General features: G+C 42.6%; 1 protein-coding gene across 1 annotated transcript; it reads left to right on the top strand.

The window, feature by feature from the left end:
* Nucleotides 1-14,086: 14,086 nt before the first annotated feature.
* LOC139421447 (forkhead box protein K2-like) lies at nucleotides 14,087-42,116 on the top strand. Its single transcript, XM_071172362.1, has 9 exons — nucleotides 14,087-14,580; nucleotides 23,232-23,420; nucleotides 26,933-27,083; nucleotides 33,348-33,494; nucleotides 34,832-35,025; nucleotides 38,581-38,777; nucleotides 38,894-39,175; nucleotides 39,407-39,607; nucleotides 40,261-42,116. Exons 1-9 carry the CDS (start codon nucleotides 14,288-14,290, stop codon nucleotides 40,476-40,478), a joined length of 1,872 nt encoding a protein of 623 aa, XP_071028463.1. The 5' UTR covers nucleotides 14,087-14,287; the 3' UTR covers nucleotides 40,479-42,116.
* Nucleotides 42,117-72,089: the final 29,973 nt, after the last annotated feature.

Below are 72,089 nucleotides of genomic sequence, written 5' to 3'. Positions count from 1 at the left end.
ACACTACATAAAAACAGTAGTCAGGCAGGTTTGCCTGTGCCACAACAATTGCATTGCCAAAGCAGGCCGTAAACCCTCAACAAAACGTTGTGTGGCCTGGGGCACTGAGCTTGTTTTCACCTGCATGTTGGCATTACATGGGCATTTGGGCTATACTATTTTAACTGTTCATTGAGTAGGCTGATTTTTTTTTTATTCATGTGCGCAAACTTCTAAAATGTATATTCCACCAGACTGCATTTTTTTTTATGTTGTGATTTATTTGATATTTTATTTCTTAATATTCTTTAGATTTCAGTTGCCTTACCAACATATAGCTTTTTTGTCTAACATGACTGATAATGAGCGTGTGCATATCAAGTCATTGTACTCAGGGCGTTGCCTGTCTGTATGCTAACTATTACCTAATCCTGGCCTGTTGACTCTGCTTTGCGGTCCTTGGTTGAATAGGTGTTGCACAGAGGTAAACCAAACTCCCGCGACTGTCTGACTGGTCGAACAAGGTACATAAAGCGAGAGGTTTTTCACTGCAGTTCCCCTTTCTGTCATGATGTAGGAAGCATGAAATAGTAAATAATTGTGGAATGCGTCCAGTAGGCCTACTGAAGGCTAAATATAAACTGCTGATAGAATCACTGAAATATATCTTCCCAACATACAGTATCTTTTCCCACACTGTTCATAATGTTAGATGTTATACATATTTGCTGATGCCATATTTTTCATATCAAATGCATTATTATTTTATACACAGAGGCATGGTGCATTAGATTTGATTTATTTTAAATATACATCCAATGATCTTGATAAGCATCCAAAATAAAAATAGTTATCTAATGAGATGATCCATTTCAAGCACTGTAATTACATTGCTGCAAGTCAGGGATTGCTTAGGAATGAGGTTGGACCATTTGGCCTTTAAGTTTTAATGGATCATTCAGAGTAGTACAACCTGTTGATGTGGTTGGATACCAGTTTTGCTGCTGTTTCCTACAATGGAAGAATTTGAAGGCGTGCTGAAAATCAGAAGAATGCGACTTGCATTTTAAAAAGGTTGTGGCTGGAAAGGCCTCTCCTCATTCTTGTAAAGTCCTCAGCTGGCAGGAACCCAGACTGCGTCCATGTCCCTGCTATGGATACCTCTTCTATGGGTCGCTGTGTTTTCTTTCTCATCCTGGCTTTGGTCTTTGACGTTGTCGGTCTGATCCTATTTTTCCTAGGGATCTTTGCTCCTTTGAGTTTCTGGGACTTCTTTGTGCTGTCGGGGCCCCTGCTCATCTTCCTCAGCCTGGTCTTCTGGATATTCTGGTACCTGGGGAGTCTCACAGTGCCTTACGAAGAGCTCATCTTGCCAAAGTGACACCCAAACATGGTCAAAGGTCCCCCTGGACTGACAGCTTGACCCTCACAACTTTAAGGAGTTGACAGAATTCTGGATTCTGGGTGTTTGACCATGTTTCTCATTGGACTGTGAACCGGAGGACCTAGTTTTCTTTAAAGAAGGTTTGAGTTTTAGTTCAAGCGTTGTGTGTCTGTTTCTGATGATGATGAAGACATGGCTGTTGTTTCAAAAAATATATATACTTTTCTCTGTCCAGGAACCTGTTGGACCCTGGAACAACTCCAGTTGGAAGTGAAGAATGGCATATTCCTATTTTACCCCTATGATGTAGAATGACAAGATGTCATGTACAGACAACCAGAATTTCATCTGTGCTGGGTTGAAGTGGGACATGAACTCTAAAGCACTTGGGTTCATCCTTAAAGATTGCATCAGCACATATATTTAACTCCTTTTATAGTATGTGTAAAAAAATATATATTTGTTCAAATAAATGTTTATTTTTTTATGTTTTATCCTCAAACATATTATCATAAAGAGAAGCTTCAAAATCTGACGACTCAACATTTTGAATGACTCATTGACTCATGAAGTGCTTCGAGAGACTAGTCAAGGATCATATCACTTCCACCTTACCGGCCACCCTAGACTCACTTCAGTTTGCATACCGCCCCAACATGTCCACAGACGACACAATCGTCATCACACTGCACACTGCCCTATCCCATCTGGACAAGAGGAATACCTATGTAAGAATGCTGTTCAACTACTGCTTAGCATTCAACACCATAGTACCCTCCAAGCTCATCATCAAGCTGGAGGCCCTGGGTCTCAACCCAGCCCTGTGCAATTGGGTCCTGGACTTTCTGAAGGCCGCCCCCAGGTGGTGAAGGTAGGAAACAACATTTCCACTTCGCTGACCCTCAACACTGGGGTCCCACAAGGGTGCGTGCTCAGACCCCTCCTGTACTTCCTGTTCACCCACGACTGCGTGGCCATGCACGCCTCCAACTCAATCATCAAGTTTGCAGACGACACAACAGTAGTGGGCTTGATTACCAACAATGACGAGACAGCCTACAGGGAGGAGGTGAGGGCACTCGGAGTGTGGTGTCAGGAAAACAACCTCTCACTCAACGTTAACAAAACAAAGGAGATGATCGTAGACTTCAGGAAACAGCAGAGGGAGCAGCCCCCTACTCACATCGAAGGGACAGCAGCGGAGAAGGTGGAATGTTTTAAGTTCCTCAGCATACACATCACAGACAAACTGAAATGGTCCACTCACAGACAGTGTGGTGAAGAAGGCGCAACAGTGCTTCTTCAACCTCAGGAGGCTGAAGAAATGTGGCTTGACACCAAAAACCTGACAAACCTTTACAGATAAACAATCAAGAGCATCTTGTCGGGCTATCACAGCCTGGTATGGCAACTGCATTGCCATCAACCGCAAGGCTCTCCAGAGTGTGGTCTGGTCTGCACAATGCATCACTGGGGGTAAACTACCTGCCCTCCATGACACCTACAGCACCCAATGTCACAGGAAGGCCAAAAAGATCATCAAGGACATCCACCACCCGAGCCACTGCCTGTTCACACCACTACCATCCAGAAGGCGAGGTCAATTCAAGGACATCAAAGCTGGGACCGAGAGACTGAAAAACAGCTTCTATCTCAAGGCCGTCAGACTGCTAAACAGCAATCATTAACTCAGAGAGGCTGCTGCCTACATTGAGACTCACTCACTGGCCACTTTAATAAATGGATCACTAGTCACTTTATACAATGCACTCTACATAATGCCACTTTAATAATGTTGACATATCTTACATTACTCATATCATGTATATACTGTATTTTATTCCATCTACTGCTACTGCTACTTTATTTGATTTATTTGAAGAAAATTAGTGCTAAATGTACACTCTCCTACACATTTATTCATTGAAGTTAATACTTTTAGTTTGGCTTTATACTACAGTTTTTTGGATCAAATGTTTTATATGAGGAGACAGTATAGGATGTCATCTTTTATTTGAGGATATTTTCATGCATATCTGTTTGACCATTTAATAAATGAAGGAACTTTATGTATCTAGTTACCCCATTTGAAGGTTTCATAACTATTTGGACAAATCCACATTAATGTAAAAGTGTTTAAAAAACATTTTAGATTCTTATTTACAATAAAAGTGACTCCAAAATGACACAATACATTACATTACTTACCATTAATTTATATTGGGCACAACATTATCTGAAACACATCCAAAACAACCTGCATTTGCATCCAACAAGTTCGCAGAGTCACAAGCTTAATGTAGTCATTGTGTGCTAGGAATATGGGACCAAATACTAAAGTTTTGTCGAAATGTAAAACACTATAAGTCAGGGGTAGACAACTAGATTCAGCCGTGGGACAATTTTTGTCGGTCGGGGGGGCGAAACATAAATATAATAATTTGTCAAATTCAAATTGATAACAAGGAAGACCAAAAAGAGATTGTATTTTCAAATACAGTCATTTCATACCTTAGTTATATTGAGACACGATCACATATGTCTCTCTTTTTATTTGAGGGAATAATTGGAAACAGATTTCCTACTTTAAACACGTTTTTTTTTTTAACAAAAACTTTGGGGGGCAAAATAAATCACTTGTGGGCCAGTTTTGGCCGCCTGTTGCCGACCCCTGCTATACATTAATTTGTCCAAGTACTAATGACAACTCCTAATGGGGGGACTAGACACAGAAAGTGTTTTCATTTCTAATCGGTAAAACAGATATGTATGAAGATACACTAAGATAAAAGGTGACATTTTCTGTCGCCTCATATAAAACATTTGATCTCTAATCCAAAATGTTGGAGTATAGAATCAAATGAATAGTTTTAGCTTCACTGTCTAAATAAATACATACAGGAGTGTATTAGTAGTGAGGCTGCCTGAAACTAGTCTAACTAGCAATGTAGGATCTGCTTTAGGATGTGACAGTAGACGCACCCAACCAAGAGACAAACAAAAAGAGTAAACATCATTCTCCAGCAATGACTAAGGATTTCTAAAAGGACGGCGACAGAGACAAGTCTAGCTGAATAAAGCAGGGAGACTACAGAATCGTTTGACTGACATATCAACCCTAGTGTGCACTGTTTTTAGTGACATAAAATTATATTTATGTGACATGACAGAGAACACAAAATAGTGTTATAGTCAAACTTATTACCTCAAAATTATACTGAACAAAAATATTAACACAACATGGAACATTTCAACGATTGTACTGAGTCACAGTTCATATAAGGAAATCAGTCAATTGAAATAAATTCATTAGGCCCTAATCTATGAATTTCATATGACTGGGCAGGGGTGCAGTCATGGGTGGGCCTGGGAGGGCATAGGCCCACCCACTGGGGAGCCAAGCCAAGCCAATCAGAAAGAGTTTTATTACAGACAGAAATACTCCTCAGTTTCATCAACTGTCTGGGTGACTGGTCTCAGACAATCCCACTGGTGGAGAAGCCGGATATGGAGGTCCTGGGCTGGAGTGGTTACATGTGGTTGTGAGGACATCTGCCAAATTCTCAAAAACTACTTTGTAGGCGGCTTATGGTAGAGAATTGAACATTAAATTATCTGGGAATAGCTCTGGTGGACATTCTGGCAGTCAGCATGCCAATTGCACGCTCCCTCAAAACTTGATACATTTTTGGCCTACTGAGCATGCTGTTTAATCAGCTTCACACCTGTCAGGTGGATGGATTATCTTGGCAAAGGAGGAATGCTCACTAATAGGGATATAAACAAATGTGTGCACAAACTTTGAGCGAAAAAAGCTTTTTGTGCGCATGGAACATTTCTGGGATCTTTTATTTCAGCTCATGAAACATGGAAGGTACACGTTGCGTTTATATTTTTGTTCAGTATAGTAGCATCTATTGTAAGTACAGAATATTGCGCAACAGACGGTATACAAACATTCAGAATATTGATTCAGTCAAACTCAAACAAGTAAAAATTAAATGTGTGTTTGTGTTAGTTGCTGTATGTGTGTATACAATGTGTGTTCCCTTTATTCACTCTGAGTTGAAGTTTGACTAAGGAGAGGAAGTTTTCATTATGCCTATCCTCTGCTTCTCGACCCCTGGGATTCCCCTTGCCCTAATCAGCACTCTGGGCAGCATTATCTCCCTCTGACGCCCTCATGGAGAGTGTTATTAATGAGTCCATTTGGCTGTGGCCCCGGCCAGAGGAAATGGAGGAGAGGCATTAGAGCAGCTTCTCCCCAGGAGCAGTGGTATGGAAACCACGCTGCTCAGAGCCTCGCGGGACCCTGGATTTCCTGCTAATGCTCGGTTTCAGGTTGTCATGGTGGCGTGAGTCATAAACAGCAGTAGCACATTATCACTTCACACTCCAGTGGCAGAATATTATAAGGCCTTGACATGTTTGAGAGGAGAGGCAAGAGTTATGTTGCCTGTTTTACACATTGTTTACAATTATGGGCTTGTACATCAACCTACCATAAATATATACTGTAGCATATTCTCACACAGGTGAGGCAGTCTTTTAATACACCTGCGTTTCACTCTTTGGTATACAAGCAGTTTGTATACAAATAAGTACAAGCTGTTACATACGAACCATAACAAAACAGAATAATCCTTTTAACAAATATTTGCTCTTGTACCATGAAATATAAAATAATTTTGATTGTATGATTGCCAAATCTATTGAAAGGGTTACTGTATGTTGCCAGCATGTAAGAGATCCATATAGGAAAAATAAACGTGTTGTAATGATCAACATTGTTCATACTGTATGGTCATATGGCTTCTGACTCGAACACAAACAGTTCAAATGGAGAGTGCACGTCACATTCTATGGCCTGCTAAAACAAACTGGTTTTAGCAAAACACTAGCTGATGCAATACTGTCGTGTTTTTCATGTTACAAAAACAGTAACTTAAGTCTCCAAAGCATTTCATGTTCATAAATAATGTTATGAAATGACTGAACATGATTTATCAAATCAGTTATTATACCAGTATATGCATTATTCCTGTAAACCTCTGGTACAGTTTACCAGCATTCTGCTGCGGTTCTCCCATCTTGTGAATATTGTTAAGGAAGGTGCATGCCTCCCTCCAGTGGTAGCTGGATATTCATATAGTTTATTGGTGCATGCATCTCGAAAGAATAGTTTCTGTGGTGGTCTGTCCAGAAACAACCACTCACCCCTACCCCTAGGCACTTGTGTAGCTCTTAAAGAATTTAGGCATTTGTAAAATAACAGACTTTCTCTGCATCTTGGAATAACAGAATCCATCGGAGTAAAGATTTCAAGGTTCTCTGGTGTAAGTGTCAAAGGGGGCTACTCGTGGTCTGCTACCATGGGTGTGAATTGGATAGGTACCTGACTGGTGATACTATGGCACTGAAAGCTTTAACAAAGATAAACCAAAAAAGTACATTCCTAGCTCAGACCTAAAAAGGACTTTATAGTGACTCTGGCATGTACAGTGTCACCTTAATTATGCATGCACATAATGGTTCACCGGCATCCAGAAACATCTAAAGAATAAGCTACAGACCAGCCAAAACAAGCATTTAAGAATTGTTCTTAACCCAGAGCCTCTGATATTGATTGTTTAAAACGTAAGAGTCTATACGTAAGAATGCCTTTTTATATATGGAGCTGTGGAGCGGAACAAACTACCACAACAACTTAAAGCCATACCGACCGTAACTTCATTTAAAAAGAATCTCAAAGCTAGCTGATGATTGAACAATAGAACTATCTTAATGTCTGTACCTATGTAATAATGTATTTATGTCTGTATCTATTGTATGTAATAATGCATTTATGTCTGTATCTATTGTATGTAATAATGTATTTATGTCTGTACCTATTGTATGTAAGAATGTTTCTATGTCTGTAAGAATGTTTATATGTCTGTATCTATTGTATGTAAGAATGTTTCTGTCTGTATCTATTGTATGTAATAATGTATTTATGTCTGTATCTATTGTATGTAAGAATGTTTCTATGTCTGTACCTATTGTATGTAAGAATGTTTCTATGTCTGTATCTATTGTATGTAATAATGTATTTATGTCTGTATCTATTGTATGTAATAATGTATTTATGTCTGTACCTATTGTATGTAAGAATGTTTCTATGTCTGTATCTATTGTATGTAATAATGTATTTATGTCTGTATCTATTGTATGTAAGAATGTTTCTATGTCTGTATCTATTGTATGTAAGAATGTTTCTATGTCTGTATCTATTGTATGTAATAATGTATTTATGTCTGTATCTATTGTATGTAAGAATGTTTCTATGTCTGTATCTATTGTATGTAAAAATGTTTCTATGTCTGTATCTATTGTATGTAAAAATGTTTCTATGTCTGTATCTATTGTATGTAATAATGTATTTATGTCTGTACCTATTGTATGTAATAATGTATTTATGTCTGTATCTATTGTATGTAAAAATGTTTCTATGTCTGTATCTATTGTATGTAAGAATGTTTCTATGTCTGTATCTATTGTATGTAATAATGTTTCTATGTCTGTATCTCTTGTATGTAATAATGTATTTATGTCTGTATCTATTGTATGTAAAAATGTTTCTATGTCTGTATCTATTGTATGTAAAAATGTTTCTATGTCTGTATCTATTGTATGTAATGTTTTTGCACCATGCACTTTAGAGACCTCAATGGAAATAAGTCATTGACTTTTTTTATTTGAATTAACCTTTATTTAACCAGGCAAGTCAGTTAAGAACAAATTATGTGCCTAAGGTATGGGGCTAGGGGTTGTTTTTGGACCAGACCTAAGCATTATTCCTCACCTTTAGCAGAGAGGAAGAGGCAAATTATCTTTACCTTTAGAGCATTGATCTTGAAGAACCACAGGGGAAAGCAAATCCCCTGGGTGGGTCTCTGCCATATTGCTTCCACTTATCCTATATTCTGAACCAGTGACGACCGGTCACTCAGGGCAAGTCACCTGTTTTGAGCCACACCTGTTTAGCTGAAAATATATATTTAAAAAATTTAAACAATTAAAAAAATGTAGTTAATAAAGCCGCATTCAAACATCGTCTCTTTTTTGCTTTCTTGAGTAAGGCAGCTCCAAAATGCAGGTGTTTCAGCCTAGCTCAGTGCTTCTGTGGTGACAGTCAGCGGAAAATACATGGCGCAGGGGTTGGTAATGTTCTCTAGTTGCGCCGTGATTGGCTCAGTCTTCTGTCACACATGGGGACACTACGTAACCACAAAATCTATGGGGAGAGCTTGAAAATTCAAGCCCATTGTGTGCTGCCATAGAGTTACATAATAAGTGCCCATCCAAGTAGGCTCAAGGTCATTGGCCACAGATAAAATTACGTCAAATCACGTTATATAGCTTTGATTGGACTGATCATTTGTCACGCCCTGATCTGTTTCACCTGTCCTTGTGATTGTCTCCAACCCCCTCCAGGTGTCACCCGTCTTCTCCATTATCCCCTGTGTATTTATACCTGTGTTTTCTGTCTGTCTGTTGCCAGTTTGTCAAGCTTACCAGCATTTGTCCTGTCAGCTCCTGTCTTTTTCACTGCCTCTTGTCCTCCTGGTTTTTGACCTGTGCTTGTCCTGACCTTGTACTCGCCAGCCTGACCACTCTGTCCGTCCCTGAGCCTGCCTGCCGTCCTGTACCTTTGTCCCACCTCTGGATTATTGACCTCTGCCTGCCTACCTTTTCTCCACCTCTGGATTACTAAACTCTGTCTGACCCTGAGTCAACCTGCCTTGACCTGTCATTGCCTGCCCCTGGTGTTACAATAAACATTGTTACTTCACACGGTCTGCACTTGGGTCTTACCATGATTCCTGATATCATGTCAACATCATACTTTCAAAATCTTAGCTAGCAAGCTATACAAGCAGTCATCATCATGAATCACGTTGACAATCTACCGGCAAATCCTTTCAATCCTTGTTATATGAAGATAAAGTATATATAAAATGTATTGGTGCTCATCGGCCATTGGACATTAACATTACACAACAAAAATATGTGGTTTGGAAGGAATCAGTGGCTAACTGCAAGCACTGCAAAGCAATTAATAGCCTGCTATTCAGTGGAGTGGGTGAGTGGTCCAAGTCTGGGGTTTAAGGGTCTCGTTTCCAAGCTTAAAAGGATAAACATTGAACACCAGATAAGGGCCAGATAAGTTTGAATACACTGGCCATGTTGTCAATCCTGTCGCGTTCAAAATTGGAAACTCGGAACTGTGTAATCTCAGACTTCAGTGAGTTCAAGACAACTGGTAACTCTGGGGGGAAAAAAACAAGCTCGGACTGGGAAAATACGTTTTGAATGGCCATCCAACACAAAATTCCCAAGTCGGGAACTCTGGCCTCTTTCTCGAGCTCTGACCTGAAGGTCACTGACGTCATGATTCGACTTTGTTTTTTTTCAGTGTTCTCAGTTGTCTTGAAAGCACCATAAATCCAGATAATTCCTGTACGAAAGACTAAATATTAGTAGGACATAGGAGAACTGTAGCTCCGCCCACCAGTAATGTGGAACAGAGTATGCTGGGCAATCTCTAACAGAGGAGAAGGAAGTAACTAGAGAAAGTACACAAGCCAAGTGATAAGTTCCAGCCATTTCCTCTGATTGCCTTTAGTTAGCATTCTTTGTTTTAGCCAAGGCCATTGTGTGTCTTTCAGAAATAACCACACACAAGCTTGGTTAACACAATACACTGTGCTGTGCCGTTCCTGCTCTATGTGAATCAGTGTCATTAAACTACCTCAACTGGAAGTTGATGTCATCTGTGCCCTTACAAGCACCTGCCATAGTGCTAAGAAAACACTAAGAATAAACAGCCCAACAGGTCCTCCACTACAATGCCAGACTTTGATGACTAAATTTTCCCACAAGGACCGCAGCGCCACATTCCTGTTCAAGTGAGCACAGCACAACAAGGTGAGTCCAAAAATGTATTGTATGCTACTGCATAAATATGTTGTGTTGTAAGATGTTAGTAGCCCATGTGCCTCACTGTAATAATTTGGTCCCTTTCCCCCTCATAACTTAGCCTACGCTTCTGACTTGATGTACAGGGAGAATACTGTAAGAACAGCCCATGTTCTGAATTCTGTCGCTGTACATTTCAAAAGTACTGAACAAATAGTACTTTTATATTATATTGACTACATCCACCCTAGCTCGCTCATTCATGTCTTAATCGAAATTACGGATTGCCTCTTATCAACTCGTCGTCCCTTTGTTTGTATATCTTAATTGTCAGTAGAAAGCACATTTGCTTAAGGAAGTCAGCCATATCAGCTATCTACAGTGCCTTGCGAAAGTATTCGGCCCCCTTGAACTTTGCGACCTTTTGCCACATTTCAGGCTTCAAACATAAAGATATAAAACTGTATTTTTTTGTGAAGAATCAACAACAAGTGGGACACAATCATGAAGTGGAACGACATTTATTGGATATTTCAAACTTTTTTAACAAACAAAAAACTGAAAAATTGGGCGTGCAAAATGATTCAGCCCCTTTACTTTCAGTGCAGCAAACTCTCTCCAGAAGTTCAGTGAGGATCTCTGAATGATCCAATGTTGACCTAAATGACTAATGATGATAAATACAATCCACCTGTGTGTAATCAAGTCTCCGTATAAATGCACCTACACTGTGATAGTCTCAGAGGTCCGTTAAAAGTGCAGAGAGCATCATGAAGAACAAGGAACACACCAGGCAGGTCCGAGATACTGTTGTGAAGAAGTTTAAAGCCGGATTTGGATACAAAAAGATTTCCCAAGCTTTAAACATCCCAAGGAGCACTGTGCAAGCGATAATATTGAAATGGAAGGAGTATCAGACCACTGCAAATCTACCAAGACCTGGCCGTCCCTCTAAACTTTCAGCTCATACAAGGAGAAGACTGATCAGAGATGCAGCCAAGAGGCCCATGATCACTCTGGATGAACTGCAGAGATCTACAGCTGAGGTGGGAGACTCTGTCCATAGGACAACAATCAGTCGTATATTGCACAAATCTGGCCTTTATGGAAGAGTGGCAAGAAGAAAGCCATTTCTTAAAGATATCCATAAAAAGTGCTGTTTAAAGTTTGCCACAAGCCACCTGGGAGACACACCAAACATGTGGAAGAAGGTGCTCTGGTCAGATGAAAGCAAAATTGAACTTTTTGGCAACAATGCAAAATGTTATGTTTGGCGTAAAAGCAACACAGCTCATCACCCTGAACACACCATCCCCACTGTCAAACATGGTGGTGGCCTGATGGAGTCTGCAAAAGACCTGAGACTGGGACGGAGATTTGTCTTCCAACAAGACAATGATCCAAAACATAAAGCAAAATCTACAATGGAATGGTTCAAAAATAAACATATCCAGGTGTTAGAATGGCCAAGTCAAAGTCCAGACCTGAATCCAATCGAGAATATGTGGAAAGAACTGAAAACTGCTGTTCACAAATGCTCTCCATCCAACCTCACTGAGCTCGAGCTGTTTTGCAAGGAGGAATGGGAAAACATTTCAGTCTCTCGATGTGCAAAACTGATAGAGACATACCCCAAGCGACTTACAGCTGTAATCGCAGCAAAAGGTGGCGCTACAAAGTATTAACTTAAGGGGGCTGAATAATTTTGCACGCCCAATTTTCAGTTTTTGATTTGTTAAAAAAGTTTGAAATATCCAATAAATGTCGTTCCACTTCATGATTGTGTCCCACTTGTTGTTGATTCTTCACAAAAAAATACAGTTTTATATCTTTATGTTTGAAGCCTGAAATGTGGCAAAAGGTCGCAAAGTTCAAGGGGGCCGAATACTTTCGCAAGGCACTGTATGTCTTTAAAAATGGCAGTAAATGAGGCTGAATGAACTGTTTTGCTGCCAGACAAGTCTCTGCTGATAGCCAGGTGTAGCAGTGGTAAGGATTCATGTATTGTTTAGTGTAGTGTTGTGTAGTGGCTTGCTGGCCTGTATCTAAAAACACATTTGGGAGTTTGCCCCACCAAGATTTACATGCTAAAATCGACACTGTTTTAAACAATTAAGGAGAGGAGGGATAAGGAAAGCCACTATAGGATACTCCGATAGACCCCAGGAATGGTGTTCCAAGGTGATCATGTAAAATGCCCGTTAAGAAAGATATATGTTACACAAGGTATAATTCAGTATAAAGCAGGGGTGGGCAATAATTTTGGCTCCAGGGCCACAATGGGAGTTCAAAATTCAACAGAGGGATGCACATATTTATTTTTTTACCCAATTTGTTTGTCAAAAGCAATTCGGGGGCCAGAAAAAAAGGCAGTTAGGCCTATTTGAAAAGATATAAGTTCTAGTTTTACATGTTCTAGAGTGTGCAGGAGTGTTTAAAAAAAATATATAAACAAATTATTATCCCCTTCCATTAATTTGTACAAAGAGCCAATAAATTGTGTGTAGGTAGGGTTGTCTGACAAATCAAACATTATTTCTGATGTAAGCTGATGCTTCATGAAAAATATATTTGTCTCTCGTTTGAACTGGTGAAGCAATCCAAAGCCACACTGGCATACCCTGTTCAAATTAATGCCACTAGAGGTGTGATCATGGTCTTCTTGCAAAGAGGTGTTGATGTCTTCACCCTCCCCTCCACCACCATCCTGTTTACAAACAACCCTGGACTGGGAGGGGCATTGATTCCAATTGGTGACGTCATCGTGAAACGCACATGTTTCCATGCTGCAAGGCCACAGCGAGTCCCAAAAGACGTTGGTTATTGCAGTAAAATAAACGAGTATTCGGTCCAGTCTCCGTACCTGGTGGTTGGGTCGAAATTATATATTGTCTTTTCGTAATTAATGTTTCTAAAATTATGTTAAAGCGCTTAGACTACTATGACCTCTATAATTTACGAGAGGGGTCTCAGAGCATTCTGGGTACCATAACACAAACCGGCAAGCTGCTGCAAACGGTGTCCTATCCAATACCAGGCATGGAATCCGTAGTAGTCCTGGTGGTGGATCATCATGTACAGGCGTTGGATGGTGACTATTGTGGAAATTGTCTCAGTCTTTATTCTCGGCCTATACCAGCCATTCTTCCGATTGGCAATGCGTTCATCGAAAATGCCAAGCTTGTTCATCATGTCGGTTATATGGGACATGTTGCTTTGAATATGTAAACATGCAGTGCAAAATCACAACGTCATCATCAACATAAATGTTTTACGAATAATCTAATTCTATGGTAACAAAAATAACAAATCGTTGTCATCTTGGCAATGGCATCGTTTTATTTATTTTATTTTTTAAACGATAGTGCGGGGACTTACATCTCGCCATAATACGGGTCGTCATTACATACCACAGCCACAAAGTCATAAGCCCCGCCTATTTCTACAATTATATTTTTTTGTGATTTTAAACCTAACCACACGGTTAACCGTATGCCTAACCGTAACCTTAAATTAAGACCAAAAATCAAATTTTCGTGTTCATGAATTTTTAAGATATAGCCAATTTTGACTTTCTGTATGTGGTAATTATTGACAACACGATGCGCGTACACTACAGTTCAACCAACCTTGAGTCAATGTTTCTTGTGCCTGATTGGTCTTCTCTGTGTAGCGTCAACTGCCTGTTCATTTTTATTGGGTTATTGGATTGTCAATCGGGGTATATCCACATGTTGTGTTGTTTGGTTGGAGCCTTCTCCTATCCTTTCTCTCTGTGTCGCGGTGTTGGGTTGGAGCCGCTATCCCTGGTCTGGCACGTTCCCTTAATTTTTTGTGTTAAATTTGATGCCCCCCTTTTTTTTAGATTCAATTTGCGACGGCATTTAAAATACATACACGGGCATCTCCATACCGGTGTTTCTTTTTATAAGCATTTGTCAAATAGACCATTTATTCTGTAAAATGGCGGTGTTAAGCGGGTCGTCTGGTCCGGTTGCCCGGCTTGAGGGCCGTGAATTCGAATACTTGATGAAAAAGCGCTCGGTGACTATCGGTAGGAACTCGTCTCAGGGCTCCGTGGATGTGAGCATGGGTCATTCCAGTTTTATTTCTCGAAGACATCTCGAAATATTCACTGTTAGTGACGATAGCACTGGTGGTGGAGACTTCTACTTGCGATGCCTCGGCAAAAATGGGGTGTTCGTGGATGGAGTGTTCCTCAGACGGGGTGCCCCTCCTCTACAACTACCACGAATGTAAGTTCAACATGTATCTGTGTTTAGAATAACTAGCTAGCTATCTTATCTTTGTTTTGAATTACCACAAAGCACTTGCTGTTGCAGCTAGACTAAGGGGTGGTGTTTGCCATGTAGGTGCATCTTTGCTAGCTAATTAACGTCAACTAGATAGTGTTTGTCAGATACTCGTAGCTACATGTTATGAACTGCCCTCCCATTGTTATAAAATATATTTTGAATTAAGACAGACAAATGTAGTTAGCGATATTCGAACTTGATTCTACAGCACACTGTCTGTCGGCCAGCTTTCAGTTGAATTGCTATCACATAGTGGGTTATTATACAGGTAAACAATGTCATATAGTTCTGTGCAAGTGTTTTTGTTAGTCAGGTGGATATGATCGATGTTTTCTTTATATTTAAGTTTGTGGATGGCTACGTTGCTTGTAGGCCTGTATCTTTATAACGTGTGATGTGCATCACTAGGCCATCACTCAATTGAACATTTCTGATACGGGTCAGCTTTGCACAACTCGGAAGATAATGTTTTGGTTCAGTTTGCTCCATTCACAAAATTATAATGGCAGGTCACAAAGGCCCATGCTAACGTTACAATACATAAGAAATAGTCTCCTCAAAATATTCACTGACCATTATTGTCCTCTTGCCATCACGGTATTATTACTCTATTCTCATAGACCGATTTGAATTCCATAATACTAAAATGATATTCTATTTCTATGCCAAATTCCCGGTATGCATAGGTTGTTTTGTCAGATTTGCCTAATTTTATTCTAAAGAAACTTGCAAGAAACTTGCAACATACACTCCAATCCAACTCAACCATTAAATCTGAAGACAACCCTGTATTTAATTAGGAAAAGTCACTATTGTGCCATAATCCACTTTTGAATGTTAATAATTGATGCATAATTCACAACAAAATTTAGTGGGCTGCTGGGGCTCATTCATTGATTGGTCAGTTTCCTCAGTGACAAACAAACACAAAGCTGCATTATTAAAGCAGCAGTCAGCAGTAGAAACAATAATAAAGCGGCCTCCCCAACCCTGTTTCGGTAAAAAGCTAAAGGATGGCGCTGGAGAAATGTAACCACTCTCAAATTCATATATAGAGCTATGGATGTAAGGACCATCCAAAATGATAGTTTTAAACATGTTTTGAGGCTATGGGTGTGTTCGTATATATTCACTCTGGAGTGCCAGAGTGCGCACAAGTTCAGAGCGTTGTCAGCGCACACTGGACGCTCTGCCCGCTGAGTAGGGTCGGTTACTGTAACTGTGCTGCTGGCAACAATTTTTTTTTTTTTTTTTGCCAATGTTTACTGACAGGTCATTTTCACTGTTTGTAAATTCATTAGTTATTCTGCACTCTGTTACACTCAGACGAGCGTGCTCTGAAATCGGCATAGAAAGCCAGAGTGAATTTACAAATGCACCCTATATAGTGTTTGTTTGCATTTACTTTGACAAACATTGGAGTAAAACATGTTTATATTTTGGGTTGTGATGGGGTACGACATGAGACAAGTTATGTTATTCAAGAATCAGTGAGGTACATATAATTAATTTATACGTCCAGAAATTGATGTAGCAACTGCTCATTGCCCCTATAACTGACCACCTAGTCTTCTTACCCATTCATTCACTGTATCACAGCACTTCAAATCAAATTTATTTGTCACATACACCTGGTTAGCAGATGTTAATGCGAGTGTAGCGAAATGCTTGTACTTCTAGTTCCGACAATGCAGTAATAAAAACAAAATACTGCATAGTTTCCTAGGAACGCGAAGCGAGGCGGCCATCTCTGTCGGCGCCAGGAGTATGTTTAGACTGAAGAAATGTTGATTCCTAACTAAGAAACAGTGGGCTCAAATTCCCTTATCGATCAGGTTGACGTGACTAAAGAGATTTAAATCAGGGGTGTGTTTTTATATGCTCACATCTGCAGCTTCAAGAAAACCTTGTGATATCCTTATTTTCGAATTTAGCTTTAGCTTTACCCTACCTAAGGCAAAGAATGATCAGGGAAGTAGACAGTCTTGGCTTGGAGAGCTCTGGACTGGGGTTCTTTATGTCCGCTAGATTCCAACAGAATGACACAAGTTGCCAGAATGAAGCAGTCACTGCTGCCCAGCCCTCCATGTTGCTCTCCCACGCCCACATAATTACTCCATGGCATAGTCTTGTCATGACTGCTTACATCCTAACTGAATCAGTGTAAAGCAGTTATATTAGTTTGATGCTAATTGTTTTGTCTCATTGGGATGTTGTGTTTTTAGGATAATCTGCAGGGATGATGATTATCTTGGGCAAAAAAAGTGAAATTAATGGAGAAGACTTCTTGTCTCTGCTGCCCTGAGCTTGGATACTTTTTGATCTTTTGAGGGTCCATTGTGTTCTACCTCCTGACATAACATAGCAACTGTGCATTTGCTTTAAAAAAATGTTTGGTCTCATTGAGCAAGGAGGGAAATTGGCAAAGGAGCCTGAATGTTAAAATGCATTGAGGCTGTGGGAAAACCCAGCTCTTTGCAAAATGATTTGGGATTTCCATACAAGCTTATCCTCTTAACCAAGCTTCTTTTGTTGAAAACATTTAAGTATGAATTGATTGAAGCAGATGGTAGACTATATAATAACATTAATTGTCTGGTAGGGGGGTGGGTTTTGTGGTCTAGTGGAATTCTTTACCTCAGGTAGTAGAGATTGGGGGTCTGGTGGCAAAATACATTATGTTTGTTTGTGCCTGACTGACAGGATCAGTGAGCCCCCAACACACACACACAAACCCAACGTTGTAAAAGTAATGTGTGTTGCCTTTGGTCACACACAGCTCTCTGTGAGGAATGTGATGTCTCAGAGCTCAGCATTCCTGTATCAAAGACACCCTGATGGTTGCCATGTGAGTGTGCTGCTGAGTACAATGTTGATGGTGCTGTTCTTGCTATTAGGTGGTTTTCCCCTCAATCGCAGGAACAACACCATCAGTGGTCAGAACCAAGTAATATCAGGATGTACGATGGCACATAAACCAAACAACTTCAATGGCTAATTTCTCTGAACTAGAGGTCTGTATTTTATTGAACGTGTGGCAACCCTAAGTCTAAATATTACTGTTACATTGCACAACCTTCAATGTATGTCATAATTATGTACAATTCTTGCAAAGTAATTACTGTCTTTGTTAGGAATAAATGGACTTTCAACAGTTCGCAAAGAACCAGCCGGCCCAAACTGCTGCATATACCCTGACTCGCTTGCAGTGAACGCAAGAGAAGTGACACAGTTTCCCTAGTTAATATTGCCTGCTAAACATTAATTTATTTTGACTATATATATAAATACTTGTGTATTGATTTTAAGAAAGGCATTGATGGTTAGGTACGTTATTGCAACGATTGTGCCTTTTCCTTGGTGGCTTTACACCATTTCTTTGGATTCCTCATGTCTAACTCATTGTTAGAAAAAAGTTTGATCCAAGTCAAATCTTAGGTGCTATATTTATTGAATATTATATGAATCCTCTAAATTTAAAATGGCCAGTTGGGTTCAATTGATTAGCTCAATGTTGCAGGAATGCTAATCTTAGCTTTTTCTAACAGAAATGATTTCAGAACAATCTGAGATGGTGGGTGTCAAACCTCTCTTGTGCTTTTTAAGTTTGAACGATCCAAAGGTATCATTAGACCTATTGAATATTGCTGCCTCTACCACCAGGGATGCAAACTAGTCACCTTTTGGCGAAATTTGCCGTTTTGAATCCAAATTAGGTGACCTACGTGATTCATATAGATCCAATGATAAATGTTTGGGTAGGGGTTGGATCACTACTGGCTGCAAGGGAACGAGTGATGCAAGTTTGGAGCAATACTGGCTGTATCCAAGCCTCAGCCAATCGTTTACATAACAGAATGCAGCGCAGCACGCGACTGAAGAAAGGGAACCAACTTACTAGTTACAACATCAGCGAGCGCTCTGGAAAGGGAGCTTGCCTGTTACAGCAGCGCATCCCCTAAACGATAACGAAGAGGTAACGTTAGATGAGAAGCCTGACCATGGAGACAGGGGTGAGAAGGTAATGAAGCGTACTTCATGAGCTGTAACTGAAAAACTAATGGCATTTGGAAAGTTTGTGGTGAGGGAGAACGTGTGGAACTGGTATTAGCATTGTTAAGTATCTTGCTAGCTGGATTGAATTCTCAGTTAGCTAGCCAGAGAAATGTTGAGCAACATTAGCCAACTTATCTGATCAAATAATTGAGTTTACGGTGTGAAAATTAGCTTGCTGGCACATTGTAGAACAGATGTCCACAGGCAGTGTACAATGTAATAATGTACAGTGCAGCCCAAAGATATTGTTTTTGTTGTGTTGAACTTGACAGCAACACATGTGAGGGGGATAATAACTTAACTCAGTGAATGTTATTTTTGCACACATGTAGCCTTGTGCACTTGATCGACGTCTATAGTGACCACTATAATAGAGCAAAAATAGAATGCCTGTTTGTTTCATTCTATTTCTACTTTAAAATGTGTTCTATTATAAAGGCTGTCATGGCTAACTGCAATATTAGTGTATTGTTTTTTTGTTTCTCAACTTGAGTGTCATTTGTAGTAAAGTCTAGGCAACAAATAACATTGGATTGCTTTCTTTAATTTTTTTTAGCTGTGACTTAGGGTCACACTAACCACTTTATTTTATACTGAGACTGATCATGTAGATATATTCTTTGTTTAATTAGTTAAAACCTGCATTTCCCCCTAGCAGGGATCATTTGCATATTTCAGTGCAAAAAAAAGTGTCACCTTTTTGGGCCCTCACCAGTTTGCATCCCTGTACCATGCTGGTAACTAGTTTTGAAAAAACATGTTTTCCCACTAGACACTAGCTACGTGTGGTCTGCATAATGAGGTCATCAACATCTCCCTATTTCATCAAATAATTTAGTTTCCCATGCTCTTTGTTGACAAGGGTATTACATTGGTCCTGAAAGGGTGTTGGAGTGCATATGCATAATTGAAGTGTCTGGCTTCACCAGGCTGGTTCCCAGCAGTTTTTCACCCTCTGAGTAGCAATGCTAATTTGAGACTTGGGTGTCAGGGACACTGTTCTCTCTGAATGTGCTCTATGCCAGCTCTGTTGGGGCTTGGCAACAAGTGCTGCAGCACCTGGCATCCGGACCAAAAGGAAGCAGTGCTGGCATAACAATCTGGGCCTCGATCTCTCTTTGGGGTGTGGTGATGGATCCTGATCCTGCACTGATTGAACCTTGGTGTATATGGATATCTCCTCCAGTATAGGAATTCACACTGAATTTAGCCTGAGCCTCTGGAAGCAATGTCAGCACAATAACGGTTTGTCAGGAGCTTCATAAAATGTGTTTCCATGACCGAGCAGCCTTACACAAGCCTAAGATCACCATTCCCAATGCCAAGTGTCGGCTGGAGTGAAGCTCGCCGCCATTGTACTCTGGAGCAGTGGAAACTTGTTCTCTGGAGTGATGAATCACACTTCACCATCTGGCAGTCCGATGGACAAATCTGGGTTTGGTTGATGCCAGAAGAACACTACCTGCCCTAATGCATAGTGCCAACTTTAAACTTTGGTGGAGGAATAATGGTCTTGGGCTGATATTCATGGTTCGGGCTAGGCCCCTTAGTTCCAGTGAAGGGAGATCTTAACGTTACAGCATACAATGACATTCTAGACTTCTGTGCTTCCATCTTTGTGGCAAGAGTTTGAGGAAGGCCCTTTCCTGTCTCAGCATGACAATGCTCCCATGCACAATGCGAGGTCCATATAGAAATGATTTGTCGATCGATGTGGAAGAACTTGACTGGCCTTTACAGAACCCTGACCTCAACCCCATCAAACACCTTTGAGATGAATTGAAACGCCGACTGCGAGCCAGGCCTAATCGCCCAACATCAGTGCCCGACCTCAGTAATGCTTTTGTGGCTCAATAGAAGCAAGTCCCCGCAGCAATGAAGGCTTTCCACGAAGAGTGGAGGCTGTTATCTTAAGGCTAGCTAGCAGAACCCCCTCGACATCATCCGCTAAAATTCCAAAATATTTTTTTGAAAAATTTAACTTTCATACATTCACAAGTGCAATATACCAAATTAAAGCTTAACTTGTTAATCTAGCCACCGTGTCCGATTTCAAAAATGCTTTACAGGGAAAGCACACCATACGATTGATAGGTCAGCGCCTAGTCACAAAAAAAACACAGCCATTTTCCAGCCAAAGAGAGGAGTCACAAAAAGCACAAATAGAGAGAAAATTAATCACTAACCTTTGATCTTCATCAGATGGCACTCATAGGACTTAATGTTACACAACACATGTTTGTTTTGTTTGATAAAGTTCATATTTATATCCAAAAATCTGTTTACATTGGTGCATTATGTTCAGTAATGTTGTGCCTCAAACATCTGTCGAATTTGCAGAGAGCCACAGCAATTTACAGAAATACTCATCATAAACTTTAATAAAATATACAAGTGTTATGCATAGAATTAAAGATATACGTCTTGATGACAGGGGGCAGTATTTTCACGTCCGGATGAAATGCATGCCCAAATTCAACTGCCTGCTACTCATTCCCAGAAGTTAAGATATGCATATTATTAGTAGATTTGGATAGAAAACACCCTGAAGTTTCTAAAACTATTTGAATCATGTCTGTGTATAACAGAACTTAATTAGCAGGCGGAACCCCGAGGACAAACCATTCAGATGTCTTTTTTTGAGGTCACTCTCTTCAATTGGTTTTCATTGGGAATCCAGATTTATAAGGGACCTTCTTGCAGTTCCTATTGCTTCCACTGGATGTAAACAGTCTTTCGAAATTGGTTGAGGTTATTCCTTTGTGTAATGAAGAAGTACGGCCATCTTGAACGAGGGTGACTAACAGTACGCTTCAAGTGACATGACCAGAAAGCATGCTTCAGTTTTTCTTCCTGTATTGAACACAGGTCATCCCGTCTTCAATCTTATCCATTATTTATGTTCAAAAATACCTAAAGTTGTGTTACAAAAGTAGTTTGAAATGTTTTGGCAAAGTTTACAGGTAACTTTTGAAATATTTTGTCACATTGAGCAAGTTGGAACCGGGGATTTTCTGGATCAAACGTGCCAAATAAATTGACATTTTGGAGATATATCAACGGAATTAATCGAACAAAAGGACCATTTGTGATGTTTATGGGACATATTGGAGTGCCAACAAAAGAAGTGCGTCAAAGGTAAGGCATGAATTATATTTTTTATTTATGTGTTTTGTGTCGCGCCTGCAGGGTTGAAATATGGTTTATCTTTGTTTACGGAGGTGCTATCCTCACATAATAGAATCGTTTGCTTTCGCCAAAAAGCCTTTTTGAAATCTAACATGTTGGCTGGATTCACAACAAGTGTAGCTTTAATTTGCTATCTTGCATGTGTGATTTAATGTAAGTTTGATTTTTATAGTAATTTATTTGAATTTGGCGCTCTGCATTTTTCCTGGCTTTTGACCAGGTGGGGCGCTAGCGTCCCACATATCCTAGGGAGGTTGATGCAACCGCTGTGTCAGATTTCAAAAAAGCTTTACGGAAAAAGCACACCATGCAATAATCTGAGTACAGCGCTCAGCCACAAAAACAAGCCATACAGACCTGCCATGTTGTGGAGTCAGAAATAGTGTTATAAATATTCACTTACCTTTGATGATCTTCATCAGAATGCACTCCCAGTTCCACAATAAATGTTTGTTTTGTTTGATAAAGTTCATCTTTATGTCCAAATACCTCCTTTTTTTTGCTCGTTTAGTTCACCAATCAAAATTCACAAGGCGCGGCAAGTCCATACAAAGTCGAAACGGTTATATTACAGTTCTTAGAAACAAGTCAAGCGATGTATAGAATCAATCTTTAGGATGTTTTTATAATAAATCTTCAATAATATTCCAACCCGACAATTCCTTTGTCTTTAGAAATTTAAAAGGAACACAGCTCGCTCTCACAGCCACGCGCGTGACGTAGCTCAAGGCATTCTGCCAGACACCTGATTCAAACAGCTCTTATTCGCTCCCCCTTCATAGTAGAAGCCTGAAACAAGGTTCTAAAGACTGTTGACATCTAGTGGAATCCTTAGGAAGGATTGCACTTTCTATTCGAAAGGCAATGACTTGAAATACTACAAACCTCAGATTTCCCACTTTCTGGTTGGATTTTTCTCAGGTTTTCGCCTGCCATATGAGTTATGTTATCCTCACAGACATCATTCAAACAGTTGCAGTGTTTTCTATCCAAATCTACTAATAATATGCATATATTAGCTTATGGGCCCGAGTAGCAGTTTACTCTGGGCACGGTTTTCATCTGAACATAAAAATACTACCCCCTATCCCAAACAGGTTATATCAGCAAAAGGGGAACCAACTCCATATTAATGTCCATGATTTTGGAATAAGATGTTCGATGAGCAGGTGTCCATAGAATGTAGTGTATAACGAAAAAGAGATTACATACAAAATGCTTTTTACAGTTTACATACATTTAAAAACATTAACATGTAGAGTGTGGATGCTCAGAGGCCACAGACTGGAAGGTTGCATTACATTGTGTGGTAGGTGAATTTTAACCTTTTGTCTCTTTCTCTGCAGGTGCACTTTCAGGTTTCCCAGCACAAATATCAAGATCACATTCACAGCCCTGTCCAGTGGAAAGAGGGAGAAGCGTGAGGCGCCTGAGTCTCCAGTAAAACCAGTCCACATCTCTCCACTCACCATAAACATTCCAGACAACATCGCCCACCTCATAAGCCCCTTGCCCTCACCCACCGGCACCATCAGGTACAGTAACAGTAGGCCTGGGCCTCAGTTAACCTTGAGATAACTTATCATACTGGCCTGGCGGCTAATGCTTAGTTTATTGAACTCTAGGGGAAGCTGTGAACCAGGCTCAGCTTGCAGCTTCAGTCACCTCCTAACCCACACAATCTGTCCAACACCGCTTTATTGTGTGTACTTGTTAAGCCTAGTCTGTGTGTAGCCATTGGCAGTCTTCACTTAGCTGCTGTGTGTGTGTTGACTGAAAATACATAGCTCCTAGCAATGTTAATTTTGACAGCTGTTTTAGTTTTAATACCTTTTATTCTCAGTCACATTTGAGTAATTTCATCCTTTGTTAGTTATTATTAGTCGACTAAAACTCTGGGCAGTTTGTCTATTTTAAGTCACAGCCATTTAGGTCACATAGTAAGTGCATTTTTTTCCTGTTTTAAATTATGAATATTTAGGCTACCTCTAACTTCCATCATGTGCACATTCCTTGAAAAGGGGGGAAATTGAGCTTTACAAAAAATGCCAGGAGTATTACTGTACTACTAATATTCAATAAATAGCATTTGTTTTTTCCATAGGAAAGGTTAGTTACAAGTCAAGTGTCCTGTAGGCTTGGGTGGTTTACCGTATAGTGGGGTATTTGGAAGAAGCCACGGGAGGATTTTTCAAAACATTATTTTACGTGATGAAGCTTACCGTAGTTCCCCAGAACAGTTGAGCCAGTCACGTGTTTGTTTGTAAGTAGCACAATTGGAGAAAGCCATGTGGTGAGTCCACAGCATTCTATATCGCTTGGCGAGTCTCTGTTGTGCGGCGCACATGAGGTGATGAAGCCATCAGATATCTTATAATGGCTTTCTGACAGAAGTCAGAACGCTAGATGAGGTCTGTACAGCTGCCATTTTCCCCCTGTGTTTTCTACTAGTGTTTTTTTCCCCCCATCTGGTCTATGTACACATGCTTCTCTTCCTTTGGAAAGCATGCATCACAACTTTGTTCATTTGCACAGTTTCTCTCGTTCGCTTTCACTTGTAAATGTCCATACAGATCAAAAATCACATTCGGTAGCTACTTTTTAACTTTATGAGCTGTATTTTCTGGTCTTTGTAATTAGTTTGTTTTGCTCGTTGGCATTTCGCAATTAGTTTGCTAATTTTAGTTAGCATTCTGGTAAGAAGCCCAGTTGAATTTTCTTGTTTGTAGCGCCCTCTTGTGTGCTATGCTGGTAATACCGTAAATCCTAGAACGAGAGAAGGACTGTATGACGAAATGAAAATCTGTATACCGCACAAGCCTACTGTCCTGGCTTCGCATCAGTTTAAAAGATTGAACGAGTGGCTGAAGTGACCACCTGGAAACTGTGTGGGAGAGCCTGGCAGATCAACTCAATCAGACCGCAGCTCAAATATGTAGTGAGAGGATTGAATTAAATATTCTACACGCATGCATGCTTAGGATTGGACAAAACATTTGAAAAGGAGCTTCATGTCAAATGAAATGTGAGACGAATGTACGTGGAATTCTCCTCTTCACATTTTCGTAGATTAAAATGAAAATTAATTTGTAATAGTTATAGTTTTTTCCAGTGCATTTCATTATCGTAGTAGTTTTAGACAGGAAAAATAGGTTGTTAATTTAGCCAACAATAACTAAATCAACACTAGGGGTGTGAACGTTTAAATGGAAATTGGGATCCTTAACGTTAGGAAACATTTTTAAATTCACATTGCTTTTATCACACAACATATTTTGTGTTTTTGCCAAACTAGACGATAGGCTATATAGGCCTGGGAAAAGTTGTGTAAAGGTTGACTCAACGATATGACTTAGCTGCAGAAAGTAAACTGCATAGTGGGTAAATATCCGCAACATCTAAGAGTGTTGAAGTGCTTGGCTCAACTTCTCAGCAGTTTTTGTCCTCTTTCTGCCTGGTGGCCGACCTGCCTATACTGTGCTCCTCCCCTCTCTCTCCGTCCCTCGCTAACTCGCTATGAAAGATGCAAGTGATTCTGTTCTCTGAAGTATGGTAACTAATCCAGGGCTCTACAGTGCGCATATGCGCCTAAATATTTTTCTGTGTGACCTGGCCATTTTGTTTAGGAGCGCCTGGAACATTTGAAGGATTCTAGCTTTAATATCTCAAATATTGTTAATTGTACTCAGTTGTAATCAGGCTCCTCCATTCCAAAATTCCTAGCGGAATTGAATCTTAACTCTCCAGAAATGGGGAGTTGACGTGCAAGTCTAAGTCAATTATTTTGGCGGCAACTGTCCACCGCGTCATCATCGTTAACAGTTGGATAAATGGCAGAGAAAGGCAAGCGACAGCACTGAAGCCCTGTATGGCAATACTTTGAGAAGTTAATGAGAAGGAAATGCACATTTTGCGAGGTGGAATTGAAGTACAGTAATGGTAGTACAGGTGCCGTGCTTAACCATCTGAAAGGGGCACACCGTGAGACCCAAAATGGTTTTATCAGCAGCGCAGCTGAATTGTGAATTCACGTGAAATTATTTTCTTCCTATCGTTTTAATGGAAAACCGATGATAAAAATGTCTGTTTTAAAAAATTAAGAACTTTTCCTCCCATGCGTCCCAAACTGCTGCATATACCCTGACTCTGCTTCCACTGAACGCAAGAGAAGTGACACAATTTCAGGCACCGCATTGATTATATGGAACACAGGACAAGCTAGTTAAACTAGTAATATCATCAACCATGTGTAGTTAACTAGTGATTATGTTAAGATTTATTTTTTTAATAAGATAAGTTTAATGCTAGCTAGCAATTTACCATGGATCCTTGCTGCCTGCACTCGCGTAACAGGTGGTCAGCCTGCCATGCAGTCTCCTCGTGGATTGCAATATAATCAGCATCTAAAAATGCCGATTACCAATTATTATGAACACTTGAAATCGGCCCCAATTAATTTGCCATTACGATTAATTGGTCGACCTCTAGTGCGAATCACCCATGAATTCCTACTAGCACATCTGCCAATCAGCTATGGCGCATTGCACCGATGATGGAACTGCTCCAGATACATTGAAGAATGGAAAAAATAATATTGTTTTCATTTGATTCTAACCAATCATCAGTGTTTATCTCCAGATTATTCATGTTTGCTTCAGCTAATGACAAATCCTTAAGCTTTTTCTTCTGTTTTAACTCAACTTAATGCCTCAAACGGTTTTGCTCTCCTTTCAATATGAGTTAGATAATGTGAGTATTTGCATAGGTGGTGTGTACCAGTCTGACTGCAGGAAAGGGCACAGATAAGCTGAGTCAAGATATTTATTTTAGTGGGGCCCCCTATTCCTCAGAATAGCTTGGCTAATTGTAAACCATTGCTTGATTTCTAAAAAAGGAACTGAGGTCATCAGTGGATCAATTATGCAGTTTTGTTTGTAGCCTAAAAGTATTGCATTATTCTTAGTCAGATAATTTGATATGTACTGTGTTTGTCATCATGCTGCCAGAGACTTGGTGACTAACAGCCTGGTCCTCTTCTTCCCCACAGTGCTGCCAACTCGTGCCCCTCCAGTCCCAGGGGAGCGGGCTTGTCCGGCTACAGGATGGGTCGCATCGTTAGCTCTGCAGAGCTACAGCTCATAAACGACAACTCCCAGTCAGAGAACGACAAGGAGGCCTCAGGAGGGGACAGCCCCAAGGTGAGTACCACATACAGAGAATCTCCATTGAACATGCTTTTAGTCTATGGCTAGGCTTAAATTCATCTGTGTCTGTGAAACTGCCATTTTTAATTTAGTGGCAATCAGCAGTTGAAACCATAAAATGTTATCCCCGCCACTGTTTTGGTAAAAAGCTGAGGGATGGAGCTGGAGAAATGTAACCACTCTCAAATTTATAGATGGAGCTATGGATGCAAGACTTGACCAACCATGATATCAATATAGCTTTAATGTTATGAGCGTGTACAATGTTTGTTTACATGTACTTTTTTAGTGCTGAGTAGGGTTGCACATTTTGGGGAATATTCAGAGGTGGAAACTTTCTGTGGGAATTAACGGGACTATATGGTAATTAACGGATATCTATGCAAATTAATATTAATGCCATTTAAATGTTTTTTTTGCTTTGGATATATTTACCATATCATATGGAGACAGAAACATAAACCCTTTACCTTATCATAAGTAGACATAATAGCAAATAGTTAAATCCTTCCAATAGAGAATTGTATTCAATAAATTCAATAAATTGAATTTTAAATGACTTTTCACATGGGATGATTTCACTGAACAACAAAAGAAAGGGAATATTGAATGATCTCAAATGATCCATCGTATCTCCCAAACAACTTTTTCATCATACTTCTGTAAAATGATAGTCTAGAAACTAAAGCTTTGGTTGTCTTCCTCTCAGGCTTCTCTGTCTTCTCCCTGGATCTCCTCAATGTCCACCTCTTGAACATCAGAATCTGAGGCCTCATCTTCACTGTCACTTTCCAACCTTGTTGAGGATGACTTGTTGTCATGCTCAAAAAGCCTCAAATTTGCCTGGATGGTCACCAATTCTTTTCAACCCTTGTATTGGTCAGCCTGTTGCGTGCTTTGGTGTGTGTTCCCAAACAAGGACCAGTTGCGCTCTGAGGCGGCTGATGTTGGTGGGATTTGGAGGATGATGGAGGCAACAGGGGAAATAGCCTCATACACACAAAGTCCTTTCCACCAGGTGGCTGATGAGATATGTTGGCACGACTGCCATATTGCTTCTCCATGCCAAAGCCCTTGCTTGGAAGTTTAGTTCGCCAGACTGCAAATAACCCTCATCAAGGCCACGGTGGCGAGACACGGTAGTGATGACACCATAGGCCGTGTTGATCTCTGCACCCGACAGGATGCTCTTGCCGGCGTACTTGGGGTCCAACGTATGCGGTGGTGTGTATGGGCTTCAGGCAGAAGCCTTCACGCTTTCTGATGTATTTCAGAACTGCAGTTTCCTCTGCTTGGAGCAACAGTGAAGTGGGCAGGGCGGTACAGATTTCTTCTCTTACATCTGCAAGTAGAGTCTGAACATCACACAGGAGCGGCATTGTCTCCCTCAATCCGTGCAATGGCTACTGTTTTAGGTTTCAGGCTGCTTACCACTCTCTCCCAAAATACATTACCCAGGAGGATCCTCTTGAAGGGTCTGTCTATATATTCTTGGAGAAACTCCTTCCCCTCCAGGAGACTGTCAAACATGATGACATGTTGGGCAGCTTCAATGTGGTGCTCTTATTCTTCTCGCTTTGCTTGGTGAGGTAGATTGCTGCTATAACTTGATGACTCTTCACATACCTAACCATTTCTTTGGCTCTCTTGTAGTGTGTATCCATTGTTTTCAGTGCTATGATGTCCTTGAGGAGCAGATTCATCAATGCATGAGCAGCACAGCCAATGGGTGTGATGTGAGGGTAGGACTCATCCACTTTAGACCAAGCAGCCTTCATGTTCGCAGCATTGTCTGTCACCAGTGCAAATACCTTCTGTGGTCCAAGGTCATTGATGACTGCCTTCAGCTCATCTGCAATGTAGATAACGGTGTGTTTGTTGTCCCTTGTGTCTGTGCTCTTGTAGAATACTGGTTGAGGGATGGAGATGTAGTTAATTATTCCTTGCCCTCGAACATTCGACCACCCATCAGAGATGATTGAAATAGTCTGCTTTCTCTATGATTTGCTTGACCTTCACTTGAACTCTGATCTCTGCATCCAGCAAATTAGTAGATAAAGCATGTCTGGTTGGAGGGGTGTAGGCTGGGCGAAAAACATTCAGAAATCTCTTCCAATACACAGCCTGTGAGCACCAGTTGCGTACACAGCTCGAGCAAGACATTAATCAGCATTTCACTGACTACGTTCCTCCATTGAGTAAAAAATACTGACTCCAGGAGGAATTGTGTTAAGGTGTCTGATTCATCATTTTCACCTCGAATAGAAGTAGAGGGACTTTTGTCAGAGGTTGTTTGTGGTCACTGAGGAAATTTTATGCACTTGGCCAGATGATTCTGCTTCTTTGGTGCATTCTTCACATACGATTTGACACAGTATTTGCAAATGTACACAGCATTTCCTTCTACATTAGCAGCAGTGAAATGTCTCCACACGTCAGATAGTGCCCGTGGCATTTTCCTGTAAAGATTAGAAACAAATTAAAAACAAATACAATTCCATGTACAGATAAATAGTTAAGCAGTTAGATTAAACAACTCCTTTGTGAGATAAGATGTTTTAAAATGAAACATGCATGGAAACAGGTGAATTAACACTCCTCATTTAGCAGGCTCAAGCAAGCAAAAACCCACATGGTAGCAAAAACTAACTAGCAGAAATTGTTAACAAGTTAGAAATGATTTAAACACTTTGCTGTAGGCTACTATTTACTAGTTAACAAAAAATCATTTGTCATATAAAATATATTCACCCCACACAGTATTGTAATCAAAACTTACCAGAAAGCATGTAGTCCTTGGCTCAGACAGTGTAGTAGTGTGGGCTCAGTAGCATCTCATTAGTGTGCAAGATCTTGAGAATCAGCTGTACATGTGATGGAAGAATGCACTGTGCATGCAGAGGGTTGCAACTCCATTGAATTGGGGATAGTTTAACCAAAATATACCACAAGACCTAGAATTGCCTTATGTGTATCCCTCAAAGGTTCACTGTTATAAGTAAACTTTTTAAAAAGGAAAAAAAAAAGAATTGAAGCAAAATTCCTGGGCATAACTTCCCATGGAAAATGTCTGGAAAGTTTCCGCCGCTTTGCAACTCTAGTGCTGAGTGATTAGTGCTTTTCGTTTTGGTTCTATTATTAAAAAATAATCACTTTATATTTACTTTATAAATATTGAAAATAGTTCAGTTGGGTATATTACATTTTGTTTTATTTGACTTTTTATTAATTCCAAGTCATCTCATCTCTATAGAGCTGCTGTCTGACAACATGTATTTTAAATGTTCTTGAGTAAATAAGGCATACTTTTACAACTTCTGAATATCAACTATCAATCACTTAGAGCATGTATTTTCAGGTAGAGATACCTCCCAAAGCAACTGCTCCCTATGCCTCTCACTCACATGTCTTCTGTCTCTTCTCTCCCTCTGTGTGCCCCACACAGACTGGACAAGTAGGTGTGAAATAGTTGGTTAATTACTGCGTTAATATATGTAGAATATTGGCCTGTTGGAAACTACAACTACCATATCACACAGTTTGGACTTGATCTGATATCTCTATTGGTATAAAAAAAAAAAAAACTTCTGTTTCGGTTAATTGCTCAACACTACTTTGTTTACAAACATTGGAGTAAAACAAGTTTGTTTGGATGGGGTATGACAGTTGAACTAAGCTCGAGGCATTTACAAGTTATATTCTTCAAGAATCAATGGGTACTGCAACTGCAGATTGCCCTTTTTAAATAAGTGCACACTTGAATTAATTGGAGAGGAAAGGTTGTCATGTGTCTGCCTGTTTTTGGCATTTTAACTGATGCATGTGACAAAACAAACCCATGGTTGTCATCAAATGTAATTTGTCACATGCTTCGTAGACTAACAGTGAAATGCTTACTTATGGATTATTTTCCAACAATGCAGAGTTAAAGATGAGAGGAAAAATAATACACAAAGAAGACACGAAGAATAAAAACTCAGTGAATTAGAAATAGCATGGCTATACATATAGGGAGTACCCGTACTGAGTTGTACAAGGGTACGAGGTAATTGAGGTAGCTATGTAATGTACACAACGGTAGGGATAAAGTGACTTGGCAACAGGATAGATAATGGGCAGCAGCAGATGTGCAAAAAAGGGTGAATGCAGTTAGTGCTGGTAACCATTTGATTAGATATTTAGCAGTCTTGTTTAGATGTCTTATGTCTCGGGGGTAGAAGAGTCCTGTTGATTTCAGACTTGGTGCATTGGTACTGCTTGCCGTGCAGTAGTAGAGAGAACAAGTCTGGCTTGGGTGGGTGGCTGTCTTTGACAATGTTTTGGGCCTTCCTCTGACACCGCCTGGTGGTAACTGCTCATAGCGTGGAACTGAGAAATATGTTTTTTATTTACGTTGGTTTCACAGTAACTTTATGCAGTTACTGCTAACATGACCCACATTTTCTCCAAAACACAATACAATAGAGGCAGGATACTTGTCCACATGATTAAGCATGTATTTAATGTAGTAAAAAATGACTAACTCATTTTTGACCAAATGAGCATTTACTGCCTTTTTGATTGGTAGGGTAGAATTGTGGTCTGCTTGAAACATGTATGTATTACAGGGAGAGATTGAACATATCAGTGAAGACCTTTTCCTGCTTGGCAGCTCATGCTCTGAGGACGTGTCCTGGTAATCTGTCTGGCCTTGTGAATGTTTACCTGTTTTAAAGGTCTTACTCACATTGGCTATGGAGTGTGATCACACAGTCATTTGGAACAGATGGTTCAGTGTATCTTGCCTCAAAGCGAGCATAGAAAGCATTTAGCTCGTCTGGTAGGCTCATATCACTGGGCAGCTTATGGATGGGTTTCCCTTCGTAACCTGTGATAGTTTGTAAGCCCTACCACATCCGACGTGTGTCAAAGCTGGTGTAGTACGATTTTGTCTTAGTTCTGTATTGACACTTTGCTTGTTTGATGGTTCGTCAGAGGGTGTAGTGAAATTTCTTACAAGCATTTGGGTTTGTGTCCCGCTCCCTGAAAGCAGCAACTCTAGCCTTTAGCTCAGTGCTGATGTTGCCAGTAATCCATGTCTTCTGGTTGGGATTTTTACATACGGTCACTGTGGGCATGTCGTTTGAGTTTGTTTTATTTTTACAGGGACAGTGCACATTAATCAACGTTTCAGTCAAAGTGCCGGTTTTAGCCAGTAGGCAAATTTTCAACCGCAGTCCCTGGGAAGGTTGTCGATGCACTTATTAATGATGCCAGTGACTGATGCCATCGGCTGAATCATGGTACATATTCCAGTCTGTGCCTTCAAAACAGTCCTGTAGCTTAGCATCTGCTTCACTGACCACTTCCGGTCACTTGAGTGAGCTTTTGCTTGTAAGCAGGAATCAAGAGGATAGAGGTATGGTCAGATTTGCTAAATGGAGAGGGGGGTGTATATGCATTTCTGTGTTTGGAGTAAAGGTGATCTAGATATTTTTTTTCACCTCTAGTTGCACAGGTGACATGCTGGTACAAATGAGGTAAAACGTATTTCAGTTTCCTGCATTAAAATCACGGCCACTAGAAATGCCACCTCTGGGTGAGCATTTTCTTGTTTGCTTATGGTCGGTCTTATACAGCTCATTGAGTCCAGTCTTATTGCCAGCATCGGTTTATGGTGGTCGAAAAATATAATGATAACTCTCTTGGTAAATAGTATGGTCTACAGCTTATCATAAGGTATTCTAACGTGAGCAGAACCTCAGACGCACACCCCCTCCCCCGAGCTTTCCCGATGCCGCCGTTCTGTCATGCCGATGCATAGAAAAACCAGCTAGATGAATATTTTCCTTGTTCCACCATGACTTCAGAGAAACACAGGATATTAGTTCTTCAGATCACGTTGATGAGAGTCTCAAACAGAGCTCGTCCAGTGATTACATGTTAGCCAGTAGCGCCACCTACTTCTTAGTGTCAGGGATTTGAGCCTGGTCTGGGATAATCAATATGTCCTTTGACTCATTGCACTAAAAGTCCTCATCCAAATCGAGGTTGGTGATGGATTTTCTGGTTTCCAGAAGCTCTTTTCAGTCATAGGAAACGATGGTGTAAACATTATGTACAAAAAAGTTAAGCTCAACGCCCAAAAACACAAAATAGTTAAATTGGCCAGGAGCCTGTGAAACGGCTGCTATTCCCTCCAGTGCCATTGCTCACAATATGTGCTATGCTACCAAGTAAATGACACCCTTTCTTCCTTCCTCTTCTTCTTCCCTTTAGGATGATTCCAAACCGCCATACTCATATGCACAACTGATAGTCCAAGCCATTACAATGGCACAGGACAAGCAGCTCACACTAAACGGAATATATACTCACATCACCAAAAACTACCCCTACTACAGGACTGCAGACAAAGGCTGGCAGGTGAGAAATGGCGTCTTTCAATACAAATAATTTCATTGAAAATGGTGCATGAGAGGGAAAAGATCTGAACTTGTTTTGAATAGCATTAGGATTCCTCCACATGGTTATATTTGAAATATATCAAAAACCAGAGCATAGCCCCTTGATTTTTTTCCCACATTTTCTTGTTTCAACATGGATCAACATTGTAGTTACTCCACAATACTAACTTAATTGACAGAGGGAAAAGATGTCTCTACAGAATAAAAAATATACCAGAACATGCATCCTGTTTGCAACTAGGCACTAAAGTAATATTTGCCAAAGCAATTCACTTTTTGTCCTGAATACAAAGTGTTCGGGGCAAATCCAATACAACACATTATTGAGTACCACACTCTATATTTTCAAGCATAGTGGTGGCTGCATCATATTATGGGTATGATTGTAATTGTTAAGAACTGGGGAATAAGTGGAATGGATCTAAACACAGGCATAATCCTAGAGCAGGGGTACTCTACTCTTACCTTATGAGTTCCAGAGCCTCCTGGTTTACAGTTCTACCTGATAATTAATTGCCCAGGTCTAAATCAGTTCCTGATTAGAGGGGAATGATAGAAAAAATGCAGTGGAACTGGTTTTGAGGTCGATGGTCTTTGAGGAAAACCTGTTTCTCTCCGACACTGGGAGATGAATTCACCTTTCAGCAGGATAGGAATCTAAAACAAGGCCAAATCTTCACTGGAGTTGCTTACCAAGTAGTCCGTGAATGTGGCGGAGTTACAGTTTTGACTTAAATCTGCTTTAAAATCTATGGCAAGACCTGAAAAATGGTTGTCTAGCAATGATCAACAGCCAATTTTGACAGAGCTTGAAGAATTTTGAAAAGAATAATGGGCAAGTGTTGCACAATCCAGGTGTGGAAAGAGCTTAGAGACGTACCCAGAAAGACTCAAAGCCTTAATTGCTGCCAAAGTATTAACTCACTTGTGAATAATTATGTACATTTGATTACTATTTAATTTTCAATCGGTTAACAAATATTTCTAAAAAACGGTTTATTGTGTGTAGATGGGTGAGACTTTTTAAATACATTTTGAATTCAAGCTGTAACACAACAAAATGTGAATAAGTAAAGGGGTATGAATACTTTCTGAGGGCACTGTATATTAAGATGTGCTTTGACTAATATGCAACCTTGTAAAAGTACACATTCACTTTGGCTTCAAACTGAAGGGCGGAACATGGCTCCCATCTGTTTCCAAGTTGTTTTTGAGCATGTGCCATTGAACTGTGACGTGAATAACAGCCTTGGCTGCAGTGTGTTCGTACTAACACGACGGCGTATTCTGTTGTAGAACTCGATCCGTCACAATCTGTCACTGAACCGCTACTTTATTAAAGTAGCCAGATCGCAGGAGGAACCTGGCAAGGGCTCGTTCTGGAGGATAGACCCGTCCTCAGAGGGCAAGCTCATGGAGCAGGCCTTCAGGAAACGAAGGCCGCGGGGTGTGCCCTGCTTCAGGACCCCCCTCGGACCCCTCTCCTCCAGGTATGGACCTACTCACTCTCTCAGGTTTCAGTCAATCGGTGAGCTCGCTGCATGCTTTACTGCAGGGGTCTCCACCCGGTCGCTCGCAGCCCATCTATCCACAAATCCACATTGACATTATCCCATCCCTAGTTAGTTCCAGTTGGCCTAAAAAGCCAAATGTAACACTATCTGCCAATTAATTTCCAGCAATAGTTCCCCTGTATGTCTGTGTAGTGCACACATTTCTCTTCCATTCACTTTGTGTAGCCAGTAAGACAGAATGATAATTGTCTTCAGGGTAGACAGTAGGCTTGGGCGGCATACCGTATACCGGGGTATTTGGAAACAGCCAAGGCATGGTTTTTCAATACAATTGAAACTATTTCTTTTAAAGTTTTTCAATATGTTTTTTATATTTTGTTACAAACTGACTGCAGGTATTTACTTAAAAAGTAATATGTTAGGAAATTAAGCATATCGTGTTCTTAATTTCACCTGTCACATTATTTTACATTATGAAGCATAGTTCCCAGAACAGTTGAGCCAGTCATGTGGGGCGGCAGGTAGTTGGTTAGAGTTGGGCAAGTAACCGAAAGGTTGCTAGATCGAATCCCTGAGCTGCCAAGGTAATAATCTGTTGTTCTGCTCCTGAACAAGGCAGGTACCAACTGTTCTTAAGCCATCATTGTAAATAAGAATTTGTTCTCAACTTCTTACGGCTGAAATCCCGTTAACGGGATCGATTTGACAACAGCCAGTGAAAGTGCAGGGCGCCAAATTCAAACAGAAATCTCATAATTAAAATACCTCAAACATACAAGTATTATACCACATTTTAAAGAAACTTGTTGTTAATCCCACCACCGTGTCCGATTTCAAAAAGGCTTTACGACGAAAGTATATGTATATGTTAGGTCAGCGCCTAGTCACAAAAAAACAGCCATTTTCCAGCCAAAGAGAGGAGTCACAAAAAGCAGAAATGGAGATGAAAATTAATCACAAACCTTTGATCTTCATCAGATGGCACTCATAGGACTTCATGTTACACAATACATGTATGTTTTGTTTGATGAAGTTCATATTTATATCCCAAAATCTCAGTTTACATTGGCACGTTATGTTCAGTAATGTTTTGCCTCCAAAACATCCGGTGATTTTGCAGAGCCACATTAATTTATAGGAATACTCATCATAAACGTTGATAAAAGATACAAGTGTTATGCATAGAATTAAAGATATTCTTCTCCTTAATGCAACGGCGGTGTCAGATTTCAAAAAAGCTTTACGGCAAAAGCACACCATGCGATAATCTGAGTACAGCGCTCAGCCACCATACAGATACCCACCATGTTGTGGAGTCAACAAAAGTCAGAAATAGCATTATAAATATTCACTTACATTTTTATGATCTTCATTGGAATGAACTCCCAGGAATCCCAGTTCCACAATAAATGTTCGATAAAGTCCATCATTTATGTCCAAACACCACCTTTTTGTTTGTGCGTTTAGTCCAGTAATCCAAATGCACAACGCGTGAGCACGTAAGTCCAGACAAAAAGTCAAAAAAGTTCTATTACAGTTCGTAGAAACATGTCAAACAATGTACAGAATCAATCTTTAGGATGTTTTTATCAGAAATCTTCAATAATGTTTCAACAATTCCTTTGTCTATAGAAATGAAAAGGAACAGAGCTCGTGCTCACGGCTGTGCGCGTGACTAAGCTAAAGGCTTTCAACCCGACCACTGGTTCAAACAGCTCTCATTATCTCCCCCTCACAGTAGAAGCCTGAAACAAAGTTCTAAAGACTGTTGACATCTAGTGGAAGCCTTAGGAAGTGCAATTGGATCAAATTTACACTGTTTATTGGATCTGCAATGACTTGAAACTACAAACCTCAGATTTCCCACTTCCTGGTTGGATTTTTCTCAGGTTTTTGCCTGCCATATGGGTTCTGTTATACTCAGACATCATTCAAACAGTTTTAGAAACTTCAGTGTTTTCTATCCAAATCTACTAATAATATGCATATTTTAGCTTCTGGGACTGAGTAACAGGCAGTTTACTCTGGGCACGCTTTTCATCTGAATGTGGAAACAGCACCTCCCAGCCATAAGAAGTTAACCGACTTGCCTAGTAAAATGTTAAATGACATTTTTAAAAATGTGTTTGTTTGTAAATAGCACAATCGGAGAAAGCGTGAGCAGTTGGTTCCAGCTGTGTATTGACAGGGGTCGTGTTTTATATTGACAGTCAGGGACGTGCAACTATAGTTTTCCTTCCTTCACAGAAAACACATTCGGCAGAAAATAGCTTAATTTTCATCAGATGATAACCAAAGTGCAGCGCTATTTAGCAAGTAACTGGGCTTACAATGAAAAAGCAAGGTATTTTTTTGCAAAAAAAGCTGCTACATTTCCTAATGTTTTGCTTAAAGTTAGTTAATCTTGCATTTTACTGGAGAAAAGGAGTCTGGCTACACTGAGTAAAGTACTGGAGAAAAGTAGCTCAACATCAGTCAGTGCTGTCTGCTGATAGGTTTTCAATGAATTCTCATCCGAGTGGAGAAATGCAACTGAAGCACAAAATGTGTGATGCTGAGCAGAAATTACAATAAGAAGCATATTACATATTACACAATTTTTTTTCCAGTGTGAGAAAAAGCAGAATTCTGCGTTAAAGCACAATACTATGTTTAATTTGCTAGTTATCGAAGTATGTGGCTGAATTAATAGGGTGACGGGCATCATATAGTGTTAGCTTTCTCCCGTGTTTGAGAACTCAAAGCCCTTTGGATAAGTTATTTGTACAGCTGCCACTATCTTGATTTCCTTGTGCCTTTTCTCCTCTCCATTCTCGGGCCGTCTTCTCCTCCCCAGGCCCGTTGCCCTAGTGACTCCAGACTCCACACAGACACAGCATGTACACATGCTGCAGCAGAGCCAGTACTGTTTGTTCTTCAGACAAGCATGTTTCAAAACTTTGTTCATTTGCACACTCTCATTTACATTTGCTTTTAAATGTCCAAACTCACCAAAAATGCCATTCAGTAGCTCCTATCTAGGAAATCCAGCTCATAAAGTTATACGTGTATGTCTTGGCAATTCGTTTATATTAGTTTGCACTCTTTAGCATCCTCCATGTTAATGTTCTATTACTTGTGCAAATTTTGTTACCATTCTATTAATAGACGGCCAATAGTTTTATTTTTTTTATTTTTTTTGCGGCCTTGTTTACTAAGCCGGTAATACCGTATATCCCGGGATGCAATCAAGACGGTATGACAATGTGAAAGTATGGATACCGCCCAACTCTAGGAGACAAAAAAAATACTTTCCCCAAAACCTTCTCAATTAAATGTTAGCAGCAAAACAGGCTTACCTGGCAGAGTTCTATCATGATTATTTGATCAATCGGATGGGCTTTTTTTTCTCGCGCAAAATTCTCAATTAAAGTGGAATTGCATGCAAATCAAAATATATTTTTTTCCCAAGACCCAAAAATGGTCTTCAAATGTGATTTTTAGTATTGGCGTGGACTCGGAACATCACATATCTGCTTTTCCCTTTCACAGGAGTGCCCCAGTCTCCCCTAATCACTCTGGGGTGCTCTCGGCCCACTCGAGTGGGGTGCAGACCCCTGACAGCCTATCCCGAGAGGGTTCCCCTGTCCCCATGGAACCAGAGCCCGCTCCGGCCCCACCCCCTGCCACGGCAGTCCAGCCCAAACTAGCTGTCATCCAGGAGGCCCGCTTTGCACAGAGTACACCAGGTGAGAGACGCCCATTTTTGTCCTATCACATTGTTGGGAGTCTTCTCCAATCCTATGTACAAATGTGCAGTCGTCACATGTGGATCCTCCGTTAAAGAAAGCTATTGTTTGTCCAGGCTCTCCTCTCAACAGCCAGCCGGTGCTCATCACGGTTCAGCGTCAGTTACCTCAGACCATAAAGCCGGTGACCTATGCCGTGGCCACGCCTGTGACTACCAGCACCAACCAGAACCAGCAGCCCGTCATGCAGACGGTGCACGTTGTCCACCAGATCCCTGCCATGTCTGTCACCAGCGTGGCCGGGCTCAGCACCGCCAACACCTACACAGTGGCCACCCCCACCATGGTCACCCTCCAGACTGAGCCCCAGGAGAACGGAGACTACTCAGAGGCCAAAGGTGAGGGGATGGTGTGTGTGTGTGTAGATGGACAGATTGTGTTGACTCAAGGTAGTAGTGGTTTCAGCCAGGTTTACATAGGTCTGTTTTACTCTTGACCAAGGCACCTGTGTATATGTGTTTTCTTAGTAAATGTGCAATGTATCTCATGTTGATCAGTTATTGTAGTGCTTGTTTGGTGTTATGTTATTAGAGGTCATTGACATCTTTTTTTCCTATGTTTGTCTCTAGTAAAAGTAGAATCTGTTCCAACGATCACCCACGCCTCTATAGGTGGTGGCAGTCGCATCATCCAGACGACCCAGTCGGCCACGCCCTTTAAGACGCTGACCTTAGTGCAGCAGCAGCAGCCGGCCCTGGGCCAGCACCAGCTCCCCATAAAGACCATTGCACAGAACGGCACCCACCTGATGCCAATGCAGGCTGCTGCAGGTGAGACACTGGCTTAGAATGGATCCGGTCAAAGCGCTTTATCCGCATCTGTAGTCTACCACTGCTCTATCCGCATCTGTAGTCTACCACTGCTCTATCCGCATCTGTAGTCTACCACTGCTCTATCCGCATCTGTAGTCTACCACTGCTCTATCCGCATCTGTAGTCTACCACTGCTCTATCCGCATCTGTAGTCTACCACTGCTCTATCCGCATCTGTAGTCTACCACTGCTCTATCCGCATCTGTAGTCTACCACTGCTCTATCCGCATCTGTAGTCTACCACTGCTCTATCCGCATCTGTAGTCTACCACTGCTCTATCCGCATCTGTAGTCTACCACTGCTCTATCCGCATCTGTAGTCTACCACTGCTCTATCCGCATCTGTAGTCTACCACTGTTGTGAGTAGTCCCTGTTTGTTTAATTAACTAGAGTTCATGCAGCGTGCTTGTCAGGGCTGCTCTGCAGTGTGTTTGTGTATCTCGAAGGGCCATATGAATCCCTGTCTGGCTGGAGTTTCCTACACTGTTTGGAAAAGTACACTTTTTATTGGCATATGTTCTAAGACATTAGATTACTTAGCAGAGTATTCCATCAATTCCTGCACTGAAATATTTCATTTTTTTTTCCTCTTCTTCCTCCCTATGTTCAGCCACAGCTGTTGCGAGTCCTCTCCACTTGCTGGCCACTCACGCCTCCGCTTCAGCCTCCCTCCCGACCAAACGACAGAACGGAGCCCAGGCGGCCAGCGATCAGCCCAACGCTAAGCGCATCAAAACAGAGGAAGGGGACAGCGCCACCCCCACCGCAACACGCGTAGCAGATACGGACTCGTCGGCAGCCAATGACCAAGCCAGCCACCACAACTAGTCTTCTATAACAACACCACCATCTTGTTTTGTTTTTTTCTCCTTTCCTACCATTTATTTCCCCCTTCTTCCATTGACTCCCAAGGTGCCAAAAGGAGAAGATTTTCAGTTGGTTTAACCATTGTAGAGGATTGGAAAATATGACCACCCCTTTAAAAAATAAAAAAAAGACTGAAGAGAATATTTAGTTGAGATTTGAAAAAAGGACAACTAGGACAAAGTAGAACTCTAATTTGAAGGTATCCCTGTGAGACATCGCCACGGAGGAGGAGGATGACGACTACTCCAAGACCACAGGAAGCCTTAACAACAATTAACCTTTAACATGATGAGCTGAACTTTGACCACCTGCAGCGAGCAGTTTGACTGAGGCCCATGTTAGCCCGGCGGTCGCACGGTACCTCTGTCTCAACTACCTCAGTGCAGATTGGGGCCACGGTCAAGGGCACCACTCAACGGACCCATGGGGTGACTGGACGAAGTGACCAACTAGCAGCATGAGAAGCATTTGACCCAAACATGACATGACAATTCCTGGACCTTTGGCAGCTAGCCTTTCATATACTGACCTAGCCTTATTGCTGCTGTAAGTAGAAATGCAGTATTTTGTTGTTCATATGTGGACCATAGGATCTGTTTTGGATGTATTTTCATTTATATAGGTAAAACAAGTAATAATAATTGAAATAAAGAAAGCATTACAGCAGTGGGGTCTGACATTTCAATCACTCCACCTGAACTTCAACATTCTCGCTGTTAGTTTGTATGTGGACTTTTTTTCTGTTCAGTGTCGTTTCTTTTTACAATTCTATCAATGGAGTGTTTTTCCCCCCTGTCAAATCCACGTTCTGTCATATCCAAATCAATTTGCTTTGTTACACTTACATATTTTCATACTTGCACAGATAACCAGTAAGATATAAACATATTAATTCCATGTGTAGTTGATCAGATGCCTCATTGAGCTTTCATGTAACAAGACTACAGAAAAGTACCCGAGCCGTTAACGCGTGAATCCTTAGTTGAAACTATACCAAAGGGGTCACTCCACCTGTTTTTGGTCAAAAGCTGAGGGATGGGCCTGGAGAAATGGAACCACTCAGATTGACAGACAGGACTATGGATGCCAGGACTGACTATCCATGATATCACAATTGTGGTTTTAACCATGTTTTGAGACTATACCTTGCTTTACATTTCCATTGTTTACAAACATTAGCGTAAGAACAAGTTTATATTTTTATGGGGTACGAGAGTTGAACTAAGCTCATTAGGCGTTTAAGTTATTATTCAAGATTAGATGGGTATATATCATTCATTTAAGTCAGAAAATGGATGTAGCAACTAAGGATTCTAGCTTTAACTGTACATTTAACTGAAGAAAATAGCTGTTTAAAACCAGACCAGATCTGCACTTGGTAAAATGTTAATTTTTTTTTCTCTCGTTATCCTTGGCTGTGGTGACTTTGTGGTGTGGACAGACCCTTTGCTTGATTATTTAATTATTTTCCAACAACCTGACGAGTCTGTCTTCAGATTGTATATGTTCCAAACTAAAGAAGATACAAGTGATGGATATTTGTTCCGCTTCAGTGGATAAATGATTTTTTTTATTTTATATAAATTAATTTAAAACCTTTCACTCTCTATTTTACTTGTCCAAAGGTTTCACCACAACAGTGATCAGATCTTCTGCTCTCAGTATGCATTTAATTCACAGATGTTTCAGAGACAACACGCTAGAGCAGCTGATGGCAGACTACTTAGAAGCAGCTCATGGCCATTCTATTTCCTCTGACCAGATTATCCTCCTCCAATTATACATGTTGAACAACACCTAGCAGGTGATTGCTAACAGATCATGGCCACCTGTTCCTTTTAGCCGTTAATCTTTCTGGTGTCCCCCCCTAACGATACAACTAGAGAATGACACATCCATGGCCTCTTGCTGAGGATTTGCCATTTAGCACACAAGACATTCACTTGTGATTGAAGAGTTATTTAGTTGCCTTTTGACAGCTTCTGTAGGGAAATTCAAGCTCTGCAAAATTAGACATGCTTTCTTTTAAACCCCATTTATTGTATTGGTCATTGTGTGAATTAGGATTTTGACAGTGTCCCAATTGACCACCGAGGGGTGGTATTGGCATGGTAAGCCAAACCTGTCTTCACATAACACACAGTGTGCACAAAACAAGATCTCCTTCCTAATACTGAGTTGCGGAACCCCCTCCCAGCACTTTGCCCTCAGAACAGACTCAATTCGTCAGGGCATGGACTCTACAAGGCGTCAAGCGTTCCACAGGGGTTCCACAAGCATTTCGCTACACCCGCAATAACATCTGCTAAATGTGTATGTGACCAATACGATTTGATTTGGCCCATGTTGACTCCACAGTTGCTTCCCACAGTTGTGTCAAGTTGACTGGATGTCCTTTTGGTGGACTATTCTTGATACACATGCGAAATTGAGTGTGAAAAACCAAGCAGCGTTGCAGTTCTTGACAAACTGGTGCACCTTGCACTTACTACCATAACCTGTTCAAAGGCACTAATTATTTTGTCTTGCCCATTCACCCTCAATGGCACACATTCACAATTGACTCGAGGCTTAAAAAATATTCTTTAACCTGTCACCTCCCCTTCATCTACACTGATTTGAAGTAGATGACAAGTGACCTCAATTAATGAATTGTAGCTTTCAGCTGGATTCACCTGGTCAGTCTGTAATGGAAAGAGCAGATGTTCCTAATGATATGTACACTCCGTGTGACCTGGCGCCAAACATGTAAAACAAGCAGCATTTGCATGCTGGACTAAAATGCTTCACTCATTAGTATGATTCTGTCATACTCTATTTGTCATGACATTTACATTGTCATAGCCAGGGTTTGTTAGAATTCCAGCTTGGTATTAGGTGTGTGTGTGTTTTGTGATTTCACTTTAGCTTTACTTTCTTTCCGACCATATGCCCCTAGAATGCTCGTGTCAGATTTGTATGACTTCACAAGCAACAATTAATGCAGTCATGACATGCATGCTAAATGAAACTCAATGCTTGTCTTTCATCCTAATAGCAAAGCCAACTCAAACAGGAGTGCAAGTTGGAAATGTAGGTTATCAAGCAGGTTCTAGATACTGTGCCTTCAAAGTATTCATGCCCCTTGACTTAGTCCACATTTTGAGTCAATTCAAAATGGATTGTTTTTTTCTTCTCGTTTTTAGACATTTTAGTGAATTTAAAAGAGAATATATGAATATATTTACCTACATACAGTGAGTGCATTCGGAAAGTATTCAGACCTCAACTTTTTCCACATTTGTTATGTTACAGCCTTATTCTAAAATTGATTGAATCATTTTTCCCCCTCATCAATCTACACACAATACCCCATAATGACGAAGCAAAAACATTTTTTTTAGAAATACCTTATTTACGTAAGTATTCAGACCCTTTGCTATGACAATCTAAATTGAGCTCAGGTGTATACTGTTTCCGTTGATATGACTTGACTGGAGTCCACCTGCAGTAAATTCAATTGATAGGACATTAATTGGAAAGACACACACCTGTCTTTATAAGGTCCCACAGTTGACAGTGCATGTCAGAGCACAAACCAAGCCAAGAGTTCGAAGGAATTGGTCACCCGATGGTCACTGACAGAGCTTTAGAGTTCCTCTGTGGAGATGGGAGAACCTTCCAGAAGGACAACCATCTCTGCTACACTTCACCAATCAGGTCTTTATGGTAGATTGGCCAGACGGAAGCCACTCCTCAGTAAAAGGCACATGACAGCCCACTTGGAGTTTGCCAAAAGAACCTCAAGGACTCTCGGACAATGAGAAACAACATTATCTGGTCTGATGAAACCAAGATTGAACTCTTTGGCCTGAATGCCAAGCATCACTTCTGGAGGAAACCTGGCACCATCCCTACGGTGAATCATGGTGGTGGCAGCATCATGCTGTGGGGATGTTTTTCAGTGGCAGGGACTGGGAGACTAGTCAGGATCGAGAGAAAGATGAAAGGAGCAAAGTACAAAGAGATTCTTGATGAAAACCTGCTCCAGAGTGCTCAGGACCTCAGACTGGGGCGAAGGTTTACTAGGACAACGCAGGAGTGGCTTTGGGACAAGTCTCTGAATGTCCTTGAATGGCCCAGCCAGAGCCCGGACTTGAACCCGATCGAACATCTCCAGAGAGACCTGAAAATAGCTGTGCAGCGACACTCCCTATCCAACCTGACAAAGCTTGAGAGGATCTGTAGAGAAGAATGGAAGAAACTCCCCAAATACAGGTGTGCGAAGTTTGCAGGATCATACCCAAGAAGACTCGAGGCTGTAATTGCTGCCAAAGGTGCATTAACAAAGTACTGAGTAAAGAGTCTGAATACTTAAGTAAATGTGATATTTCAGGGGTTTTTTGGTTAATAGATTTGCAAAAATGTCAAACCTGTTTTTGCTTTGTCACTATGGGTACTGTGTGTAGATTAACGAGGAAAATAACTATTTAATGAATTTTAGTATAAAGATGTAACGTAACAAAATGTAGAAAAAGTTCAGGGGTATGAATACTTTCTGAATGCACTGTAAGTGCACAGATCGTTCCCTGTTTGTGCCTGATTTTGGTCTAGTACACCCCTCTGCCTGCAACACCCCATCGCAGCACAGGTACTATGTAAAATGTTACTTATTAATGGCCTCATGAGAGACTGATTTGCATGATAAAACAGAGACAAATGGAGCTGAATCTATGGATGATTCCACATAGAACACCACAGGGATTCTAGAAGACTGTCACAAGCATTTCTATCCCAAAGTTCTAACAACTATTTTATAGCTATTTTATGACCAATTCCCAGAGGTTGTAAGGCTCTGGTTAATGAAGAATTAGACAAAGTCTCAGATTCTGCAATAGATCAATACTTTATTCAGAGAGCGCTCTGTCTTCAAAATGAGAACATAATCTTTTTATAACACACACACACACACACACACAAATGAACTCACATCAGTAGAAACTCCACCTCTCTTTAGGGTGGGCTGTATTTTTCCAGAGTTCACATACATTGTTTATCACCCTTCTGCAACATGTTTCATCTTCTGCAAGCCATTTCTAACAGTTTTTCTCCTCCCTAGGGTGGAGTTCTCTTTCCAGTTATTAGTTTCACTGTTATCACAAGTCGATAGTTCAGTTGTCATTGAATGTCTCAACTATACCCAGCTCATATTGCGAAATAGTAACACAATGGCCTAGTCACACACATTATTGGATTATGACTCTAACTCATTTCATACAATTATATGGTTTCAGGGTGGAATACTTTTGTCATTATCTTAAACATAAAAATTATTCTATTAACTGTTACTGTTTACATTACACTACTATAGCCTGAGTGCCAGTGTTTTTGTGCTATCATGCCAACTCCTTGTCAATAATTGTCATGCCAAACTTTGGCTTTACAATGTCAGCAATGTAGTTGGTAAGAGCACAAACTGACTGGCACTCAGGCTAACACTACTGAACTTATTTATGGTGAAACACACTGAAAGGAATAGTTGGTTCAGTGATGTGAGTGAACCTCTATTAGCTACTCACATTTTCACACAGATAGCACTACTAATCTCAAATGATTAGATGTCTCAAAAAAAGTGGTTTGTCTTGAAGATGCAGTGGTCAAAACAACATGAGGATTTGGGCTTCATGTACATACTACCAACTGGTACAAGCACTCATTGCTGTAAAAAGATTGCTCATTGCTGTAACAAGAATGTGACTGTGATCGTTTAGGCTGCTGGGACCGCAGTGTTTCCTCACCTGTAACCCTTGTTAATTTAATAGGCAGTGTTAACAGATGCTGTTTACAAACTAACAACCTCATGAAATGATAATGAAAAGAAAACAACGAGCTTAGATATGTCCTTGTGACGCAAAATGTTACTTTTGAATAGTTCGACTACTGAAGGCTCAGAGAGAACAAAACGAGTCGGTTTGGTCTTTTTGGGACTCATAACCTTAAAGGTCACTGATAATTCAATGAAAAAGAGAACAAACTAAATTTCACTATCCTGGAATGTTGTCTTATCAAATGTGACCCAATTATTTTAGGAGGGTAATGGCTGTTGTGCTGGGAGTTGCACTTCTTGATTGTCCAGGTGTACGTCAGTGGTTTCAGTTCGCGTAATGCAAACAAGGCCTGCCAGAATAGGACTTTTTCAGGTTAAACCCATTTTACTAATTAATTTAGCTCTGAAAGGCAGATAGAGCTGTGGTGTAAGTAACTAGGTGTGGACCCCAGGAAGAATAGCTGCTGCTTTGGCAAAAGACAATCGGGATCTGACTAAAACAATAAACTAACATTTTGATAACTTCATAATATATATATTTTTAATGAGTATTATCTCTATTCAAGAAAGGATTGACGCAAAGTTACTTGATCATTTTATGATGTCGGAACAAATGCTATACCATAGGCCTGTCCTAGTTTTGCTAGGTTGTTTAATGAGCATGAGCACCAGACCAGAGATCACACCCTCTGGTTCTGCCTCCTAAGGAAAGAGAGAATTCACAAATATGTAGATCAAAAGGTGGAGTGCAGTTATGAATGTCTTTGACACAGAGCTCCCCAGTAATTCAAATGAAATCCAATCAGGTGTAATAGTCTGTATATAATTGCCTATGGTGATAATCATCAAACTATTGTATAACTACCTCAATAAGCCTGACTAACAGGTGTCTGTATATAGCCTTGCTACTCTTTTTTTTCAAATGTCTTTTTACTGTTGTTTTATTCCTTTACTTACCTACACACACACACACACACCTTTTTTTCTGCCATTGGTTAGAGCCTGTAAGTAAGCATTTCACTGTAAGGTTCAGCGCACGTGACAAATAAAGTACTTTTTTAATTAGCACTATAGGTTGGCGGTGTTTGTAAAATGTCAGTGCAGAGACGGGTGGGCACCAAGGGCATTCAAAGCAACAGAGTTACAGTTTAATGAACACATCTCTGTTGCTTCAGCTGGCTGTGGAGGAGGTGTTTCCATAGAAACCAGGAGCTTGGAGAAATTGCTTTATTGAACGTGATCCACTGTCATTTTAGTTGGGGGATGGATATGGGATTTGATTGATGGAGGGAAGTCGTCTGAAAAATAGATCCTGGAAGTCAGATTTACTTACAGTGGGGCAAAAAAGTATTTAGTCAGCCACCAATTGTGCAAGTTCTGCCACTTAAAAAGATGAGAGAGGCCTGTAATTTTCATCATAGGTACACTTCAACTATGACAGACAAAATGAGAAACAAAATCCAGAAAATCACATTGTAGGATTTTTAATGAATTTATTTCTCTAAGAATGTAACTATGTTAAGGTTCCAATCCTCTGATACCTTCTCCTCCTGCTCCATAATGACCAGCTCTGTCGATTTCTAGTATAAAACCTTGTTATGATCAATGGTTCTAAACCAACGTTGATAGGATTAATTAAACAAATAATCACATCCAGCATTCAGACTCATGATTTACTGTTCGATGTGTTTGTAATGGTAGAAGCACTATCAGCTTCATGGAGTTTTCATTGTGATCCTGCTATTTTAAAATACAATCCAATTATTCACTTGGGGTTCTTGTTGTGAAGTAACGAATGCAGAACAATAATCCCTTTTGTGAGCGCCATGTAATTCTCTGGAATTCACAGCGAGAGACGGCATTCAGAGAGCTCCAAGATCAGAGAACCAACTGGTCAAGACTAGTTGGTTGTTCAAATGGATGTTGTTGAGATTACATTACATAACAGATTTAAGCTATTATGAGGATAAGTTCATGCTAACTGGTTTTGGCACCTGGCATTTAAGTTTTTTTGTTTGTTCTTGTCATTAGAGAAAGTAAACTTTCTTTGCAACTACTTGTTGGATTTTGATAATGCATTCTCCCTGATTTGAGGACAACCTCACAGCACAGGGTCTGTCGGGTTGCAGTTCCTCCCTGTACCACATGGTGGCAGTGCAGAGCAAGGTACACAAACGCCTGTCTGACCTACATCCATGTGCAGAGTCACAATATCTATCATGCTGTGTGCACTCTTGTCTTTCTCAAACCCATGCACACACACTCACATACACCCAAATGACAGCATATAGACAGTGCTTAGAACACATCACCCACAGTGAAAGTGCCAAGAACATGTATCTCAGCCTAATCTCAAAATTGTATTTAGATCCTCGATACATGTCTTTCACCCATGAGAAACAGAGGGAAAGATAGGTGAGTTGTTAGAGATGCAGTGGAGAGATGGAGAGTTTGTGTGGGTGTGCTCGGTCATCAAGCCCTCTGAAGAACCCTGCCAGAAACCGGTTTGGAGATTAGAGTAGATGGCTGCCGCTGATCTTGTCTTACGGGCCCTGGGTAAAAAGGCGGCTCTCCAACTGACCTGGACAGAATCCTAAAGCCCTAGATGCAGGATTGCATACATCTCTGAGCTTAAATACGCCCTCACAACACCCAGAGATTGGCATTAAGAGAACTCAATGACCATCCCTCAATGAGCCTAAGGGCCTTGAGTAATGTATTGAGTGTATACTCTGTATGAGACCAACCATGTTATAGTGGAGCCCTTTACACTATAAATGTGAAGTATGAGGAGGTTTGTTACCATGTTTTGACTGACTCCACATTGTAGTGCTTTACTGGCTGAGTCATTCTGGTCCTCTCTCGGTAATGGAGAGCATGGTTGACTGGGTTCTGACATGCGCTCTGCAGCATCCTGCGCTCTACTGGAAGGCTTTTTGTGCTCTACTGGAAGGCTGTCGGTCAAGCAGGTCAAGCAGTGCTTCTGGGTCATCACGGTCTGAAAACATCACGAGCTCCACATGGGCCTTCCTGTTAGACCGTGTTAGTCAGGCTCTTATAATGTTTTGATTGTTATGCTTCTTTTATGCTCTTTTGTAATGCTCACAGAATGCATTGGGTCTGTGACTATTAGAGTAACAACAATGAGAAACTGTGAATACTCTGACTGTGAAAATGTAAAGGCACCACTGTGTAAAACACAGAACAACCTCTTACAATCTTTTTGGAATGTGCAACAATTTCAAAGATGTTACTGAGTTACAGTTCATATAAGGAAATCAGTCAACTGAAATAAATTCATTAGGCCCTAATCTATAGATTTCACATGACTGGGAATACAGATATGCATATGTTGGTCACAGATAGCTTTAAAAAAAAAGTAGGGGTGTGGATCAGAAAACCAGTCAGTATCTGGATTTTGGTGGGAACTGGAACACACTGTCATACATGTTGATCCAGAGCATCCCAAACATGCTCAATCGGTAACATGTCTGGTGAGTATTCAGGCCATGGAAGAACTGGGACATTTTCAGCTTCCAGGAATCGTGTACAGATAATTGTGACATGGGGCTGTGCATTTACATGCTGAAACATGAGGAGACATGAGGTGATGCCTTCCAGGAATTGTGCTGTCTAATCAGCTTCTTGAAATCCCACATCTCTCAGGTGGATGGATTATCTTGGCAAATGAGAAATACTAACAGGGATGTAAACACATTTGTGCATAACATTTGAGAGAAATAAGCCTTTTGTGCATATGGAACATTTCTGGGATCTTTTGTTTCAGCTCATGAAACATGATACCAACACTTTACATGTTGCGTTTATATTTTTGTTCAGTATAATTACTTTGTGGAAGGTTTCCCAGTGTCCCCTACTTTGCTCCAGGGGTGCCGTACTACTATAGCTGACCCTGTAAAACAACATGACCATAAAACATCCGGTTTTTATTTACTTTTGTGAACCATAACCATGTCAATTCAAAGTATCACTACTCCGTTTGTTAGGGCAATAATTCAAATAACTCCAATGTCACACAAAACCCTTGTAAAGTATTGGTTATCTTTTAGAGAGAAAGAGGACCGTGTCATGGGTGAAGAAGTGGTTTAGAATGCCCAAATCATGGCTATTCCCCACCATTTATTTTCTCACTACTCTCAATCATGTTAGCCCCCCCCCCCCCAGCAGCAGAAAGGCCTGGAGCTTTCATCTCTGGGTTAGGCAGAAGCATAGGGGCTGTGTCCACTCCTCTAGCCACGGCATGAGAACTACAGGCAACAGCCAGAGAGGAATGTTGTAGGGAGGGGACACATAGTCCCCTGTGGCCAGAAACATCCCTGTCATAACATCAAAACTGACCACTAACCAGCAGCACCCCATGTCTTGGCCCATTCACAAATACACTGAGTGTATAAAACATGAACACTTTCCTAATATTGAGTTGCACCCCCCATTGCAATCCTTAATTTCTCCTTCATCTACACAGATTGAAGTAGATTTAACAAGTGACATCAACAAGAGATCACAGCTTTCACCTGGATTCACCTGTTCAGTCTATGTCATGGAAAGAGCAGGTGTCCTTCATGTTTTGTACACTCAGTGTATTTGCCCATGCACAAGAACAGGCTGGAATCTGTACCATAAGAACAGTACAGTGCATACCAAGGTTAGGAAGTGGTGTTTTGACTGAGAGTAAATGACTCCTGACAGGTGCTGCAGGTGCAAGGTGCTGTGGGTGAAAGCTTGTGTTGGTGTACTGAGGACAGCAATGTCTCACCATGCGGGTAGAGACACATTATGAGAAAGTTAACAAGAGGTTCCCGCTAGTCATTTTTTGGATTGGCAGCAGTGTTGCAGATCTTGCCCCTGCATCCTGATCGATCTAATGTACTTCACTTCAAATCAAGAACCTGACCAAAATACCTGTTTAGTTGGATATTTGTGGATGCTTTTTCTAATGACTCAATGAAAGACTGTTTGGTGGTAGGGGATGACAGATCTCATTAGCTGTAATTGCTTCTGGTTCGAATTACATAAAGCCACACAACCTAAAAAGAGCAGTGGGAGATATTGCTGATTTTGCCTCCTCTCCTGTTGTGAGAGCTGTTTCCTGCTGGGTTAATTACTGAAGGATGCTTTCACAACTGTCTTTGTGTTGTTAGTTAGGCTACCTTTCAAGTATAGTAGCTACTCTCATTAGAATATTTTCAAAATATGTCATCATTGTACTTTTTATTAATGTTTTACCTGGACAAATGGAGAAATATTGGTAGCTATTTTATGAGCGACCTGTGTGTGATGCGATTATAAACTCTTACGTACGCTCATAGCGAGTTTTGTAATGTTCAACTCAACCTGTGGGTAAATGCATGAGGTGATAGAATAAAATAGAGCATTCATTATGCACAGGTGGTTCAAAAAAAGTGGTACTGAAATATTTGAATATGCTTGTGCACGATAAAAGCCGTCAAAAGCTCCAATGGTTAATATTTTGTGTCTAATTCTCTGCTTGTGTTTTAATTGCATTCTTCAGTAAAGTGATTGAAGAGGCTATATGCTGGGTCATTTGTGCAGGGCGTCTGAGAGGCACAAAGCCACCCGTCCTTCAGTGTTGTAATTGGTCATCAGTTTTATTCCCCCACCACTCTGCTTCTGACAGGCCTTACAGACGGAAAGCCTGTCTACTGTTCCCAAGGAAACAGTAAGACCTATTTTACACTGCAACAGCCTCTTGGAGCTAACGCCAAGGTAGCACTCTTAGTCTCCCATGTTTCACACTGTAGATGAAGTGGAATTGGAAAAACAATTGTTCTACACTCTGGCTGGTTGGTAAATGATCTTGATAACAATCTGCCATATAGTAAATATACTGAAGAAAAATATAAATGCAACATGTAAAGTGTTGGTCTCATGTTTCATGAGCTGAAATAAAAGATAACAGAAATGTTCCATGTGCACAAAAAGCTTATTTCCCTCAAATTTTGTGCACAAATTTGTTTACATCCCTGTTAGTGAGCATTCCTCCTTTGCCAAGATAATCCATCCATCTGACAGGTGTGACATATCAAGAAGCTGATTAGACAGCATGATCATTACACAGGTGTCACACAACACAATGCCACAGATATCTCGAGTTTTGAGGGAGCGGGCAATTGGCATGCAGACTGCAGGAATGTCCACCAGAGCTGTTGCCAGATAATTTAATGCTAATTTCTCTACCATAAACCGCCTCCAATATCATTTTAGAGAATTTGGTAGTTTGTCCAACCGGCCTCACAAATGCAGACCACGTGTAACCACGCCAGCCCAGGACCTCCACATCCGACTTCGTCTGAGACCAGCCACCCGAACAGCTGATGTTAACTATGGGTTTACACAACCGGTCAGCTGATGTAACTATTGGTTTACCCAATGTCTGCACAAACTGTCAGAAACCGTCTCAGGGAGGCTCATCTGCATGCTCGCCGTCTTCACCAGGGTCTTGACCTGACTGAAGTTTGGCGTTGTAACCAACTTCAGTGGGCAAATGCTTACCTTCGATGTCCACTGACACGCTGGATAAGTGTGCTCTTCATGGATGAATCCCAGTTTCAACTACACCAGGCAGATGGCAGACAGTGTGTATGGCGTTGTGTGGGTGAGCGGTTTGCTGATGTCAACGTTGTGAACAGAGTGCCCCATGGTGACAATGGGGTTATGGTATGTACAGGCATAAGCTACGGACAACGAACACAATTTAATTTAATCAATGGCAATTTAAAAGCACAGAGATACCGTGACGAGATCTGAGATACCGTGACGAGATCTGAGATACCGTGACGAGATCTGAGATACCGTGACGAGATCTTGAGGCCCATTGTAGTGCCATTCATCCGCCGCCATCACCTCATGTTTCAGCATGATAATGCATGGCCCCATGTTGCAATGGTCTGTAAACAATTCCTGGAAGCTGAAAATGTCCCAGTTCTTCCATAGCCTGCATACTTGCCAGACATGTCACCCATTGAGCATGTTTGGGATGCTCTGGATTGACATGTATGACAGCGTATTCCAATCCCCCCAGCAACTTCGCACAGCCATTGAAGAGGAGTGGGACAACATTCCACAGGACACAATCAACAGCCTGATCCACTTAATGTGAAGGAGATGTGTCGCACTGCATAAGGCAAGTGGTGGTCACACCAGATACTGACTGGTTTTCTGATTCATACCCCTGCCTTTTTTTAAAAAGGAATCTGTGACCAACAGATGCACATCTGTATTCCCAGTCATGTGAAATCCATAGATTAGCGCCTAATGAATGTATTTCAGTTGACTGATTTCCTTATATGAACTGTAACTTGCATGTTGCATTTATATTTTTCTTCAGTGTAGAATCAATGCCCTCCATGAACTGATTCAGAACATGGAGAAGGTAGAGGCTTTTCCCACACAGAAAACGTCCTATTATTCCTCAGTTGACCTGTTCACCACAGGGTTACATGGCCGCATGGACCTGAGTTTGTGCCATCATGTCTCCAGGGCTACCCGTCCTTATCTCAGTAAAGCCATATCATATCACTGTACCTTTTGTAGCAGGAGAGTTTAGACCACACCTGGCTGTGCCTGACTGTAAACAACTAGGTGCCATTCAATAATGTTACCCTCTCAATTAGCCTTATCAGAGAACCTTGCAATAGTCAGTGTTTCAATCTTTGCAATTATGTTCATTAACATTACAGTGCATTAGGTCAGTGTTTCCCAAACCTTTTCACTCATGCCCCCCTTTCATCATTGGGTAGCATTCCACTCTGTGTGTATTTTAATGATATTCACAGTCCGCCATAGAGAGCCCTTGAGCTCCCACCACACACTGGGAAGTGTTCTGAATCAGTTTTTAAATGGACACCCGGACTATTTACATTGACCCCCCCCCCCCCCCTTTGTTTTTCCACTGCTTCTACTTGCTGTTTATTTATCTATGCGTAGTCACTTTACAAATGACCTCGACTAACCTGTACCCCCGCACATTGACTCGGTACCGGTACCCCCCGTATATAGCCTCGTTATTGTTACAGTATGTACAGTATGTACATTTTTTGTGTTACCTTTTGATTGATTGGATTTTTTTATCAAATCAAATTTATTTATATAGCCCTTCGTACATCAGCTGATATCTCAAAGTGCTGTACAGAAACCCAGCCTAAAACCCCAAACAGCAAGCAATGCAGGTGTAGAAGCACGGTGGCTAGGAAAAACTCCCTAGAAAGGCCAAAACCTAGGAAGAAACCTAGAGAGGAACCAGGCTATGTGGGGTGGCCAGTCCTCTTCTGGCTGTGCCGGGTGGAGATTATAACAGAACATGGCCAAGATGTTCAAATGTTCATAAATGACCAGCATGGTCCAACAATAATAAGGCAGAACAGTTGAAACTGGAGCAGCAGCATGGCCAGGTGGACTGGAGTCATCATGTCAAGTAGTCCTGGGGCATGGTCCTAGGGCTCAGGTCCTCTGAGAGAGAGAAAGAAAGAGAGAAAGAGAGAATTAGAGAGAGCACACTTAAATTCACACAGGACACCGAATAGGACAGGAGAAGTACTCCAGATATAACAAACTGACCCTAGCCCCCCGACACATAAACTACTGCAGCATAAATACTGGAGGCTGAGACAGGAGGGGTCAGGAGACACTATGGCCCCATCCGAGGACACCCCCGGACAGGGCCAAACAGGAAGGATATAACCCCACCCACTTTGCCAAAGCACAGCCCCCACACCACTAGAGGGATATCTTCAACCACCAACTTACCATCCTGAGACGAGGCCGAGTATAGCCCACAACGATCTCCGCCACGGCACAACCCAAGGGGGGGCGCCAACCCAGACAGGAAGATCACATCAGTGACTCAACCCACTCAATTGACACACCCCTCCTAGGGACGGTATGAAAGAGCCCCAGTAAGCCAGTGACTCAGCCCCTGTAATAGGGTTAGAGGCAGAGAATCCCAGTGGAAAGAGGGGAATCGGCCAGGCAGAGACAGCAAGGGTGGTTCGTTGCTTTCCCTGGGTTTTTTCCCTCTCTACAGCATAAGGCGCTAGTCGATTCAGGCGCAGCTGGGAATTTCATGGATCGTGGGCTCGCGTTAAGGCTAGGGATTCCCCTGGTGTAGTTAGACCTACCTTTCCCCGTGCACTCCTTAGATAGCCGACCATTAGGGTCAGGAGTAGTTAGGGAGGCTACGGTGCCGCTGGACATGGTAACGCAGGGGGATCATAAGGAGCAGATTAGGCTGTTCCTTATAGATTCACCTGCGTTTCCAGTGGTGTTGGGAATTCCCTGGCTAGCTCAACACAACCCAGTGATTTCCTGGCAACAGGGGGCTCTTAAGGGGTGGTCAGAGGAGTGTTCAGGCAGGTGTATAGGAGTTGCCGTTGGAGCGACTACAGTGGAGAGTCCAGACCAGGTTTCCACCGTGCGCATTCCCTCTGAATATGCCGATTTGGCTATCGCCTTCAGTAAAAAGAGGGCGACCCAATTACCACCCCATCGTCGAGAGGACTGCGCGATAAACCTTCTGGATAACGCTGCACTTCCTAGGAGTCACGTGTATCCTTTGTCCCAGGAGGAGACAGTAGCGATGGAAACATATGTTGCTGAATCGCTGGGACAGGGGTACATTCGGCCCTCCGCATCACCCGTCTCCTCAAGCTTCTTTTTTTGTGAAGAAGAAGGATGGAGGTCTGCGTCCGTGCATTGATTATAGAGGTCTAAATTCCATCACAGTGGGGTTTAGTTACCTCTCGTCGCTACGGCGGTGGAATCATTTCACGGGGCGCGCTTCTTCACAAAACTGGACCTAAGGAGCGCGTCATGCCATATGGGTTGAAGAATGCTCCAGCCGTCTTCCAATCCTTCGTAGATGAGATTCTCAGAGACCTGTTCGGGCAGGGAGTGGTAGTGTACATCGATGACATCTTGATCTATTCTGCCCCACGCGCGGCGCATGTGTCTCTGGTGCGTAAGGTACTTGGGTGACTGCTGGAGCATGACCTGTATTGCAAGGCGGAGAAATGTGAGATTTTCAAACAGTCCGTTTCCTTCCTGGGTTATCTATTTCCGGGGTGGTGATGGAGGATGACCACGTTACAGCCGTGCGTAATTTACTACCGGAGGTTTATCCGGGGTTTTGGTCAGGTGGCTGCTCCCATCACCTCACTGCTGAAGGGAGGGCCGGTGCGCTTGTGTTGGTCAGCAGAGGCGGGCAGAGCTTTCAGTGTTCACCAATGCGCCCGTGTTGGCTCATCCGGACCCCTCTTTAGCGTTCATAGTGGAGGTGGACGCTTCCGAGGCGGGGGTCGGGGCCGTGCTGTCCCAGCGCTCGGGCGTGCCACCCAAGCTCCGCCCTTGTGCCTTCTTTGAGCAAACTCGTTCCAGCGGAGCGAAACTATGACGTGGGGGACCGGGAGTTGTTAGCTGTAGTCAAGGCTCTGAAGGTGTGGAGACATTGGCTTGAGGGGGCGAAACACCCTTTTCTCATCTGGACTGACCATTGTAATCTCGAGTATATCCGGGCAGCGAGGATACTAAATCCACGTCAGGCTAGATGGGCCATGTTTTTCACCAGGTTTCGGTTTACCATCTCATACCGGCCAGGCTCCCAAAACACCAAAGCCGACGCGCTGTCCCGCCTCTATGATACCGAGGAGCGGTCCGTTGAGCCAACTCCCATCATTCCACCTTCATGTCTCGTGGCACCGGTGGTATGGGAGGTGGACGCGGAGATAGAGTGGGCCTCACGGTTAGAGCCGGCCCCCCCTAACTGTCCAGTGGGGTGTCCGGGATAAGCTGATCCGGTGGGCTCATACTCTCCCCTCCTCGGGTCATCCTGGCATCGAGAGGACAGTGCGGAGTCTTAGAGGGAGATACTGGTGACCCACGCTGGCTAAGGACGTGAGATTTTATGTCTCCTCCTGCTCAGTGTGCGCTCAGAGCAAGGCTCCTCGGCACCTGCCTAGAGGGAAGTTACAACCCCTCCCCGTTCCACAACGGCTGTGGACACACTTAGCGGTGGACTTTCTTACCGACCTTCCCCCGTCCCAGGGAAGTACTACGATCCTGGTCGTTGTGGATCGGTTTTCTAAGTCCTGTCGTCTCATCCCGTTGCCCGGTCTCCCTACGGCCCTGCAGACTGCGGAGGCCTTGTTTACCCATGTCTTCCGGCACTATGGGGTGCCTGAGGACATTGTTTCTGATTGGGGTCCCCAATTCACGTCCAGAGTGTGGAGGGCGTTTATGGAGAGACTGGGGGTCTCGGTCAGTTTAACCTCAGGTTTTCACCCGAGAGTAATGGGCAGGTGGAGCGCGTAAACCAGGATGTGGGCAGGTTTCTGCGGTCCTATTGCCGGGACCGGCCTGGTGAGTGGGCACGGTATGTTCCTTGGGCTGAACTTGCTCAGAACTCCCTACGCCACTCCTCAACTAACTTGTCCCCTTTTGAGTGTGTGTTAGGTTACCAGCCGGTCCTGGCCCCATGGCATCAGAGCCAGACCGAGGCTCCTGCGGTTGAGGAATGGGTACAGCGCTCCAAGGACACCTGGAAAGCCTTCCAGGACTCGCTAAGGTTAGCGGGAGAACGGCAGAAGAGGAGCGCTGACCAGCACCGCAGTGAGGCCCCCGTGTTTGCACCGGGGGACAGGGTCTGGCTCTCGACCCAAAACCTGCCCCTCCGCCTGCCCTGTCGGAAGCTGGGGCCGCAGTGTGTGGGGCCGTTCAAAGTCCTGAGGAGAATAAACAAGGTGTGTTACAGGTTACAACTTCCTAGGTATTACCGTATTAACCCCTCGTTTCATGTGTCTCTCCTCAGGCCGGTGGTGGCTGGTCCCCTGCAAGAAGGTGAGGTGCCTGAGGTCCCTCCGCCCCCTCTGGACATCAAGGGGTCCCCGGCGTACACGGTTCGTGGCATTCTGGATTCGAGACGCCGGGTGGGGGGCCTACAGTACCTCGTGGACTGGGAGGGGTACGGTCCGGAGGAGAGATGCTGGGTTCCGGTGGGGGACATTTTGGACTCTTCTCTCCTGAGAGATTTCCACCTCCTCCACCGGATCGCCCGGCGCCTCGTCCTCCGGGTCGTCCTCGAGGCCGGTGGCGGCGTGCTGCGGGAGCCGCGCGTCAGGGGGGGGGGGTACTGTCACAACTTCCGCCGAAGTTGGCTCCCCTGCCTGTTCGGGTGGTGCTCGGCGGTCATCGTCACCGTCCTACTAGCCGCTACCGATCCCTTTTTCGTTTGTCTGTTGGTTTTGTCTTATTAGTTTCACCTGTGTGTATTTTAGTTTAATTAGCTTCCCTATATGTAGTAGGTTGTCCCGCCCTTGTTTTGTGCGGGATTGTTTTTTGTTACTCTGTTGGATTGTGGTTTTCATGTGTGTATTCTCCGGACTGTTTGGTCCTGGTTTTGGGCTGGTCTGTTCTATGCTGGCGTGACCGTTTTTTTTGGCCGGAGAATAAAATCACGATATACTGAACCCTGCTCTCTACGCCTGATTCCAACCCACCACTCCTAGTATCCCGTGACAGACATCCCCAAGAGGTAAAATATATATAGTGAAAACAATAGTGGTCCTAAAACGGAACCTTGAGGAACACCAGGGTTCCTCAACACAAGTCCAGTCTATAGTCTGAGGTGTCTTACATCTTTGTGAATAGAGAAAAGGATTTGAAGAAGACAAAAAAGCTGGCACACTATAACATTTGTAATACCACCTGGGAAGATGTCTGAGGATTGTTCTTCGTCAGGTCAGAACATACATTTGTACAGGATGTACCATTTTGTGATCAAATGATTTGTGCAGGATCAACTGATTTTTAGCCTACTTACTCTACCAGCTACAGTATCTCTATCAGGTACAGTATCTCTAGCAGGTACAGTATCTCTAGCAGGTACAGTATCTCTAGCAGGTACAGTATCTCTAGCAGGTACAGTATCTCTCAAATGTGACATGAGTCTTGGCCCTGATATAGTACTACATTTGAGGAGGTTAGGGATAGGCCCGCTAGGGTTTCCCTTTACTATGAGGACAGTAGCAGGGGGCTTTGACAGTGACAGACCGATGACACAGTGGCCTATCACAGTTCACCCACTCCACATCCAGTCTGTACATTCCCTCTATTTTTATACAGAGTGAGACTTCAGAACAGGGATCACAACAGCAGGGACATGGCCTGCCCTACATTTAGTTCTGCTTACGGATGTGCATTTTTCATTTTCCCTTCTGCTCTGTCTAGTTTCCACAAGCCTCTTAAGTAAAACTGAGTGGGAGAGTGCATAAAACGAAGATCGACTGCGGTAAAATAAATCATGGGCTTTACAGTGATGTATAAGTAAAACCTTGATTCATACCTTAAAACTCGGCATTAAATAGTAAAGATTTGTAAATAGCTCCAGTCATGAGCTCTTGATTTGCTTGTTATGTCCTTCCTCAAATCTGTCTGTATTTTAACCACAACCATGCCATATTTGGTTTTGAGATGTGTGTGTGTGTGTGTGTGTGTGTGTGTGTGTGTGTGTGTGTGTGTGTGTGTGTGTGTGTGTGTGTGTGTGTGTGTGTGTGTGTGTGTGTGTGTGTGTGTGTGTGTGTGTGTGTGTGTGTGTGGTGTTATAGTTACCATATATTTTGGTTGGAACATTTTGACATGCATCTGCTTGTCATCTCACTACACAGGGTACACCCTGGCAACAAGTAGACAATAGGAGACAACTGGGACCACAAAACAAGGGTCAAATTAAACAAAAACAAAAGAGAAAATGGATAGAACATTCTGCGAAAGAGTAGGATCAGAAGGCATTGGCCTACATTGCCCAGATTGATGATGTGACACATGTGTGAGGCCCTCTTTCTATGAAATGCATTCCTTGCGCCTGGAGGCCTTCAGGATAGGGGCTAGTTGTGGTATTCTTGTGCCTGTGTGTTTAATCACATTACAGAAGCCAACAAGCTGTGGCTGGTACACAACAGCCTTCTGGACTGGAGTCACACTTCTCATGGGAGCTCCTGGTGTAGACCCCGCCTGGTGAGCTCCATTTAGACAGAGGGTGTATACTAAGCCTTTCACACCCGCTACTGTACCAGCCTGTCAGCGCCAATACAGCAAACCCGCCCTCTCCCTTGTCAATGCACTCTAGGTCTTCTCTCCACTTCCTCATTCCAGCTCCTTTCCCCAGACTCCACTTCGTGTTTTCTCTCTCTCATGTTCCCTGCTTGAAAAAGTAGGTCACTGTTTGCTTTGTATTATTCAGCAACTGGAATGATTGAGCAGCAAGCCTCCTTGCTCCTGCCTGTGATCTGGGTGAGGTGCGATGTGGCCAGGTTGTGGTGTGTGTGCAGGGCTGTGAGAAGGAGACCAGCAATATCATGGCTCATTAGGGCATTTGACAGCTCACCGGGGAGCTAATATCGTGTTTGACTTATGGTGTTTGAGCGGCCTCACTCTGTGTTCCTGCCACAAACAACTTGGCTGTATCCTGATGTGCCCTCCTGCCCTTCAGCCTGCCAGGCCCTCCCCACCATGTTCTAATGTGTAATTGCCCTATGTTCCTCTCCTCCCATTATGTATAATACAGTCCTCTGTTGATGTGAAGGAAACAGAAAACAGGAAGAGAGGCTGAGGAAGCTCAACAGAGATGTTATTATTGTGGGAATGGGCTATGTACACAGAACAGAAAGAAAGTAATTCACTTTGGGCTACTGCCTTTTTTTAACTTGTTTGTGCCAGAAGATCAAAATTAGATACATCCTAAATGAGAAGAAATAAAGATATGGTAGATAATTGGGAGCTATGTCCTGTTCTTCGCTGAGGTGGGGAACGGAATGGTCACAGCGGCTTAGCAGGGATCAGGTCATCTCGGTGTGTTCACAGGAAAGGAGGATATGAAAAGGGAACTGTTTCACAGTCAACCACACATGTTGTAGTACAAAGAAAAGGATAGGTGTCACATCAACTTCATCGCTGCATTGGATGCTGAACATCAATAAATTGGGATATTCAAACAGGAAGGTGAACCCCAGGTACAGCTGTGTGTGTGTGTGTGTGTGTGTGTGTGTGTGTGTGTGTGTGTGTGTGTGTGTGTGTGTGTGTGTGTGTGTGTGTGTGTGTGTGTGTGTGTGTGTGTGTGTGTGTGTGTGTGTGTGTGTGTGTGTGTGTGTGTGTGTGCGTGTGTGTGTGCGCGTGTGTGCGTGCGTTTACATTGCAGTGGCAATTGGCCCTGCTGTCATCCTGGATTGGAAAGGTATTATACAACTTTAAGGTCCCCAGATGAACTCTGGATAGGGCTTATCGTGACAGGCCGTTTGGCATGGCTCCACCAGAAACAGTTACTGCACTGGCTGCTCCATCAGCATCTGTCTGTGGTCTGGCTGTTTATGGTTGAGTCAACATGAGTCATTGTGGGCCTTTGCTTGTAATCAGATCAAATACCATTGTCACGACCAGTGTATTTTTCCCATTTGAACACGATGTCTCCCTAAACAGACCTCAGTAGGTAGCTACTATTGATGTTGACTGTTCACTATTGATTGGAAAACGACACAATGTCCCTTTGTAGTTGGTCAGCAAGTGATACAATTGATTTGTTGGCCAGTCTTTGTGCATAATAAAACAGGAAGATATACAATAACCAGTTAGCGATTCAGAGACATCCTTAAGAATCCATTCCCCAGTCATTCAGAGAGAGACCACAGCGTCACAGGGTCTCTGTGGGAGCTTTCACACATCTGGATGTCTTTACAACCAGTGTCTTCACCTCTCTGTAACGTTCACACTGTAAAACAAAACGGCACACAGTCAGTTATGGTATGTCTCTACGCACCCCTAGTTTGTCCCATTAGTTAGAATCCCGACAGCTCCTCAGTCAATCACTCTTGTGTTTTTTTACAGTCCCGCCTCCAGCCAGTGAGTTGCGGTGAAGACAAGTGGACAGACTTTTCTCACCATGCGGTGGTCACGTGTACTCTCGGGCCACATTATACTTTACAGTCAGAGCTTATTGAATCTGTATTATGTAGCAGTAAATACTGCAGCTTTATCCTGCTATTGTCAATCATATTCTTATATGCTGCATTATCATTCAGTTAAGACAAGTCAAGGTGTATCTGTGTATAGCCTTACCTCTTTTACATATTATTGTGTACTACTATATAATATGTCCTTTCTCTTCTACCCTTGCAGAACCACTATCTAAAGTTATTCATTGACGTCAGTCGTGTGTCTGTATGTGTGTCTGTGTCTGTATGTGTGTTTGTGTGGATCCTTGCTGTCAATTAAACTTGGACATTGTGACTCCTCATTGCTGTGGACAGACATTCTGTAGTGGTTACTACCGGCCTGATACCTGATATACGTTTCCTCTATTTTAATGGTCCTTCAACTATACAACCAAGCCATATTTTTCACACACTCTTCAACATTGTGTTATATCAAATCAAATTGTATTTGTCACGTGCGCCGAATACAATACCGTAAAATTCTTACTTACAAGCCCTTAACCAGCAATGCAGTTTTAAGAAACACAATAAAAAGTAACACAATAAAATAATAATGACGAGCTATATACCAAGTCAATGTGCTGGGGTACAGGTTAGTCAAGATCATTTGTACAGGGGTAAAGTGACTATGCATAGATAATAAACAGCGAGTGGGGGGGGGGTCAATGTAAAGAGTACGGGTGGCCATTTGATTAATTGTTCAGCAGTCTTATGGCTTAGGTAGAAGCTTGGACCTAGACATGGCACTCCGGTACCGCTTGCTGTGCGGTAGCAGAGAGAACAGTCTATGACTTGGGTGACTGGAGACTTTGACAATTTTTCAGGGCCTTCCTCTGACATAGCCTAGTATATAGGTCCTGGATGTCAGGAAGCTTGATCCCAGTGATGTACTGGTGTACATGCACTACCATCTGTACATGCACTACCATCTGTAGCGCCTTACGGTCGGATGCCGAGCAGTTGCCATACCAGGCGGTGATGCAACCTGTCAGGATGCTCTCGATTGTGCAGCTGTAGAACTTTTAGAGGATCTGAGGACCCATGCCAAATATTTTCAGTCTCCTGGGGGGGGGGGAAAGGTGTTGCTGTGCTGTAACGGCCATTGTTGGTGGAAAAAGGTGAGGACCAAGGTGCACCATGGTATGTGTCCATATTTATTAAAATGAACACGGAAATAACAAAAATACCAAAGAGAAACGACCGAAAACAGTTCTGGCTGGTGCAGACACACAACAGAAAACAGAAAATAATCACCCACGAAACACAATAGAAAACAGGCTACCTAAGTATGGTTCTCAATCAGGGACAACGATTGACAGCAGCCTCTGATTGAGAACCATACCAGGCCAAACACAGAAATAGCAAATCATAGAAAAAGGAACATAGACAACCCACCCAACTCACGCCCTGACCATACTAAAACAAAGACATAATAAAAGAACTAAGGTCAGAATGTGACATGTGCGCTCTTCATGACTGTCTTGGTGTGTTTTGACCATGATAGTTTGTTGGGGATGTGGACATCAAGGAACTTGAAACTCTCGACCCACTCTACTACAGCCCCATCGATTTGAATGGGGGCCTGTTCGGCCATCCTTTTCCTGTAGTCCACGATCAGCTCCTATGTCTTGCTCACGTTGAGGGAGAGGTTGTTGTCCTGAAACCAGACTGACAGATCTTTGACCTCCTCTCTATAGGCTGTTTCATCGTTGTCGGTGATCAAGCTTACCACTGTTTTGTCTTCAGCAAACTTAATGACTGTGAACAGGAAGTACAGGAGGGGACTAAGCACGCACCCCTTAGGTGCCCCAGTCTTGAGGATCAGCGTGGCAGATGTGTTGTGCCTACCCTTACAACCTGGGGGTGGCCCGTTAGGAAGTCCAGGATCCAGTTGCAGAGGGAGGTGTTCAGTCCCAGTGTCCTTAGCTTAGTGATGAGCTTTGAGGGCACTATGGTGTTGAACGCTGAGCTGCAATCAATGAACAGCATTCTCACATAGGTGTTCCTTTTGTCCAGGTGGGAAAGGGCAGCATGGAGTGCGATTGCGTCATCTGTGGATTTGATGGGGTGGTATGCAAAATGGAGTGGGTCTAGGGTTTCCAGGATGATGGTGTTGATGTGAGGCATGACCAGCCTATCAAAGCACTTCATGGTTACCGAAGTGAGTGCTATGGGGCGGTAGTCATTTAGGGAGGTTACCTTCGCTTTCATGTTCACATGTAGCATAAGCTTCTGATGTGAGCACGTTATAGCATGAATGCAATGCAGAAAATATGGAGATATGGCCGGAGACTTCATCGGATGTTTTTGATTTCTGTCCTCTCAATAAGTTGGCAATCTCCCTCTCTGGTGTTCAGCATGCATATACCTATTGTAGTATGGTTTGTATATGGTTCTTAACTCAGGGTGGACAAAGGCAGAGACTTTTTTTTCTCATTTACACCGATCACAATCAGCCAGATCCTAAAATAATTTCATGTTTGAATAGATGAAAGATGTCTGCTACGTCTGCTCAGAACATACCGTTGGTCTGATACTGTCTCCATTAGATGGTACATTTATCTTAATTTTTTTGTATTTCAACTTTATTTCACCAGGTAGGCTAGTTGAGAACAAGTTCTCATTTGCAACTGCGACCTGGCCAAGATAAAGCGTAACAATTCGGCACATACAACAACACAGAGTTACACATGGAATAAACAAAACATACAGTCAATAATACAGTAGAACAAAAGAAAACAAAAAGTCTATATACAGTGCCTTGCGAAAGTATTCGGCCCCCTTGAACTTTGCGACCTTTTGCCACATTTCAGGCTTCAAACATAAAGATATAAAACTGTATTTTTTTGTGAAGAATCAACAACAAGTGGGACACAATCATGAAGTGGAACGACATTTATTGGATATTTCAAACTTTTTTAACAAATCAAAAACTGAAAAATTGGGCGTGCAAAATTATTCAGCCCCCTTAAGTTAATACTTTGTAGCGCCACCTTTTGCTGCGATTACAGCTGTAAGTCGCTTGGGGTATGTCTCTATCAGTTTTGCACATCGAGAGACTGAAATGTTTTCCCATTCCTCCTTGCAAAACAGCTCGAGCTCAGTGAGGTTGGATGGAGAGCATTTGTGAACAGCAGTTTTCAGTTCTTTCCACAGATTCTCGATTGGATTCAGGTCTGGACTTTGACTTGGCCATTCTAACACCTGGATATGTTTATTTTTGAACCATTCCATTGTAGATTTTGCTTTATGTTTTGGATCATTGTCTTGTTGGAAGACAAATCTCCGTCCCAGTCTCAGGTCTTTTGCAGACTCCATCAGGTTTTCTTCCAGAATGGTCCTGTATTTGGCTCCATCCATCTTCCCATAAATTTTAACCATCTTCCCTGTCCCTGCTGAAGAAAAGCAGGCCCAAACCATGATGCTGCCACCACCATGTTTGACAGTGGGGATGGTGTGTTCAGCTGTGTTGCTTTTACGCCAAACATAACGTTTTGCATTGTTGCCAAAAAGTTCCATTTTGGTTTCATCTGACCAGAGCACCTTCTTCCACATGTTTGGTGTGTCTCCCAGGTGGCTTGTGGCAAACTTTAAACGACACTTTTTATGGATATCTTTAAGAAATGGCTTTCTTCTTGCCACTCTTCCATAAAGGCCAGATTTGTGCAATATACGACTGATTGTTGTCCTATGGACAGAGTCTCCCACCTCAGCTGTAGATCTCTGCAGTTCATCCAGAGTGATCATGGGCCTCTTGGCTGCATCTCTGATCAGTCTTCTCCTTGTATGAGCTGAAAGTTTAGAGGGACGGCCAGGTCTTGGTAGATTTGCAGTGGTCTGATACTCCTTCCATTTCAATATTATCGCTTGCACAGTGCTCCTTGGGATGTTTAAAGCTTGGGAAATCTTTTTGTATCCAAATCCGGCTTTAAACTTCTTCACAACAGTATCTCGGACCTGCCTGGTGTGTTCCTTGTTCTTCATGATGCTCTCTGCGCTTTTAACGGACCTCTGAGACTATCACAGTGCAGGTGCATTTATACGGAGACTTGATTACACACAGGTGGATTGTATTTATCATCATTAGTCATTTAGGTCAACATTGGATCATTCAGAGATCCTCACTGAACTTCTGAAGAGAGTTTGCTGCACTTTGACTTTGGGGGTGACCAGTGAGATATATCTGCTGGAGCGCGTGCTATGAGTGGGTGCTGCTATGGTGACCAGTGAGCTCAGATAAGGCGGGGCTTTACCTAGCAGAGACTTGTAGATAACCTGTAGCCAGTGGATTTGGCGACGAGTATGAAGCGAGGGCCAACCAATGAGAGCGTACTGGTCGCAATGGTGGGTAGTGTATGGGGATTTGGTGACAAAACGGATGGCACTGTGATAGTTTGTTGAGTAGAGTGTTGGAGGCTATTTTATAGATGACATCACCGAAGTCGAGGATCGGTAGGATGGTCAGTTATACGAGAGTATGTTTGGCAGCATGAGTGAAGAATGCTTTGTTGCGATATAGGAAGCCGATTATAGATTTAATTTTGAATTGGAGATGCTTAATGTGAGTCTGGAAGGAGAGTTTACAGTCTAACCAGACACCCAGGTATTTGTAGTTGTCCACGTATTCTAAGTCAGAGCCGTCCAGAGTAGTGATGCTGGACGGGCGGGCAGGTGCGGGCAGTGATCGATTGAATAGCATGCATTTAGTTTTATTTGCGTTTAAGAGCAGTAGGGGGCCAAGGAAGGAGAGTTGTATGGCATTGAAGCTCGTCTGGAGGTTAGTTAACACATTGTCCAAGGAGGGGCCAGAAGTATACAGAATGGTGTCGTCTGCGTAGAGGTGGATCAGAGAATCACCAGCAGCAAGAGCAACATCATTGATGTATACAGAAAAGAGAGTCGGCCCGAGAATTGAACCCTGTGGCACACCCATAGAGACTGTCAGAGGACCGGACAACAGTCCCTCCGATTTGACACACTGAACTCTATCAGAGAAGTAGTTGGTAAACCAGGCAAGGCAATCATTTGAGAAACCAAGGCTGTCGAGTCTGCCAATAAGAATGTTGTGATTGACAGAGTCGAAAGCCTTGGCCAGGTCGATGAATACGGCTGCACAGTAATGTCTCTTATCGATGGCGGTTATGATGTTGTTTAGAACCTTGAGCATGGCTGAGGTGCACCCATGACCAGCTCTGAAACCAGATTGCATAGCGGAGAAGGTATGGTGGGATTCGAAATGGTCAGTAATCTGTTTGTTAACTTGGCTTTCGAAGACCTTAGAAAGACAGGGTAGGATAGATATAGGTCTGTAGCAGTTTGGGTCTAGAGTGTCACCCCCTTTGAAGAGGGGGATGACCGCGGCATCTTTCCAATCTTTGGGAATCTCAGACGATACGAAAGAGAGGTTGAACAGGCTAGTAATAGGGGTTGCAACAATTTCGGCAGATATTTTTAGAAAGAGAGGGTCCAGATTGTCTAGCCCGGCTGATTTGTAGGGGTCCAGATTTTGCAGCTCTTTCAGAACCAGCTATCTAGATTTGGGTAAAGGAGAAATGGTGGGAGCTTTGGCGGGTTGCTGTGGAGGGTGCCGGGCAGTTGACCGGGGTAGGGGTCGCCAAGTGGAAAGCATGGCCAGCCGTAGAGAAATGCTTATTGAAATGATCAATTATAGTGGATTTATCGGTGGTGACAGTGTTTCCTAGCCTCAGAGCAGTGGGCTCTTATTCTCCATGGATTTTACGGTGGCCCAGAACTTTTTTGAGTTATTACTACAGGATGCAAATTTCTGTTTGAAAAAGCTTGCCTTAGCTTTTCTAACTGCTTGTGTATATTTGTTCCTAACTTCCCTGAAAAGTTGCATATCACGGGGGCTATTCGATGCTAATGCAGAACGCCACAGGATGTTTTTGTGCTGGTCAAGGGCAGACAGGTCTGGAGTGAACCAAGGACTATATCTATTCCTAGTTCTACATTTTTTGAGAGGGGCATGCTTATTTAAGATGGCGAGGATGGCACTTTTTTTTATATTTTTTTATTTTACCCCTTTTTCGTGGTATTTCGTGGTATCCAATTGTTTAGTAGCTACTTGTCTCATCGCTACAACTCCCGTACGGGCTCAGGAGAGACGAAGGTTGAAAGTCATGCGTCCTCCGATACAAATCAAATCAAATCAAATCAAATTTTATTTGTCACATACACATGGTTAGCAGATGTTAATGCGAGTGTAGCGAAATGCTTGTGCTTCTAGTTCCGACAATGCAGTAATAACAAGTAATCTAACTAACAATTCCAAAACTACTGTCTTGTACACAGTGTAAGGGGATAAAGAATATGTACATAAGGATATATGAATGAGTGATGGTACAGAGCAGCATAGGCAAGATACAGTAGATGGTATCGGGTACAGTATGTACAAATGAGATGAGTATGTAAACAAAGTGGCATAGTATAGTATAAAGTGGCTAGTGATACATGTATTACATAAGGATACCGTCGATGATATAGAGTACAGTATATACGTATGCGTATGAGATGAATAATGTAGGGTAAGTAACATTTATATAAGGTAGCATTGTTTAAAGTGGCTAGTGATATATTTACATCATTTCCCATCAATTCCCATTATTAAAGTGGCTGGAGTTGAGTCAGTGTCAGTGTGTTGGCAGCAGCCACTCAGTGTTAGTGGTGGCTGTTTAACAGTCTGATGGCCTTGAGATAGAAGCTGTTTTTCAGTCTCTCGGTCCCAGCTTTGATGCACCTGTACTGACCTCGCCTTCTGGATGATAGCGGGGTGAACAGGCAGTGGCTCGGGTGGTTGATGTCCTTGATGATCTTTATGGCCTTCCTGTGACATCGGGTGGTGTAGGTGTCCTGGAGGGCAGGTAGTTTGCCCCCGGTGATGCGTTGTGCAGACCTCACTACCCTCTGGAGAGCCTTACGGTTGAGGGCGGTGCAGTTGCCATACCAGGCGGTGATACAGCCCGCCAGGATGCTCTCGATTGTGCATCTGTAGAAGTTTGTGAGTGCTTTTGGTGACAAGCCGAATTTCTTCAGCCTCCTGAGGTTGAAGAGGCGCTGCTGGGCCTTCTTCACGATGCTGTCTGTGTGAGTGGACCAATTCAGTTTGTCTGTGATGTGTATGCCGAGGAACTTAAAACTTGCTACCCTCTCCACTACTGTTCCATCGATGTGGATAGGGGGGTGTTCCCTCTGCTGTTTCCTGAAGTCCACAATCATCTCCTTAGTTTTGTTGACGTTGAGTGTGAGGTTGTTTTCCTGACACCACACTCCGAGGGCCCTCACCTCCTCCCTGTAGGCCGTCTCATCGTTGTTGGTAATCAAGCCTACCACTGTTGTGTCGTCCGCAAACTTGATGATTGAGTTGGAGGCGTGCGTGGCCACGCAGTCGTGGGTGAACAGGGAGTACAGGAGAGGGCTCAGAACGCAACCTTGTGGGGCCCCAGTGTTGAGGATCAGCGGGGAGGAGATGTTGTTGCCTACCCTCACCACCTGGGGGCGGCCCGTCAGGAAGTCCAGTACCCAGTTGCACAGGGCGGGGTCGAGACCCAGGGTCTCGAGCTTGATGACGAGCTTGGAGGGTACTATGGTGTTGAATGCCGAGCTGTAGTCGATGAACAGCATTCTCACATAGGTATTCCTCTTGTCCAGATGGGTTAGGGCAGTGTGCAGTGTGGTTGAGATTGCATCGTCTGTGGACCTATTTGGGCGGTAAGCAAATTGGAGTGGGTCTAGGGTGTCAGGTAGGGTGGAGGTGATATGGTCCTTGACTAGTCTCTCAAAGCACTTCATGATGACGGATGTGAGTGCTACGGGGCGGTAGTCATTTAGCTCAGTTACCTTAGCTTTCTTGGGAACAGGAACAATGGTGGCCCTCTTGAAGCATGTGGGAACAGCAGACTGGTATAGGGATTGATTGAATATGTCCGTAAACACACCGGCCAGCTGGTCTGCGCATGCTCTGAGGGCGCGGCTGGGGATGCCATCTGGGCCTGCAGCCTTGCGAGGGTTAACACGTTTAAATGTCTTACTCACCTCGGCTGCAGTGAAGGAGAGACCGCATGTTTTCGTTGCAGGCCGTGTCAGTGGCACTGTATTGTCCTCAAAGCGGGCAAAAAAGTTATTTAGTCTGCCTGGGAGCAAGACATCCTGGTCCGTGACTGGGCTGGGTTTCTTCCTGTAGTCCGTGATTGACTGTAGACCCTGCCACATGCCTCTTGTGTCTGAGCCGTTGAATTGAGATTCTACTTTGTCTCTGTACTGGCGCTTAGCTTGTTTGATAGCCTTGCGGAGGGAATAGCTGCACTGTTTGTATTCGGTCATGTTACCAGACACCTTGCCCTGATTAAAAGCAGTGGTTCGCGCTTTCAGTTTCACACGAATGCTGCCATCAATCCACGGTTTCTGGTTAGGGAATGTTTTAATCGTTGCTATGGGAACGACATCTTCAACGCACGTTCTAATGAACTCGCACACCGAATCAGCGTATTCGTCAATGTTGTTATCTGACGCAATACGAAACATCTCCCAGTCCACGTGATGGAAGCAGTCTTGGAGTGTGGAGTCAGCTTGGTCGGACCAGCGTTGGACAGACCTCAGCGTGGGAGCCTCTTGTTTTAGTTTCTGTCTGTAGGCAGGGATCAACAAAATGGAGTCGTGGTCAGCTTTTCCGAAAGGGGGGCGGGGCAGGGCCTTATATGCGTCGCGGAAGTTAGAGTAACAATGGTCCAAGGTCTTTCCTCCCCTGGTTGCGCAATCGATATGCTGATAAAATTTGGGGAGTCTTGTTTTCAGATTAGCCTTGTTAAAATCCCCAGCTACAATGAATGCAGCCTCCGGATAAATTGTTTCCAGTTTGCAGAGAGTTGAATAAAGTTCGTTCAGAGCCATCGATGTGTCTGCTTGGGGGGGGATATATACGGCTGTGATTATAATCGAAGAGAATTCTCTTGGTAGATAATGCGGTCTACATTTGATTGTGAGGAATTCTAAATCAGGTGAACAGAAGGATTTGAGTTCCTGTATGTTTCTTTCATCGCACCATGTCACGTTAGTCATAAGGCACAACCCAACCAAGCCGCACTGCTTCTTAACACTGCGCCATCCAACCCGGAAGCCAGCCGCACCAATGTGTCGGAGGAAACACCGTTCGCCTGGCAACCTTGGTTAGCGCACACTGCGCCCAGCCCGCCACAAGGAGTCGCTGGTGCGCGATGAGACAAGGATTTCCCTACCGGCCAAACCCTCCCTAACCCGGGCGACGCTAGGCCAATTATTCTAATCGACCTGGCCGGGGTATCCTGGAATGACATTGACCTCATCCCGTCAGTAGATGGTGCCTGGCTATTTAAAAGTGCAGGGGCCTCCCGGGTGGCGCAGCGCCCTTAACCACTGCGCCACCCGGGAGGCCCCTGCACTTTTAAATAGCCAGGCATCATCTACTGATGGGATGAGGTCAATGTCATTCCAGGATACCCCGGCCAGGTCGATTAGAAAGGCCTGCTCGCAGAAATGTTTCAGGGAGCGTTTGACAGTGATGAGGGGTGGTCGTTTAGTTGCAGACCCATTACGGATGCAGGCAATGAGGCAGTGATCGCTGAGATTTTGATTGAAAACAGCAGAGGTGTATTTGGAGGGCGAGTTAGTTAGGATGACATCTATGAGGGTGCCCGTGTTTACTGATTTGGGGTTGAACCTGGTAGGTTCATTGATAATTTGTGTGAGATTGAGGGC

This window comes from Oncorhynchus clarkii, chromosome 12, assembly GCF_045791955.1.
Source record: "Oncorhynchus clarkii lewisi isolate Uvic-CL-2024 chromosome 12, UVic_Ocla_1.0, whole genome shotgun sequence".
Taxonomy (NCBI): Eukaryota; Metazoa; Chordata; class Actinopteri; order Salmoniformes; family Salmonidae; genus Oncorhynchus; species Oncorhynchus clarkii.
This window is presented reverse-complemented; position numbering and strand designations above follow the sequence as displayed.

What these genes read in the sequence shown, in the direction of transcription:
- LOC139421447 (XM_071172362.1), top strand. Translation starts at nt 14,288, where the DNA reads ATGGCGGTGTTAAGCGGGTCGTCTGGTCCGGTTGCCCGGCTTGAGGGC. An exon ending in CTCGGACCCCTCTCCTCCAG is followed by an intron (nt 35,026 to 38,580) that starts GTATGGACCTAC and finishes TCCCTTTCACAG; the next exon opens with GAGTGCCCCAGTCTCCCCTA. An exon ending in GCCAATGCAGGCTGCTGCAG is followed by an intron (nt 39,608 to 40,260) that starts GTGAGACACTGG and finishes CCCTATGTTCAG; the next exon opens with CCACAGCTGTTGCGAGTCCT.